Here is a 72,089-nt window from a genome sequence, read left to right on the forward strand (position 1 = left end):
TTGCTCAGAAATATGCCATAATCCTTTTTAGGGCATTTACATCTTTTGTTCCGTCTGAATCAAGTGTTACTTTAGGTTATTGTAGCTATAGCCAAAACATGAAAAATCAGCTGTGCTTGGGTTGGCTGTATTGGAGTTTTCAATATCCGAAGCAGGAGGTTCCCAGGGCTTGCTAATACTGCAGGCATTTTTTCTTTATTTGCTGTTTCAGTCCTGCTGGCAGCATACTGCACAACTAAGAACAAGGACTTTCCTTTTTCCTTGTGTTTCCCTCCTGTGTGCATAAAAATTAAGTTGTTCTGTTGATTTAATTTCTTATATTAAGCCTTCTTCTTAGGTTTCTTGTCACAATTCTGACATTTCCTGTGGAAGTTTTAAGTGATTTGGCACTTTTTATCACAGTACAATTTATAGCTCATCTTCCACTGAACAAATGTTGATTAATAAATCTTGGCATTAGAAAAAACTCACAGCTTTTGCTTGTTTTCAGTAGTTTGGTAAACTGAGGGAAGGTCTCAACAACCTTCATTTGCTTTGATTAGTAGCTGATTGACTATTTTTATATCTTTCTCAGCTTTCTGTCCATTGGACCAAGAATAATATAGAAAGCAGGTTGTGTGTGTCTGAAACATCCATCCTGTACAGATCTGTTAAATCCCTCACATGTTTGTTGTTGACTATTTCTTAAACAAATTCACTGCAAACCCCTAATCTGGCAAACACTGCTACATAGTGATTCATGGGTATGAAGATTCTCCAAGTCATAAACTATCTCTAGTCTACTCATCTGCCAGGGAGGTATTTGCTTACACCTTCCAACAGAGCCCTTTTTCAATGTGTAAAGTAGCAGTAAGAAAAGTGTAAACCACAAACCAGTTGTTGGAGGGTAAGCACTGAAGAGTAAGCTAATGCGCTCTCCTACTTTTACAGTAGGAGATTCTAGTAGGAGATACAGTAGCAGTTCTGATGTTTTCTTTACTGACTTGTTGGTGAGCATTAAGGAAAAGATGCAAAACAGTCAAAAAACTAAGTTACAGCAAAAGTTTTAAGCATGCCTCTCAGCTTTCAGGGGCTTGCTGTCATTTAGACTGAAAGCAGGATCTAGCAAGAGCTTTTCCTGTTGAATCTCCATTTCCAGCTGTCCCTTCTTTACATGCCCTTTTATTCAAGAAAACCATTGAGCACTGATGAGTTCCTGGACTTCATTCTGCTGCAAAATTCTGAGCCTAGTGGCAGATAACACCTTCCTTTTATTTCTTACACTTACTCATACTCAGTTCAACAAGTCACTATGTGTTGACGTTAGGTGTCGGTAAAAGTGCCAGAAAGCATTTTGCAAGTTGGTTTCTCAATCAAGCAGCCAGGGCTTGAATGGTGCCAACATAGCCTATGTGCAGGGGCTGGATACTTCCACTGGGCTTGGTACTAACATGAGGCTTTCTATGTTCATCCATTCCATGCCAGACAGTCACTTTAGCTTGGTGTAAGTCATTCAAAATCATAGATTTTAGGAAAAACTACATGGCAAATTAACAATAAAGATCTTGCTCCCAGCAGCTTGTAGAGATTAGATGGGATACATAAGCATCAACATGTATCGAAGATCTAAGTTTCTACCATTGCACACCTCTGCCCTCACAGCCCAGGAGCTTCATATAGCTCTGTCACAGCCTCATTTGCTGTATTGTTGGCTCCCATGTTGTTTGACTGAGACTGAAAAATTGCCATAGTAATCAACTGTCAGCAGGTAATGGTTTCCTCTGAGTTAAGAAAGGGCAGCCACCAACTCCTGCTGTGCTCTGTTGGGTGTATCAGTCATCACTGTCAAGCTCCTTGAGTTCCGCTTCTGGTGTTTTGAATGAAAACAGTCTCTAAATATGTGGATCATTCTTGCTGGGGAAGTGCACAGCATTTCCTTGTGTGTCCATTTGAGAGGTCTCCTGAGTACCTTTTTCAGAGCCATTGAAGTATTTTACTTGTAATGGCAAGATATCCTGTTTCTGTAGTCCATGCTCTAAAGTTAACATTTTTTTCTTCCTTTCCAAAGTCTTTGGTAGCCAAGAATACTTTGTTGTTCTACAAGTTAACCAGGTCTCCTAAATTTTCCTAAAGGACTGATTGTCCTAAAAGATTCATTATCTCATTGGTGTCATTTTGGTTTTATTTCTAGTAGGCACTGAGAAGTTTGGAGAAATATCTGTTTGTGTTTCTCCAAATGTTGGGGTTTTTTTCAGCCTTTTATGAGAGAAAATATGTTCTCTACGTTTTTTCATTCCATGGATCATTTAAATCATGCCCTTCATAGATCTGTGAAATTTCTGACATCCACAAATGTTTCCTTTCCCTGCTTGAACAGAAATGTTACTATAGGGAGGTTTGTGCCCTCCTCTGCACTCACATAGCTTCTCCCTGTAACAGGGCAGGTCTTCCTGCTGCCAGGAATTTGTATAGTTCTAGTGGTGTTTAAAAGGATTGTGGTATGCTTTAAGATTTTAGGAGGTTTTGCTGTGAAATCTACTGTATTTAAACAAATCCTGGCAGGTTGGTACTGTCTGTACTGTGCTTTGCATGTCTTTTTGACAAAATAGTGCTTTTAAATTTTACTGAGATTGAGTTTCATGTTGTATTCTCTTGATCTTGTAAATAACACTATAACAGATCTTACATGTGTTTTGTTTTTACTGTTGTTGTAAATTAGAATATTACAGCTATGATAAAGGCTCTTCCCTATATCTTTTTATTGGTTTCTCTCTTGTGAACATGATATACTAAAGGGCTGACTTATGAAGAGTACTGGACAAAGCTAATTTTCTTTTCCTTAGGTCCAGGTGCTGAAGCCACTAGCTGGATTGATCCCAGCTTTGGATGGGATGCGTACATGCTACCAGTTGAGACAACTAGACTGTGGTGGCCCCACATTATTCGGGTTTGTTGAGTCTTGGTCATCCTGGGTAAGGGCTGTATTTCTGTTACTACTGCATTTACTACATTAAGATTTCTCCACTTTTCCAGTCAAATGTATATTTACTATAAAGTTCCTTTTCCACCTTGAGCCCACAGATAATAGTAGTCATGAGGGTGAACACAAACCATTAAAGTTGGGGAAGTTTGGTCTTCCAGTGCTTTGCACCTTGAAACATATACACACAGCTTTTCCTGATTTATTTTTGGTGTTAGATTTGTGTCCTAAAGGGATTCGCTGTCAGGAGAATTTTTAGCAAGTTTCTCCCAGTGCAGGTGTTGACAGCATCTCTAGTTACTCTACTTCTGACACCTGGTTCCTTTGCTAGCGTTCAGCTGAGCATTTCCTGGCTGTAGGAAGTTTGGCACATGTTTAGGGTGATGGTGTTTGTCTTCCCAACTAACCGTTACGCATGATGGAGCCCTGCTGAACACTGCCTGCCCATGGGAAGTGGTGAATGAATCCACTGTTTTGCTTTGCTTGTGCAGCTCTTGCTTTACCTGTTAAACTGCCTTTATCTCAACCCACGAGTTTTCTTCCAGTTCTCTCCCCCATCCCACCAGGGAAGAATGAGTGAGAGGCTGTGTGGGGCTGAGTTACTGGCTGGGGTTAAACCATGCCAGAAGTGGACAGTCTAGATTTTGAGGCCCAAGCAACAGCAACAAGAGAACAGAAGTGAGGAACTGGGGTGAAGACCCTGAGCAGCAGCTGCAGGGAATGATCACTCATATTATGGTTTTACCTACTCACAAAAGGAAACCCCCTCCCCCCCCCCCAAAAAAAAGAAGTTTATGTTTTATAAATTGTATTTTTATAAACTGTGTTTATTCTCATTGAATAGTCCTGATTGCCCCAGTACTTGAGGACTGCGAGGGTAAGTTGTTTTATGTCTACTGAAGACCTCTCTGCATAGGTTGGGTTTTCCCCAGCCTGTGGGTGGCTGATGTTATAAAAATAACACAGAAATCTCTGCAGCTCATGTAAATCTTTATTGGGAAACATGAAGTAGAAGGAGAACACTTTGTTTTTCTTGGGTGTTCATTGTTCTTTTTCCAAATTCACTTTGTGGACCTGGTATAGAAGAGGAATATGGGCTCCTGTGGGAAAGGAGTCCAACAGAGAGTTAGAGAACAGGGAAGGAATGGTGGTCGGCTTCTTGGAGGGGAAGCTCTTCTCATCCACAGATGTGCAGAATAAGACAATTGTTTGGGGACATGGGGACAGAGGCAGGGAGGGGAGTTAAAACCAACACTCTAAAAGTATACATGATGAGTTAGGGGTTCTTTAATCTCGGGGTGAACTTCTTGCATGCCAGCGCAACTGAAGACAGCTGGGTCCTTTCTTCTGGTGCTAACAGCATTGTGAAAACAGTCCTCTTGCTCTTTTTAAACATCATAATGCTATGCACTGTTGGCTGTGTTTAGATGCCTTGTGGGCATATGGAACTCCAGAGGCCAGGGTAAACTAAACAAGCCTTTAGACAAGGATAAATAAGGATTTTTAAGCCCACACTATTCACTACAGAGTCCATGTTAGCATTTACAGAAGAAAGCAGGGGTGGAATAAGGAAAGGAGAACAGTGGGAATAGAAAAAACAGTGGGAATAAAGTCTTCCAAGAGGTGCAGTCCTCAGATCTTCACGAGGGACACTTCACTAACGTGTTAACAAATTACAGTTGTGCACAGCAGTTGCATGAACACCATGAAAGGCTCCTTTCAGGAATGTGCCTTATCTGCTGAGGTCAAAACCCTGCTGGTGGTGCTGGCTGTGCACTCGGAGCCCTCGAGGGGGGTGAGTGGTGCTGTTTCCCCGACAGGTGGTCTGGGGTCTGCCTCTCATTTTGCAGTAAAGCTGAGTGATGGCGCAGAATCTGCCATCAAATGGCTCCTAGTCTGGCCTTCAGTACAACACAATACTTACCCTCTCCTGAAGCCCTGGAGCACACAGCTCATCCAGCACACAGCATCAACCTAAACCCTGACTTCCACATCCGCTTTTGCCAGAGTTGCTGCACCTGCATCCCCATTGCCCTGGGAAAGATGCAGCTGCACCCTATGGCCTACTCCCCGCAGGACTGGTGTCTGTCTCCACAGCACCTTCAAGACTCCAGTCTGGTTAGAAGCCACTCTTTGCCCTCACTTTGATGTGCTGTTGCAATCATAGATTCCCAAAGATGGCCCTCTGAAAAATTAACATTTAGGTAATTGGCATCTTCCTAGAACACAAGATCTGCAGCAGCATGAAGAATCATTGCCTGCCTTTGCATGCAGCATCACCTTGAATTGAAAAGTCCCTGCCTGGAGCATTTTGGCTTCAGACTGCTCTACAGCTGCTGAAATCTCTGGGTATGCTCTGCAGACAGGCAGAATTGCTCTTTGGAAAATACATCATATTCTGTGGGAAAGAGGCAGGTTTGTAAAACAGAGAGGCTGTCGTGAACTTCATCAAGATGAGGGATAACTTGGTTGGAGGGAGAGTGTTTCACAAGGAGACCTGTTTATCTCACCGAGATTCTTTGTGCAGAGACATTTGACAGCTGAGCAGAAGAGCTGCCATCCTGCACCAGAGCCAGAGTCTGTCCAGGCCCGTATCCTGTCCCTGACAGAGGCCAGAAGGCTTCAGAAGAAATGCATTTCCATCATGATGGGGAATAACTTCCCCATGTGATGAGTTTAATGCCAGTCCCAGACACTTGCTGGTTGATTTGGGGAAGAAGCACAAGACTGATTGTTTCTTTGCATTTTTTATCTAATCTTAGGTAATTTAATGGTAAATATTATGAGCAAAATACAGCTCTGGCCATATCTTGAATTGATAATGAACTCTTTATCATGGAACTCCATTGTGGCAGCAGTTTTCTTAGGGTGTGAAGCAGTCATAGCCCTCATAGACTTTTGCATTATAATTATTCTCGATAAAGGAAGATAAATTCAAAGGCAAAGGAGGATCTGGTACAAAGTCTGAGCTGTAATTTTAAAATTGCTTTGTACTATGGGCTATTAACGTTTCTATTTTCTTTCTCCTTTCAGGGATCTTGCCTGGTTATTCTTCATTACATTAGATTTGAAATTCCTTTGTGTCTCTCTCAATGTTTATCTTCTCAAGAAATGCAGTTTATTATTTTCCATCTGCTTCTTCATGCACTTAATAAATGGCTTGGCAGTAAACTCTGACCATAGATAGAACAGCACTGAGAGCACGACCAGCACCTGGAAACTGTGATTCCTAATGCTGAACACCAGAGAGATTGCATCGAAGTGTGGGATGTGCTCGTACTTACTCGATATAGCTCTTCTGCCATACGCAGTCTCTTTTGTTAGCTAAAATTAACTGGCATGTGTTTCTGGCACTGTGCTGCTGCTGTTTCCAAAGTGACAGCCTCTTCTTCTGCATCCCCAGGAGATTACCTGAGAAATGGTACTTTTCTAAATGCTGCCTCCCTGCCTTCCCCAGCCTGAGGAGGGCTCTTGCTATGTCAGGTGCTGCCTTACACCCTCCTAAATGACAAATCCCCATTCCCAGGGGCAGGAAGGAAAGAGCTTTTCCTGTCAAGTGCCCACTTGCTCATTATCAACTGGCAGAACACCAGCCTCACTCTTGCTGGGTATAACACACCCACTGATGCTTGAAACACTAAATCCTTCTAACCATCTCCCTGTATCATATTATAGCGGGTCACCTTTTCTTATCTCTAATATGATGCACAAACCCCACGATTATAACCTTTCTCTATAACCTTTATCTCTGATTTGTCCTTATTATTAATGGAGTAACTGCAGACAAACTGCTTTCTCTTCTCCAGCACAAATTCTATTTCTGTAAACTTGCCACAAAGTTTAAAGGTATGTTAGTACTTTTCTGGCTAATTCTGCCTCCAAAATACTGAGTGGGGTGATCATGGCAGGAACCTGCAAATTTCCATTCAGAAGAACAGGCAATTTCTGGAGTGCTGTTTCCAACATGTATTGTCTAAGTTGCAATAGGAAGATTCATGACAGCATGGCAGTGTTTCTCAGATACTTCAGTGTCACTGGGGTACTCAAAGGGCCCACCAGCCGCTGCAGGTGGTTTGGTATCCCAGATTTTAATTTCAATAGTTTCTGATTTTCAAGACTACATAAACCGTGTTAGGAAGTCACCAGCACAGAGCTTGTCACCTACATAATCCTGAGGACTACCCATGCAAATTTGCAGAATGCTGCTAGTACACTGTAAAAAAGGTTTATCATGAAAAATACCCTAAAAGTTAGAATTTACACTGATATTTTTCTCACCAGTTGTTCATATCTGTATTTCTGTATCATTGGTCCCATTTTAGAGGAAATTCTGCTAAACATGTGTTAAATAAGGCTAAGTTTATGGGTTAAAACTTAAACAGGGGAAGTTTATATTGGATATAAGGAGGAAATTCTTTCCTGTTAGGGTGGTGAGGCACTGGAATGGGTTGCTCAGGGAGGTTGTGAATGCTCCATCCCTGGCAGTGTTCAAGGCCAGGCTGGACAGAGCCTTGGGTGACATGGTTTAGTGTGAGGTGTCCCTGCCCATGGCAGGGGGTTGGAACTGGATGATCTTGAGGTCCTTTCCAACCCTAACTATTCTATGATTCTAAATATTCTGCTAATGGTAGATTAAATATCTCTAACAAGATCTAAATGTAATCATGCTGTTCACTTCAGCTCTGTTTCAACTTCTCTTCCTGTCCTGGAATATGATGAGGCTGGAGCCTTGGGGACACACTCATTGCTAACCAGCATCTCAATGATCTTGTTGGGGCCAAAGTATATGTCAAGTCGTAACTGAGTCTGAAACACTGACTGTAAGAACAGATTCAAGTTTCCATTGTTAGGTGCAGTAGTGATGTGAATTCAGACTACCAAGAAAACAGAATACATCTTAAAGAGAAAGTAGCCATTAAAAGCAATTTTCAAAAAATAGTCATAAAATTGTAGAATCACAGAATTTTGGGTTGGATCCTAAAGAACATTTAATTCCATCCCCCACTGCTACAGGCAGGGACACTTTCCACTAGACCAGGTTGCATCAAGCCCCATCCAGCCTGGCCTTGAACACTGCCAGCGATGGGGCAGCCACAGCTTCTCTGGACAGCCTGTGCTGGTGTCTTCACCACTCCCACAATAAGGACTTTTTTCCCAGTGTCTAATCCCAGTCTCCCCTCTGTCAGTTTAAAGCCATTCCCCCTTGTCCTGTCCCTACATGTCCTTGTAAATAGCCCCTTTCCAGATTTCTTGTAGGCTCCCTTTAGTACTGGAAGGCTGTTCTGCCCTGAGTCTCCTCTTCTTCAGGCTAACTGGAGACAAGGATGATAATGGAGACCTACTCAGAAAATGTAGTCATTTTCTGTCTCTGCATGCTGTGTTAGAGCCTGGGAAAAACACGGTTAGTGATTGATTCATATCTTCTGTTTTCTAGTCCCTCTAAACCAGCTGTTCTGAAGGGTTGGTGTGCTTATGCACTGGAAGATGTCAGGCCCAAGCATGGGGAAATTGTGCTTCAGCTTCCTGTTTTAGCAGTGGTGGCTGTGCTAAGACTCCAGCTTTCAAGGCCTTAGACATGCAGCCACCACTGCAGAAAATGATGGCTGTATCCTACACGGGGACAGGCAGGGGTGTACTTGTGCCCATCTCCCCACCAGAAAAGCAATTCCACTCCACCCTGAAGCTGGGCTGCTTCAAAAAACATCTCTGCCCTTGTGTCAGGGCTTGCCAGAAAACAAAGTCAGCTGTTGGTGGAGGTTTCCAGAGGCACAGGAAAGCCAAAAGCTATACAGCCAACTCAGCCATACGAATGTGCTGGTAAGCTGCCTAATAGCTTGCTCTGTAGGCAAAAAGATTTGGCAACTACTTTTGATCTCCCAGAATCTAGGCTGGCAACACACCCCATGCCTGATATAGCGGGAGTGCTCCATGGAAGACACAAGGCAGCTCAGCACTGCCCAGGCAGCTCAGCCGTAGGCTTCGTGGGCAAGAAAAGTAATGGAAGTCTGCTAATTACCTCATCCCAGAGGTGTTTCAGATGTCCATAACAAACACTGTATACAATTCAACATATCACAATGTAAGCTGTTGATAAAAGTCATCAGCCTGAGGTTAGTGCAGGATAAACTACTTTCCTCTGGGTGCAGATCTCTTGTAGACCTTTTCTCTGCAAAAGGAGGCCATTTCCCTCGAAGTCGTGGTTAGCATTTATTTCCCCTTGCTGGAGTTACATTTAGCAGTAGATCTACTTTTAAAAACTAGAAACTCACTAAAATCTTCAGATTTTTCTTTCTAGAACAAACCAGGAATGGATAAAGTGCTCTCAGAAAGTGGTAATATTCTATTCACATTTTACAATTACAATAATTGCAATTCTAATACTCTAGACTATTAAAATTGAGATATCTGACATCATACGGGGTTATTAATATGGAACTAAACCAATTTCTCTCAGTGGGACTTCAAATATGATTTCTTACTGAACTTACATAGTCTTCAAGTAACTGAATAAAAAATATTTGCATGTATTTTGGGCTGAGCTCATGAATGCTAAGCGAACGAACAGAACATGTCAATTTATTTCAGATCTATAAAATACAAATCTAAAAATATAATTTTACAAACAATACTCACCATTTAGTTTATATTTTAGTATGGTCTTAAACCTATCTTGCGCAGAATAATAATGTAACAGACAGAACAACAGAATACATTTTAACTTTTTAGATTTCCTTAGCTAGAGTCTGCCACATGCATCAAAAATAGCTGTGCACAGTAACCGACTAAACATCTACACTTCAAGAATAGGTTGGCTGGTATCTCATAACTGAGACACCAATTACAGTACATTTATTAAGAATCCTTCAAGAACACAGTCAGTAGTAACAGTGGTAGCAGTAGTTAAAATCTGAACAGTTCTGTGACACAATCAAAGCAAATGGTAACAGAATTTAAAGTTCAGTTAATCATTGATATGTAATGTACAACCCATGTAACACTACAATAAAAGAAGCAATTACACAGGCACAAGTGCAAAAAAGCAATATTGTAAGCCATCTTCTCTCTTTGGTAAAAATCAATTAGCAGGAAGTATACCATAATAATTCAAGTCAAACACTAATTCATGCTGTCTGTTTTTTTCCTGTCCTACCACAGGCATATTTGATGATTTGCAGGTATCCTACAGCAGAGAAGTTAAGATTCTATTTAACACTGCCCATTATTTCCCCTTTTCAGTTTAAATACTGAAATTCAAGATAAGGGTTTTTTCTTTCATAAATAGCTTTTTCAGTAGTAGAATCTCTTAAGGAATTAAAAAATAAATAGCAAAATATACAGTTTCAAAGATTACATTTAATTCCTTCTGGGTATATCCTGAAAATATATTTCCAAAGAATAAATAACTTTGGGTTTCTCAAATATTTGGTAAAATGGCAATTACTCTTACATAAGGAGTTTTCTCAGGAATAAGGAAGTATTTATGTGTTTTCTACACAGCTTTTACTACCCAGGCGGAATTTTAGTAGTTTTACAGTAAGAATAGGATCTGTAATAGAATATGGACATTCCTCATTAAAATATACAGTAAAAAAACTTCCAAAATGAAAACTTCAAAATTCCAGGTTCAAACCTGAGAAATTTCCAGGTAATTTCAAAGTTCTCCTGGCAGGACAGTCAAACTCAGTTGTCTGTGTCAGGAGGCTACAATAACAGTAAGGTTATCTCCTCTAGTGGTAGAGCCAAAGCTGTTTCCACTAACAACATATTTAAGATCCAAAAACGACAAAATGTTAAGGAAGGGACAGAGAAGAAGGGTGCAGGTGAAGAACACTTGAGTGTAAGCCATCCTGAGAAAGAAGTGAATTGCCTACAGGAATTTCAATAGGACTATAGATACAAAATAAATTCCTCTGCTCTTGAAGGGCCTGACCCTCATGAGCAATTAATGTCATAGGGGATTTCTGCTTGAATTTGCAGGCGATCATCTTGCTCAAGCTCCTCCTTCATATTTATCCAAAATTTTTGCTAAAGAAAACAAGAAAAATGCAGGCCACATCAGCAAAGCACCTAGGGAAAAGAATCCAGCAACATCAAGTGTCATTGGACATTAAAAAACAAAGAAAAACTTGACTGCAGGAAGATCTTCGGGAGGGGCAGAGAAAAAGTTCTTGCCTTTTTAGAAGACCCATTTAAGCTGCCAGCAAAGTAAAGGCAATTTTGACTGCTCATTTATTCTGAATTCATAAATAACACGTAGCTTCACTAACCTCCTATTCACACCCACACTTCATTTACATAAAACATTAAGCAGAATGCTTTTCTACTCCTTGTTTGATTCCAAGCACAAGATGTAAAAACCAGTTAAATTGCACAGTCCAGCCCTTATCTCTGCAAACCTCTATCTGATCAAGAAAATGCTTTTTGGCATCTTCTTCGCTTTTCCCTACTGTCAGTGCATCCCGGATATATTCAATATCCTCTTTACTGGTTAACTGGGGCATTCCAGTCATTAGCATCATGGAGAACAGGATGATCAGCAGGTTTGTGTGGTGTCGAAGAGCTAAATAAGCCTTCACACATACATCCTACAAGAGAGAAGAATTTTTTGTTAACTGATGAGGTGAACTGAGGGATGGTGTAAGAATTTCACAGGACTATTCACCAACACTATGCAGTCACTCAAGTGCATCAGAGAGGAGACCCAACAGAGCTGTTTACCTGAGCAGAAACACAAAGTCAACTTTTGCGTCTGTTACTTGGTATTATTTCATTCATAACCACACCCTGGGGCAACAAGTACTGTTTTGGGGTACAAACTACAGCTCTTTTCAATAATAGCATATCAATTATTGAAGCACAAAACCTTACCTTCACCAAAGTTTCAAATTAATTTTCCTAATCTTTTTCTGTGGCCATTAAAAAAGACAGAGATAATTCATTGTCCTCCTTTCCAATTGGTATGTTCCCATTTAAAGACCAGGGATGGCAAGTGATACCGAATAAAGCAGCACCTCCAGGGGACTGTTCTTCATTTTATACATTTATCTATTAACTTTGCAGAGATGATGGCTTATTTAATGGGGAAGATTTTTCAAGCTTGATGTTCTGAGACATTTTTCCAGCTGACAGCTCTAGTTTTCAGGCACACTGTCTTGCTGTAGGACTTCCATGTTTCCATACTGTCATACTGGATTCCAGAGATTTAATTTTTCACTGCTTTTCCACTTTCATATATAAGTAATCTGTGCTTAACAGCATAACCTTTAGAAGAACGGAATTTCTGCAGTGTGGAAAAATGAGCTATGCTTTTTGAAAGAGATTTAATGCTAAGTGACTAATACATAAAATGAAATTATTATTTCTTATATTAAATTTATTACTCACTTAGTTTTAGAAATAACATCTTAAGGAAGACAATGCCATGAAGAAATCAATCACATATTAGAAAGTTAAATACGGCCTGCAATGCAGTAATGTAAGCCAATGAAAAATATTTCCAAGAAGGTCAAAATCAAAGCTGAAGCATGGCATTTCTTACCCAATTAAATATTCAATTTAACCTTTCCACAAATGTATATGAATTTATTAAAGAATTCTTAAGAAAGCCAAATATTTTCATGTGAAGTTCCAGCAAATGTCATCAGCCCTCTAGAACACAGTTTATTTTTTGACAAGGTATATGGGGTTCTTCTTCCTTAGAAACAGTAAGAAGTGCATAAATAACCTTAATATCTATCACTGTTCGCATCAGTAACACCAGGACAACCAACCAGACAGGTTAGGAAGATAATAAGGAAAAAAGATGCTATGTCAAAGATCTGTCTATAGCGTTCCTTTTTTCCTGTTAAACCTGTAATGGTTTCCAAATAAATTCTGTCTGAAATAAGACCATACTTACGAACTTTAATGTTAGTTTAGCTCTAGCAAAGCAGAAGATAAACCGCAATGGACAAAGCATAATTCACAACAGAAAGCACCATCATGTTATCACAGAGATTAGCTTCTCCCCATGGTACCAGAAGGAAAAAAAAAAGAAAAAAATAAATTCTGCTTATGTATTATCAACTTCAAACAGGGAAATCTTGTCACAAGAGTTAGTGTGCATTTTGTTCCCCTTGAAAGGGATGAAAGCTCTTTATAGTTATACCAAAGAAGGTTTTACATTTCAGTATGGATGATGCATCTCACTACTGCAGGTGTCTGAGACAGAAAACAATTATGCAGTCAAGAACCTGGCATCGCTGCATCTCAAAGGCAGCTCCTTCCAGGAATTCAAAGGATGAAAAATCACGTATCTGCCTGTTACAGTTATTTATTCAGACAGGAGCTGAATGGAGTTCTGAATTAACATCTTCCAAGGAAACTGATTTTTACACTTCCAAGAGAGGCAAAGAGAACCAAAAATAACACATACATATGTGTCAAGATGTTTACCACAGGATTAAGAAGGAAGCTGCTAACTAATCTAAAGCCATAGGCAAAATGAAATGAACTGAGGATAAACCAAAATCCTGTTGTCCAGCAGGAAATAAAGAATAATTATTTTGAGACCCTGAAACTGTCCTAAGTATTGGTATGCTAAAGGTCAGGCATTTTTATAATACAAAGTGTCCAAGCTCTGTTACACAGGCCATCCCTTCCCTGTACAGCATACTGCAGGTAAATATTTTTCAGTGATGAACTGGACACCCTTTTGCTTTCTGTCACCTTTATTTGACAATCAAATACATCAGATTTTGTAAACAAAAGGTATAGAGGAATTTTATTAGTACTGAAAATACAGCTCTCTCTATCAAGTCAGTAGAGTAATGAAAAAATAATGAATCAAATATATTAAATATAATGAATAAAAAAAGCATTCAGAATTCAATGCAAAAATTATCAGAGAATTTTAGGCAAACTACTAATAATTAAGTGGGCAAAGCTCAAAAGACCATGAAGATCTTTCTACAAGTAGGAAGTGAAGAGCTGCATGTGCATAGGATTTAAGACAGCTGCGTTGGTTTCAACCAAAGTCTGGAATGGAAATACCACTACGTATGACACTTACAGCAAGAGAAATCTGGACAGTATTAAAGCAGCTGGAAAATTCATAGATGGAACAGAAAAATACTTGTCTTCTCAGATGAAGTCATGCTTAAATACATTTTTGCAATTAGTATGAAAGACCATCAAACACTGCTTTCTACTAAGCATTTCTGCAATGTCATTAATAACACTGGGCCTTGAGTTTTCATTAAACCATCATAAGGAACGCAAACAAAAAGGGAAACAACATTTGAATTAAGCACTAATCGGAATGAGCTTTATTGCTAGTTCCAGACAAGTTGCCAAGCCACTGACAGCTTTAGAAGTCCACTAATAACAAACTATACTCTGGTCAAGTTTATTTGTTTAATTAACTTGCTCTGACACCTGCAGTATGAGCTGTGGCTCACACATCTGTATGGACTGTAACCAGTAGGTGACAGAGAAATAAGATTTTTAAGAGTAGATATTTTAAAATATTAAAAACACCAAGGCCTGCAAAAAACCCAACCATTCCTCTAAAGTACAGCCTGTTTTAGTGTAGTTGAAGTACAAATCAGTGAGAGATGCTCTTAAAAATTAATGAAGGATAAATAATGAGACTTTCCCATTAATACATGAGAGACCCAGCAGACACACTGAATTAATCCCTCAGTATTAGGAAACATGATGAAATCAGCCAGTTGAAAAGTGAAGCTATCATTTTGTTTACTTTTGTACTCTGACCATATAATTAAAGCACACATTTTTACAGCAAAATATGTGATGCAGATCTTGCTCTTTATTACTATTTTAGTTACCTTTCATCTGGTTAATGGCAGTAGCAGAAATTTGGCACTGTCGCAGCATTCCTAGACCATCTGCACTAGTGGGATGGTAGCAGCATTTAGAAATATGTACCAGAATAACAAAATATGTATTTGGTCAAACCCAGGACTGTATGGTGAAGGCATGGCTTACTGAAGAGAGATCAAGACCAAAATCCCCTCCTTTTGCTTTTGGTATTTGACCTGCTGAAGTAAAGGTCAGATGTTCTCTAAAAAGCTGGAAGATGCATATATATGAGCACAGCATTACCTCAGTGCAGACGCTAACAGGTTGATAGTCTTCCAATTCTCCATTAGCACACTTTACATTTTAAACTATTTCCTGCTTCCAGAACAGAGGTCCTCTATGAAATGACACACCCCAGCGTGGTGTTTCAGCCTCACACTTGCACATGGCTTACAGCTGTGGCAACAGCATCTTTCCTACTTACAGCACAGCTCACAAGCTAACAGGCCTAAAATATCCCAGAATATTATTATGATTTGGTAAATTTTATTAACATAATATCCAGGAAATACCTTTGAAAATTAAGACACTAATATTCATTTCAGAGGGTAGAAAATATTGCATACATGATTTGCAGCTAGATATTCACTATTTACCTGAAATTTATGGAAATGGAGACTTGTCTTCTTTCCAGAAGTCCCCATGACAAACAGAAAATCTGGAGTCAGCACAAAAGGAACTCTTTCCTTATTAATTCCAAGGAAGCTTTTATAATTCCCAAGAATATGGCCAAAATCAATATGGAAAAGGTTACCTTCATAAAGAGAAGAAGTCACAGTTAGGCTCAAATACAATAAACTGCCAAGAACACTTCCGCCACTTTCAGAGTCCTCCCAACCTACCAGATCTACTCTCTGAAGGCCTCTCAGACTGACATCCTTATGGCTTCTGTCATTCAAGACAGCTCCTGTCAAAGACTAAGGCAAACCTGATCCTGACCACAACAGAATAACCTTTCTTTCTCTGTCTCCATATCTGCTGACCTGTCCCTCATTTTCTGCCTACAGGCTCTAACATTGTTATGATGTTATGTCATGTTATGTTGTATAACATCATAATATGTTATATTTATTATGTTATATATAATGTCTATATGGAAGCATTTCTTTGTCTTCTTTTCCTCATGGACTTCTGATGACCTTTTTTACTGTAGTCTTCAATTAGCTCATTTCTGCCTTCAGGGTAGTACTTCTCTCTAACCTTCAACTCGTAAAACTTCAAATACAATATGTTTAGTACTAAATATACAGCCTCTAACTAAGCCCAAAAGTATTCTCTGTCTCTTAACATTATGTAAAGACTAATTATGAAGCAAGTGGTTCATGAAACTGGAAGTTAACTTCTGAGACCACATAAAACTCCTCCATACGTATGGCTTGTTCAGGGGTTCCATCTATAAGATTAAGGATGAACCAATATGCAACTACTGAAAGAATTCTTGAAGTCTGTAATGCGAAAAAGTTGTGGTTCTTTCAGGCGGATTGCAACAATCTCATAGACTTCAGTAGCAAAACCAATACCGTCCACATACACTCATTTTCTAGGGTTTTTAACAAAGGTGCATAAAGCAATTATATTCCTCAAAGTGAAAATAGTCCAGTAACATCTTAATTCTGACACAGATATGGTTCCACTGAACACTACCAGACCCACATCAACACTTCAGACAGGCGAGCAGCTCCCGACTTTCTGGATTTTTTTTGATTTTAGATCATAGATGCTAAACAAAATTAGTTTTACATTCCTTGGGACATAGCTTGCAACAAATTCATCCTTGGAAAAGAATGGTATTATTAATGATAAATACCTAGAGCCCATATGAAGGCCAAAAGGGGTGATGATACGTTTCAATGTCACAGGAGGACCTGAACACATAAGCAATGCTGACAGAACTGGATTGTATCACTTCATTCATTGTTAAATGCATTCTTTATTAAAATTAAAGACAAATCTAGTTAAGTATAGACAGTCCCTTCTCCTATGACAGTCTCAAATAATAACTCACCTGTTTCTGTAATCATAATGTTGTCATTATGCCTGTCTCCTATTCCAAGTACAAAGGTTGCCACACAGTATCCAGCACAAGAATAAACAAATCTTTCCACAGCTGCCTGAAACTGAATAAAAATCTTAGAGATGTTAAGTGCTTCAATGCTAGAAACCAAACCCAGTCATTCTCAAAGGCATACGCCTTTCTTTCGACACGTATCTATCAACTGTCTTATAAAATACACTGCTGCACAGCAAAGATTAAGATCACAGCCCTGCATAGCACTCGCCATACTGTGTGAGCAGGCTCTATCCCTTAGCACATATAAAATAAGCATACCCGTAAGTTGCCCATGCTTTCTGAGAAAAGAAGCTGGCAGAAAGCTCTCTTGTAGGTCAGGGGACCTATCAGAGCAAAAGAGTTGTGAGTACCCAAACCTGTCTTTTAATTCTCTAAACCCACACTGCCTTCCAGTGCTCTTGGATGTCCTTTCAATCTGCACCTCATGTATCACTTCTAAATATCACTGACAGAGAAGTAATTCCTAAAGCATCTTGTTTCGCAGGAGCTCAGCTGCCAGCTGGATCCTAAAGACTCTTTCACAGGCACAGGTACAGGGAAAATGAATGGGTTTTCCAAACTCATGTCAAGTAACACAGACACAATTGTATGGGCTCTGTGCTCCCAAATTAGTATGGTGCATTTGAGAATCCTACTTAAAAATTCAGAGAACTCACCTTCTCTTCAATCATGCATCTTTCCTTGAGCCACTGGTTTAGTATTTCATCCTTAAATGCACCAGTGTTGCCAACTGTACTCTGTTGGATTTTGGCAATTGTTGTAGCATCTTTCACAATTTCAATCATTCCTAGAGAAAATAAGGATGAAGTTAGAAGAAGTTATTAAATCTATACTAATGTGTATTAAATTAAATTTTCTCCTTTATGAGAACACAAAACCTTTGATAATGGGAAGAATCACATGATGAGTAGGGACCCTCTGCATAAGGCTTTTCCCCAGGAAAGGAACTATCTCCTCTCCTCATCCCCTGCAGAAGCCCAGGTACCATTCACATTCCCATCTGCTTCTCTCCAACTTCACAAGTTTGAGGAGCTGGAGAGAAGCTGCAGCACTGCAGCAGCCAAGGGATGTGAATGCTGCCAGAGCTGTGGCAGAGGAACAAAGCCAATCTTCCTGCAGTAAATCCAATTTAAACTTAAAGTGCATATGCACAGAAAGGTTCAGAGATACCAGTACACACTGAGGTGCAGTAGTGGCATTGCTGGTGGCTCTGGCTGCTGGGCCCCAGGTGTTGATCCCTAAACTGCACAGATCCTCACAAAAGCAAATCAGCACATCACAGCAATACGGCACAGAAACAAAGACTGGTACTGTTCATACTAACATGGCATGCAATGGAGGGGGAGCTAGAGAGAAAAGCAAAAATAGAGGCTGCAAACACAACCCTGCTTGTAGGCAAGAACAGCAAATGCAGTCTGCCCTCGAACTGGGCATGCCTGTAGGGAGGAAGATCAGATTTTAGTTTAACTTAATTGGTAACTGGAAATACTGTATTTTCTTCCTCTGGTTCAGGTTCAGTAGTGTCCTCTACACAAGAGTCTAGCCTCAGCTCCAGCTCAAAGATAAGCAAGCAAACCAAAACATCCCTTTCTTCCCAAAGTTATTCAAAGCAGTTTCTGACTCAGTTTCAGACTGACTCTCTCTGAAACAGATCAATTTTTATCTAGTCACAGTCCTACCCTTTTGCCATTACTGAGTTATGTGCAAAGTTTTCAGTAGCAGAGTAACAACGCAGTAGTTTCTTCCTGCTTCTGCCTTCCATACGTGGCTTGAGTCATGGCTGAATACCTTCTGGAGGTATTTCTTCCATCTTGACAGTGGCCCTGATTTGTCTGTAATAAAAGTATCGTGGAAATACGACCTCCAAAACCCACTGCCAACACCAACAAGTTTAAAAGCTCTGCGTTTGGGTCTGTGCTTGTTAAGCTGCTGTTTTCCTCCTGGGAGTGAGCTCCAGATCCCATTCCAGCTGTTCAAAAGGCTTCCCCTGCCTGTGCTCAAATCTCCCTCTACTGGCCAACAGCTCCTTGATTCCAAGGGAGTGGAGCTGTTGTAGGAGCCATCTTCTGCTTTTTCTTGCATTCATTTAGAACTTCTCCCAGTATAGCTATGTTGATTAGCAGTGTGAAAAGTACCCAGATTTTAAAGCAGCTGCTTATGAAAACCCTTTATTGATCATTCTCTGCTGCACTGCCATAAGAGTGGTGTAAACCCTACACAGAATGTTGTGCAGCTTATTCTGACCAAGTATGCTAAAGGTATGGTAAAAAAAGTTAGCTGCTGGAATAGTGCAGATCAACTGGCAAATCCTTCTAACTACAGACATGCCTCACAGTAAGTATGGCTAGTCCTAGGTTTCATTAACTGGGATCTCAGCTGGGTTGTATTCAGCTGGGAGGAAGTGCAGCAGTAAATGCACTGTGCTATGTGTTTCTGGGGATCGGAGGTACTAAAGCAGGTGACTCTTATATTAAGTGCCAGCTTGAACTGCTTATATTTGGCAGCAATGCAGCATAGTAAGTAGTGATAATTGTCTCTCAGAGTCAGGAACATATGGCAATGTCAAAGGGAGAGAGAATAGGGTATGGACTTTTCCCAGTGATACATAGAAGGAAAAGCTCCTCCTGCAGAGGTCTGCTTGGCAGCAGCAGTGGAGAGAACAGATGTTTCCAAAACTGCAAACTGTACTGAATGCAGATGCCTTCAACAAACTGAGGAAGCCCTATAGAAGAGGGGATACCAGCCCCAGGTGGGAGACATGTGGCTGGTTCCCTATGATCACTACAGAATGGGGGCTGTCCTTGTGCCAATACATGGAAACTGCCCCAGTTCCACGGTTATACTAAGAGGCAGGGAAAAAGAAACTTGGAAGAAAACCACATATGAACACTATGAAAGCACATTTTCAAGCCACTACTCTTTGGTTTGCTTCCAAACAAGCACAAGCTCTACCTCATTGTTCCGCAATGGGTATTTCTAATATAGGCTGCAGGTATTCTCAGCAAACCCAACAGGAGTCTTTATATGATTAACCAATACTCCTACTGTGGTGCTGAAAGGATGCTAAAGTCTAACACCTCCCCCCTGCATACAGGGAAATAAACAATTATTTCCTTGAGATAAAAGACTGGGGAGTCAATCACGAATTCATGAAAGAATAATGAAGTCAGTAACTTGAATGTAAAGATGCTAGGATCACCAGCAGAATTCCTCCACCGTCCCCCATTTTTTTCAATACATTACATTGTCCTTAGACATTTCTAAACAAAATTGAATTAAATCTGAAAAGTCTCTCTAAAAAATTAGGTTTATTATACTTAAAGGAGAGGAATAAACCCAACCCTCTGTATATTAACAGTTGGTATTTCAATATGTACTGCTCAAATTCCTTTATTGTTAGAATTCTATCAATGCAATTTATTTAATTTTAAAAGCCTTATATTAGGAGAAACTCTTTTGTGCCACACTGCCAAGTGTTTTATCAGTGAGTTCAGGTTTTCTTCAGTGCTGAGGTGTCTTGAAGTCAAATGAGAGGATAACAAAAATTTTATGTGGCAATGGATTTTAGAGAGGAAGTGCATTACAGACAGACTAAAAAGAGCTCTTAATTCTGCCAGCACTCAGCTCATTCTTGTTTGATCCATAAAGCAAAATGTATTTTGGAAAAAGAAAAGAGCTAGAAAGCTGGAGATCATGGGAGACACATTGCAATATTTATATTATGATTATTTTACCAATCCATGCAGTTACTACCATACTGCCAGCCACACCGATGACAGTAATTAACAAACTTGCTAATTTTTACACATGTTCACGCTTTAAGTAAATGGCAGAGCTGTACTTGCTAATCCATCTCACTGACGCACTGTTTACACCAGCCAAAGCATTTTTTTTTTCCAGCACAGTATCTTCATTTGGCCATGGCCAACTTTTCTACACAGAGGAGGCTTTCCTCCAGCTAATCATTCAAGAACTGCTGAGCAAAACTGACTCTACAGCCAATTATGTATTATCTAGATAATAGGAAACTGCAGTGTGGATGCGCTCGGATATGTAACATACACAAATCCACCCATAAAGAGTCAGTTTGGAGCCATGAGGATCTATCAGTTTGGCATTTCTGGATGGAAATGGACTCTTCTGGAGCTGCTCAGGTGCTCTGTGGTGGCAGGTTGACCCTGGCTGGTGCCCACCAAAGTTGCTCTATCACTGCTCTACTCAGCTGGACAGGGGGAGAGGAAATACAACAAAAGGCTTCAGGGTTGAGATAAGGGCAGGGGAGAGAACACTCAACAGTTACTGTCATGGGCAAAACAGACTTGACTTGGGGAAATCATTTTCATTTATTACCAATCAAATCAGGGTAGGATAATGAAAAATAAAATCAATCTTAAAAACCACCTTCCCACCACCCCTGCCTTTTTCCCTGCTTTGCTCCTGAATTCTCTAACTTCTGGCCCCCTGGCAGTGCAGGGGGACAGGGAATCAGGGTTGTGGTCAGTTCATCACACATTTTCTCTGCTGCTTCTTCCTCTTTAGAGGAAGGACTCCTCACACTCTTCCCCCACCTCTACCATGGGGTCCCTCCCACAGGACTCAGGCCTCCATGGACTTCTCCAACATGGGGCCTTCCCACGGGCTGCACTTCTTCATGAACTGCTCCAGTGTGGGTCCCTTCCACAGTACTTGGAGCACCTCCTCTCCCTCCTTCACTGACCTTGCTGTCTGCAGAGAACAACTTGCTGCTCACTCATATTCCCACTCCTCTCTATGGCTGGAATTGCTCCTGTGCAGTAACTTTCTCCCCTTCTTAAATACATTATACCAGAAGTGCTACCACAGTCACTGATGGGCTCGGCCTTGGCCAGTGGCAGGTCTGTCTTGGGGCCGTCTGGCACTGGCTTTATGGGACATGGAGGAAGCTTCCAGCAGCTTCTCACAGAAGCCACCCTTGCAGCCCCCCGCTGTCAAAAACTTCCCATGCAATCCAGTCCATCTACACACCATCAGACTGGTGTGTGGTTCCTCAGAGCCTTTGTAAGTAACTGGAGCTCTGGGAAATAGTTCATCTGTGCTGCAGGAACTAATGCCAGCTGAGAAATATTTTCTGAGCATCCTGTTGAGTAACACCATTGCTTCTATGTTGTATAGGGTATGAAGCTTTAGATCAGGGAATGTACACGAAGGTTTCGCTATTTTAACTCTTTTCTCTATTTTATTCTTATCAAACATCTTGAATAAGTCACTCACTTTTGCTGCTTTTTTATACCAAATATTGTTATTAAAGAGAAACTTACAGCAGGACCCAAACAGTAGAACTCGCACAAGAATCGGAGTCAGCTAAGCTAGTGCAGCAGCTGGAGAATACCCATCAGAAGGGCAGAAACCATGGTTAAGACACAATTGAGGATGCCTCACAGAAAGTGCATTAGACTGCTCTGTATCTCAGGACCAGAGCACATACTAGAATAGTTCTCCCATGCTCAACTTCTGTAACCATGGTATTTTGAATTTCCAGTCACAATAAGAGTGATCACATACCTATTTTGTTCCCTGTAGAAATACATCCATACGGTAACAAACAGAGGTCCAAGGATTCTGCTTCCCAAATGGATTCCATAATTCTAAGAATCTAGTAATAACAAAAATATATGTGAAATTATTTGGACATTACTTGTTACTCACACAAATAACACTACCCAGACTGCTGAGATGGGTTTAAACTTACTTCTCTGTCTTACAGGTAAAGAGATAAATAAAAAAATTGTGCAGCCATTCAAGATTAGCAATTACAGAACTAGGGTTTATATTTCCTCATCTGTCCTGTGCCCAGGCAATCTCTACTGTTTTATAAAGTATTGATAAATAAATTGCATGATGTCTACATGAGCTGAGATTGAGCACCTTAGCATGTATATACTTTTCTCATAGATATCCCCAAAAGTGGTAACAAACCAGTTTGTCAGATCACTGAAATATTACTAGAGCAATGCTACCTGCTGATATCTTTTTCATTTGGAACTTCACGCATTGCATAAATAAATGATAAATATGATTCATCAGAAAAATTGGCCATCTTGCACTAAGAAAGACTCCTCTAAAACACCTAAATGTGAAGTATGCATGGCACAAGGCAGGAGAAAACAGGGTAACAGCATGTACTGGGTCTAGCTAGGAAGAGGTTAATTTCCTGCAGAGCAGCTCATATGGTGCTGTGGTTTAGGTTGCTGACCAAAGCAATGCTGGTAACACAGTGGTGTTCAAGCTATTGCTGAACAGCATTTGCAGCATGCCAAGGCTGCCTCTGTTTTTCACACAGTCCCATTGTGAAGAAATTGGGGGTGCACGGCAGTTTTGGGGGGGGAGGGGGCGCACAACCAGGCAGATGACCTGAACTAACCTAAGAAATATTCCATGCTCATCAATAACACAGAGAGGAAGGGAATTTAGGAAGGTTAACCTTTTAAACAGGAACTGTCTGGGTACTGGTCTATCCATAGGTGACCGTCTTTGCATCATCTGTTTTGTTTTCTTTCTACCTTCTTCCACTTCCCCTTTGCTTATTAAACAATTTTTATTTCAACCCACAATTTTTCTTGCATTTACTCTTCTCTTTCCCCATTATGGGGTTAACCCACAGCCCAGTTAACATAAAAAACTGCAAAATGAGAAAGAAGGCCCAGTTTTGACATCATCCTTGTCATACAGTTTAAAAAACAAAAGACAGCCTTGTATTTCATACGGACAATAAAAGTAAGGTATACACACTGCTGAAAAGTAAGCCAATTTTAAAGTATTTTAAAATGCTCACATTATTAATTTTATACATTTTGGCTACCATACCTGTAAAATCAGCATATCCTGACGGAGGTCATCTCCATGTTTAAAGATTATCCCTATGGTTTCATTTGATAAAGCTGTTGGATCTGCACATTTAAATTCAAGCCAGAGGGGCTTCTTCTTAGATGCCATTACTTTACATTTTTCTATCTGTGAAAGAGACATTCGTTGCTTGTTAGCCATTGTACTCTAACATCAACACAACCAACCTTTTTACACACCTGCTATAGAGTACTTTGCGAACTTCCACTCAGTTATACCACAAGAAACATGCTGAAAGCACACATGAGGAATAGTATTCAATTGCCACATAAAGCCTCACTGCATCTGCACAGATTTTAATACTGTCCATAAGAAAGGAGAAAGTATGCCTCGACTCTCAGAACTGGATTTAGTTGTAAGCCTGCTGCAAATAGACAAAAACCCCAGAAACAAATAGAAAACACCCCCTTCACTTTCTACCCCCCATATTTGAAACCACCAATACAAGACTCTGACAAAACTGGTAAATACGGCCCCTCACAATGGCATTCTGACAGAGGCTTTGCAAAACTTGAACATGACCACTGTCTAATGCAGTTTACCACATTATCCACCCTTGTAACTCCCAGCAACATCAGTTATTCCAGACTGCCTGATTCAACTCCCTTAGTAAATCATTCAAATTCATGGGGAAAATGGCATTTGTGAAGCTCATTTAACATAATCATTCACAAAATAAGAAAATAAATTCCCTGCTTTATTACATTTTTACTCTTGAGAAATTTAGCACTGAAACTACTGAAATTGCAGTATTTCAAATGCTTTCTCAGATAATTACGTCTAATACAACTGCAGTATATAATACTTTCTATTCTGGAACTCCTGGTTCATTGTTGAACGTTACCATGTACAATAAAGCCATCTAAAATAATAAAAGCAAGTGCACATTAGTGTTTGAGAGCTGACGTCAGCTCTCAAAATGAATTGATGACATCAGAGAAGAGTATTTTGGAATGCTCATGTTTTGCAGATTGAGCTTGTTTTAAAACAAAACAGGTTTTGCCATCCTTATCTTTAAAAAGGGGAGAAGATGTTAAATCTTTGAATTTATTAGAAACACTGATTTTGCTTCCAATATTTGGTTTAGACTAGTCAAATTTTAGGGTTTGAAGATTACAAACAAGTAGCACTTACAAGAATGAAGATGAAACAAAAGCTTACCAATATAGTTTATGTCAAATATTTTTGTTCAGTCATTGGGGGGAGAAGAGAATGCCCTAACCTATCTATTTATGGACATAGCTACCTTCTTCCCTTGTAAACCTATTGTTTCCTTCATCTAGAAATGTCCTGGGAAGGCTGAATACTTCCTAAATGAAGCAAACTAAAAAGTCCAGAAAGATCTTTTATTATATTTTGAAATCCACTTTTTGTCAAGCAGTTGGTGATTTTTGTACCCAAAACACTGAGAGAAATACAATCAAGAAAATAATATTTAAGAAGCCACAAATTCGGTATTTCTGAGTAAACAGTGTTTGAATTGACTGACAGTACTTCAGTCATGCCCAACTGGGAGGTGTTTAACTCTCAGCTTGGAGACAGATGAGCCTGTAGCCTATCTATCAAGGCACAGGCTTATTTAACTGCAACATGGCCAGATCTAGGCAACTAATATTAGTTACCCAAATGAGTACCTGACTATTTGGCAATTCCTGGATGGTTTGCCATTAGTTAAGAGAAAAAGCAAAGGATTCTTTTCTTGTAGGCTTCTTATTCCACAAGTGAATTCAAGGATCTTCACTGTGCCTCTTTACTCAAACTTGCACAGTAGATGCACGAGCCAATTCCCTTTCACTACACATCTACTGATTTATTTATCTTGGTTTTAACTCTGACTCAATATTAACCACTGCAATGTCACCACAACACCCAAGGCACAGAAATCCCCAAGTGATTCTTAATATATTTCTACCAAAATCTTAATGTATTTTCCAATAAAAGCAACAAAAGCAACCCCCAGAAAATCAGAAATAGCTGAAGAAGACATTTTTGTTTGTAAAATGAAGGTCTGGACCTAACCTGAATAACAGATATGAATCAGAGTAAGGCAGAGAAAGTAAATGGATGAATAGAAACTGGGTATCCCAAGGCCCCTGAAGTCAGATAAAACAGTTTTATACAGGCATTTAATTTTTAAGAAATGACACATTCTTGTAAATAAGACATTGGGGTTTTTGAAATGGATTTGCACAAACTCAGCATATACTTACCACTAATGCTCCTGCTCTTAGCCCAGGATCATATGGAACCCTAAAACTTTCTGGAAGTTTGCTGCTCTGTAGCTTTTCAAGTTTTTGTCTCAGCTGTGCAATAACTGCAATTACAAGAAAACTCACTGAAATCAAAAGTTGGAAAGCAAAAAAAGTTATGGGTAATCAAACTTGTTAAGCTAAACCAATGATTTAAGCTAGAAACCTTCCCTGTTTAGTTACTTTTTAAATGGGTTTCCTCAAGCCTCTCCTGATTTGAGCAATGGAGGAAAACTCTTTAACTTGCACTATTAACAGACAGAGCTGGTTTAGATACATAACGGTAAAGTCTTTAAGCACCTCACAAGTCATGTAACCATTACACAGGGTGCATGATGTTCTTCTGAAGACTCAGGAGGTTACATTAAAATGTCAACTTTAATTTAAAATACAAATCACAGTACAACACAAAAAATAGTTTGCCCTTATAATTACCAAGGAAATGCTAAACTATCTGCCCTAAAGGCTCAGAAGGAGGAGGCATTTAAAATTACCTCACATTTTCCAGTATTCTTTTAACCTATCTCATTGCTCTTGGACACAGATTCGGGCTTTTGAATTCTTGGAGTCAATTATACTGTAATCATAAGGACCCTAACTATAGAGATACTGAATTTCATATTCTCTTAAAACTGGCTTCATAGCGCAGCTTTGTTAATCTCACATTCCAGTAAGATGAAAATTTGCTGTATATTTATATGAACGAGAATTTCAATGTTCATATATACTGAATCTTTGAATTCATAAAACCTCAAGCTTCTGAATCTTTGGCTTAGAACAATATGCATTATCCTACATGTGATGCATTTTATTTATCTCAGCAGGTGTTAGCAGCACAAGCTAATTAACATAATATAATAAATATAGTATAATACGTCTTACCCTGCATTAGGATAAAGACTTGAGCACTGCTCTAAAAGAAACTACACAGGAGAGGCTGCGTATAAATGTTCAAGTAATTTTGGGGATAAAAATTAAAGAGAAAAAAATGTAATGAGAAAGCTAGATGTGGATCTGGAAACCTAATATACAAAATCATAAAAACATACAATCCTAGAAAAGTCTGGGTTGGAAGGGACCATTAAAGGTCATCTAGTCCAAGCCCCCTGCAATGAGGGGGCGCACCTTCTACCTTGAATGTTCCAGGGACGGGATATCTACCACCCCTTTGGGCAACCTCTTCCAGTGCTTCACCACCCTCATTGTAAAAAATGTTTTCCTTATATCTAGTCTGAACTACTCTCCTTCAGTTCAAAACTGCCACCCCTTGTCCTGTTGCAAAAGGCCCTGCTAAAGTCTGTCTACATCTTTCTTACAAGCCCCTTTCAAGTACTGAAAAGCTGAAATAAGGTGTCCAACAACAAGCTCAACTCTCTCAGCCTTTCCTCATAGGAGAGGTGCTCCAGCCCTGTGATCATTTTCATGACCTCCTCTGGAGCTGCTCCAGCAGGTCCATGTCTTTCCTGTATGAGGACTGCAGAGCTGGATGCAGTATTCCAGGTGGGATCTCACCAGAGCAGAGGGGCAGAATCACCTTCTGGCTACACTCCTTTTGAAGCAGCTTTCTGGGCTGCAAGTGCACGTTGCCAGCTTATGTTCAGAAATGATGACATTTCAAAAGCTGCTACCAAATTAAGATAATCAAGCCAAAATAATTACCTGAGAACCCGCAGAACATAAATGTTACACCTGTCCTAAGGGGTTTTAGAAAAGAACTACCTAGCAGTACTAGGTGACCAATGTGACATCTCTTCTGGTAAAAAAATAAATAAAGATGTCAGGAATATACAGCTGCTAATAAATGGACTTTATAATTAGACACCTTTGCAAAAAAAAAACCCCAACCCAACAAACCCCAAAACAAGCCATTATAAAAACCCCTCTAGGTTATAGTAACCGGGCCATGAAATAGCTTTCTAAAATATAACTATTGATCTCCTAGACAAATCTGATTTGATTTCAGTACATCTCTTCATTGTAATGAGGATTCAATGTAATTCAATGTAATGGTATTCAATTCAATGTAATTCATACAATTTGAAAATTGCATGCCAATCAGTTGAAGCTGGTAAAGATTAGGAATTAGCTGATTTTAAAACACAAGTGAAGGTGCTTACTAAAACAATTTTCAAGTTGATCTGGCTTAAGAACAAAGTGCTATGCATTTTAAGAGAAGAAACGGCTGCACAGACACATTCTTGGGAGACAAATCTTCTAACACAGAGTGGTGATGAAAGCAGATAATCCTATGCAAGCTGTAATATTATGATCTTAAGAATTTGTTTATTATTACTTGCTATGTTCAAATATAAGCAAAGAGATTAGACGAAAAGTGAAAGAAAACAGTTTGACAGCATGATGGCTACTGGACTACTATGAATCTAACAGGAAAGAATTTATTCTTTAAAAAAATCCAGAATTACTGGAGGAAAAAGATACATACAGAATTAGAGGAGGCTGCACGATGGAATGAAATGAAACAGTCTGAAATATTCAGACTGAAAATATAAACAACTGTGAGCATTAAAAATGATGGTCAAAGGAGAAGCAGTAAGCTAAAGAAGAAATTTCAGGACATGCATTTCTTAAAAGATAAGAAGTAGATGGTGCCTGTAGGAAAAATCATATCCACAATAATCTGAGAATGAATTAAATTAGATACAGCATTAGTAGGACATGCCACAGTTTCAGGAAGCCTTATTCAGTGAAAATGTCAATTATATAAGTCATATTTCAATGTTCTACTTAAACCACGACAACGTTACATACAAAGATTCTTTAACTTCAAAACCTGGTGGGTGTTAATGTGATTGCTTTCTCTTTAACCTTTTCTTCTTTGCCCACATAGTCTTCAAAGATAATGTGATGGAAACCACCACTGTTACAGGCATGTATATCTGCAAGGCTAAGTTTCTTTCCAAAAGATGGGATTCTGACCAGATACATTAAGATTATAGAGCATTTTAAGATACTGAAACCCTGTACAAAATATTCTTTCTAAACAACTTTCTTTAAGTCCCCTAACTCACACCATGCGGTAATGTAACTGATATTACATTATATATTGAAGACTAAATGCGTATTTCCTTCAAATTTCTTTTGAAACACCACCATAGCCACTTCTGCATAACCAGAGTGGAAAGGCTGTCTTGAACCAAGACAGCCTTTGGAACATACTGGTAAGTTCCTGGAACACGCTAGGCTGAACGTGCAGGAAGAGCTGTAGAATTTGAGTATTGCCATACGTCTTCTCACACTTACTCCCAACACCAAGCAACCAACAGAAATGATGACAAACAAGCTTTTAAGGAAGTTGGAAAAAAATAAAATAAAGACAGGCAAAACACACAAGTAAATAAGCATTGTATAACCCTACTGTGGCTTCCAAAGCAGTGCTTCCAAGAGTTAGAAATAACAATACCACATCCGTGTCTCACAAGACTCCTATTCAACCCATCGAAAAGCCCTAAAGATGTGCTCTGCATATCCCCTGCTGATCCACCAGCCACTTTGTGGCATAGCAGAGGCTGTACTGGACTCCTCCCTGGTTTCCTTGCCAAGCATTTTTCAGTGACTGCGTAGGGTAGGGCTGTATTTCTTGGCAAGTGTCACTTTATCTCTTTATTTCCAGTTAATATTTCTGTCCTGGGTTGTTTCTTTCTTCAGTGCCGGCATTCAGCTAAGGATTATGTACAAGAATTTAGCTGTTTCCAAGGTGCATGGTGTGAGGTTCAAGAAGATAAGCCAAAACATGGGATGTACTGGGTGTCTGTAAGACTGATATTCTTCCCCTTCTGGGGTGGAATGAGCAAACAAATGTATTACTGGTTCAATCACTATTAACTTACACTGGCAGTTTAAAAGAAGTAATAATGATGCCATTTGACAGTAATTTACCCACAAATGTTCTAAATAAGCATGACAATTTGCTGCCTAGATTTTCACACCCAAAGAGAAAAAACAATATTGTTACAAACAATGAAATGCCAGTTAGCAAATACCTTGAGAAGTGACATCATATTTTTCGGCAGAAACTGATTTTATCTCCATTGTGACTTTATGGAGCAATTCAATTACTTGAACCTGCTTCATGAAATCATGTAGCATTGCTTTTCCACAGCCCCTAAGATAGGCTTCTAGGATGACTGCAAACCTCTGCTGGTAATGCATGGACTGGGCAATCTCGCTTCTTAAGAACCAAAACAAGAAGTGACCAATTCTTTTGTTCTAGAGGTAAAGAAAAATACTACAATCAGCATGCATGTCTTGACAAAGGGTTTTAATAATGCTAGTAGCTTTAGCAAAAGTTGGCTGTACTGTGAAGTACTTACTCTCAAACCACGTTTTAGCAGAAATCTGGCTAATGCGCTGTCATGATATGGCTCAAATTTCACTGCCTAATACAAACATAAAAGACATGTTATTAAGGTGTTTAACAACTCATTCCTCTCACAATTTACCGATGACATCTAGAGAACATACTGCTGCAGGAGTAGGAAATGTGTAACAAAGCAGGTCTTTTGAGGATACAAAGTTGAAAGAACCAAAGCAAGGCTTCTCTGTGTCTGATTCAGAGGCACTTTTTCTTTGCAGCAGTTTCTTTTTAGTTATATTATTAAAGCAACAAATAAAGCCATGCAGGGAGCAGCTATATGGGAATACTGATTTGGGCACATGGAAGCATGAGAACAAAGCAACTGCGTTCTCAGGCTGTAGCAAAACCCAGCAAGATCAGAACAGTCTGCAGCCTGACACTGACATGGCTCCAAAGATTATTGCCAAATCAAATGACATATGTGTAATCTTTCTCTAATCAAAATTGTCAATAATAAAACATCTGCCACTTTGGGACCAGGGCACCAGGGTTCACCGCTGGGCTCCCCCACAAAAATAGGATACAGGAGCAGCTTTTTGGAGCACATTTAGCCCTTAAATGAATGACAAAATAGAATAAAGCCCCTGATACACACCCTATATTAATGAGTACAATTAAGAAGACTTCACCAGAGCTTGTGAGCTTAGATGTTATTTTTCTCTTCCATCAGCCGCTCCCTCCACCCAAGCCCACAGCATTTCCAAAAAAGGTGGAAACAAAAAGTCACAACTTTTCTGAAGTGTCAGGATTGGAATTTTGTTGCTGTTATCCTCTGCCCCATCACAATGACCAAGTGAAGTAGTCTACCAGAAAACTATCACACTTCCATGTACTGGGCTGTGCCAGGGAACTTGTCCACTTCAAGTGGTTTTTCCAGCAGCTTCTTTCCTGTTGCTTGAGGGACTCCAAGTTTGTAGGAGGCTTGTATGAAGATCAAAGGTGGAAAAAAGGTATGCATTTATATCGTGTGGCAAGAAAAGGGAAATAAGCATACAGTCTGTGGGACAGGGTCACAGAATCCCTGTCATGGACCAAGGTGGTCGGTGAATGACTTCAGGTTCTGGAAACAGAGCACCAGGAAGCAGCACATAGGGAAATTAAGGGAGAATAAAGTGATGTGCAGAGAGCTGGGTGCATGTAGTATACTCAGCTTTTGAATCAGCAAAGTAGGCAAACATCTACAGAATATAATGCCTCTTTCAAGTTCACTGTGGTCTGCAGCTTGCAAAGAAGCAACCAAGCCACCACCAATGGTCTACTAAATTCACCAAACAAATGACAGGGGTTTATAAACTTTTAAAAGTACTGCAGCACAATTGTACCTTCATTATTAAAATATCAACACTATTTCTGAAAGATCATCCTGTGGGTTTGTTCAACAGGAAAAGAAGGAAAAATAAACTGAGCTTTTCAGTCAGCCTTCTAGAATGAACCACATTATAAAATGCTACATAGACTTGTTCTTTCCAGCTGCTGGCTAAGAGACAGACAAGAAAGCCAAGCACCAGACTTGCCCTTCTATAGTATCATAATTCTGCAAGACCTGTCTTGACCATTTCTGCAATACTGTTTTATTTCCCCAGGCAACGCCGTCTGATTTAGGGAAGATGACGAGAACTCACAAACATAAACTGATTTTAAAATATGTAATTCCTTTTACTTTGTGTATGAGATTATAAGGTATGAAGAGTTTTTTAATAAAAATTAATTTTCACTGCAATAAGGCACCCAAAAGCAATAATTATTACATAAATTCAGATGGATTTGCTTACAGTTCCAAGAAAGCCTATTAAAAACCCCATTCTAGTATATACTTGGCTGAATGTTCTCAGTGCATATCCCTGAAAAACAATTTAAGAATGAAATACAGCCAAACAACCAGCCACTGCTTCACAACAAAACCTCCTTATATTATGGTTGCAAACACATTGTAACATAAAAGAAAATTGTATTCTGAACACCCTTACTATGCTGATGTTTTAGAAATAATTATTTTAAAAAGCTAATTCCATTTTTCTTTTTTCTTCACGAAGTCAAATATCAACATTTGAATAGCAACAACAAAAGCTAACCATTGAAAAATGTCTGCTGGCACTTCATCAGGTCCCTGTACCTACCTTTGTCTGTCAATTCAGCAGGAGAAGAGCTTTACTCACTGCCATTTACAAGCAGAACAGTTGTTGGTGTTTGCTTTACAATGGATTTTGTTGTATTTTAACTATCCTGTCCATGTTTTATCAACTGCACAGAGAACCAACCTTTGTAGAAAGCTCAATAGATTTATTTATGGTATGGCTGCTTCTATTTGGGATAAACCTGGGGGGAAATAAAATGTTTGATTTCTAACTCTACTAGGAGGTAAAATGGGAATATCCTGTGCAGAGTGAAGTAAGTCATAAAGCTTTCATGAAGGCATGCATGTGAAAAGTGATGACTGTTTGCAGAAGAAACATCTCGGATGTGTCCATTAGAGCAAAGGAATGGCTGACATCCATTCTCTGAAAAATGTGGATTTTCAAGTACACTGTGGTATGAACATTTAGGTGCAGGATACTGATGGACTGTGCTCATTGCTAGCCAAGGAACAACAGACAAGGAAACAGCAAAGAGGCAAAAGCTGGGATATAACATTTTTTTCCTTCAGGGGGACGACAGTCTCTTAATTTCTTACCAAATCTCTTAGTAAAATGACACAGTGAAGTTAAGCTCCTATGATTTTATGCTACAGTAATTTAATTTACCGTTGGATTGATTCTTTTTAAAACTCTCCAGATTCGTACTTCCTGAAAGCAAATAATTTCAAAAACAAATGGAAAAACCCCAGTATTTTCCCCATTCTCTCAGGCACTTTGAAACCAGCCAATCACCATCCCAAACTCCTAATTTGGATACAAAAGCGAATACAATTGCTGAGCCACATGTATACAGCAAAAGCTCACAAGCTAAGCACATATATAGCAGCAGCTATGTGGGAGGCCCAATGAGGTAACCGTGGTGACTCCTTTGGTTAATGCAGAAGTGCATAAATTCTGCCTGGGGAGCCTCATCAAGCAAAGACAAGGCAAAAAAGGCTTTGTTTAAAGCACTACTGATGCGCAGCAAAATCTGAAATACCAACTTCACTTTCCTGTGGACCCAGGCTCTCTCTGAACCCACAAAAATTAAAAGCCCTATCCCACAGCTTCCCTGGCTGTTGCAGTTCCTTTTTCCCCTTTTAAATATTGAATGTCAATTTTGTCCTCTGATTCTTTGAAATGAGTATTTCCTGCTCTGTGGGGCGACAGCCTTTCCACAGGAGCCAGAGCCTTGTCGGGTGTGGGAAGCCTGCAGAGTCACCTTGCTTTGGGGGACATGGCTACCAGGAAAAGTGGCAGGATTACAGCTTTCACTGGCCACCAGACATGACTCTGCTGCTGCTGACAGGCTGCCCAGCTCCGGCACCACGTTGTGGAAAAGAAGACAAACCAATTCTCTTGTATAACTGATATAAACCTTCCTGATGTTTCATCTGGCAAATCTGTGCACAGAGTGCTTCAAATCGATACAGCTGTGATTCACTGCTATTATTTCATTTTTCACCCAACTTCCCAGAATGAACTAATTTTATTATGCAGTCCTAGCAACCCTTTATTTACTTCTTAAAATCTTCTGGAACATTCTAAATAAATTTGGCCCCCTTAAGAGTACCAAGATCGAAGTTACTGCAACATACTATGTAACAACGCTGTTATTCTTGACCTAAAAACCAATGCCAGACTTTTCTTCAGGCTTTGCCCATGTCAACATCTGCCTTCACTTTCTTTCTGTCTACACTCTTTCTAAACTATTGGCAAAGCCAGTGAACAATTCCTCAGTGCTGTATGATTCAGACCTGATACAAACAGGATTAGAGACAACACAGTTGAGACTTGCTCCCATCATAGCTGTGCTAATGTTGACAATTTCCAGAAAAACATAATACTGTAAACACAAGAGCAAATCATAAGACACAAGGCAACAGTAACACAGAAATAACAACATAGGCAAGAGGAAAATGTAGAAAACATGGTTTGGATTAATTTGGTTACTGCTTTGAATAAACACTGAAGACTTCAAAACCAGGGATTACTAAGTAGACCTACTAAGATGGGAATGATGATGGAATAATGCAAATATACATGGAAGGCAGAGCTCAAGAATGCAAATACACCTTACCTGCACAAGCTGCAGAAGATAATGAAGAACATCATCATCTTCCAAACTTTCCAGTTTTTGAACTGCCATTGCTCGGACATTTTCATCTGAAAAGTTACAGTCCAGAAGTTGCATTGTGAGTCCAACATCTAAAGTACTTTGATCCCAAACCTCCTTTTTAGCTAGCAACTGGTATGTTTTGGCCACTATTTCTTGTTGTCCCCATTTCACAGAGCTAAGCAGCTTAGGATATGCCTTGGGGTGCTTTATGCTTTCATATCTAAAGTGCCACAACAGCTCTTTGTCCTCAGGAGAAAGTGGATTAAGTGGGTCAGTTGCTATGATCTCTTCAAGTTGTTTGCGAAGCTGGTTGGGCATTTCAGCTCGCGCCCTGTCCCCTTGGGGATCTGATGTTATCCTGTGCTTGGGCAAGGCAATTGGGTGACAATATTTATCCAGCACAATAGAGATAGCCATTGAGTTTTCTTTATCTGGGTTAGTTGCTGATGTGAGTTTGTCTGCATTGATACTTCCTTGTTCTTCCCCCTTGCCTGGAATCTTCCACATGTGGAGCACATATTCCCCACTTCGTAGCAAGAAACGGTGGTCTATTAACAAAAGATTTACGTAATAGAGAAGCTGAGTTTTGCACTTTGGATCAGAGTTGGGGGATTCATGTGACTGAAGGTTTGTCTTTGTGGACAGTCCCTGTGCTTTACCGCAGTATATCTGAAGATTCAGGAGTGCCCCTTTAGGCAAATCCTTAATTTTTATATCAAACTCCAACCAAATATTCCACAGAACCTCCTCAGTAAAAGGCTTTGATGAAGTCCTCCTCTGTGAAAGGAGCTGCTGCCCATGTTGAATGTTAGCTTCCACAAACACAGTGAGATCAGTATTTCTGGGTAAAACTGGGATATCAATGCCAATTATTTTCACCCTAAATTTCCTATTACAATCCCATAGAGAGATAGTGAAGACTCGCTCATGATCTTTTCCATCTATTGTTAATTGTTCATGATACCCTGTAACACCTGTACAGTCATCCACCAAAGGCCACTCTTCCTTCTGAACCTCATCCTCACTCGGGTCAGGGGGATTGTCTAAGACAAGGTGGATTTCTTCCCCATTCTTAAGGCACTGTCTTATCCAGTGAAAATCTTTGATTGGTGTCTCTCCAGTAATGTACTCATCTCTGCCACAAATCCTGAGAACAAAATCCAGTTCACTATGATCTTCAGGAATGTCCATCAAAGACTTTTTCTTTGCCATTTTTGTGAAAAAGCTGTGGAGAATCATATCTGGAGTGTCATCTATGGACACTTTAACTTTTTGGCTCGTTGTTCCTCTATGTATGATTATGAAAATGTTATTATTGGTGATCTTTTTTAATAAATATTCTGGGAGTGGCTTAGATGTAGTCCATGGGTGCATTGCATACAATTTAGGATCTCTACAGGCTACCTCTATCATTCGAGGAGTGACTAATCTACGACGGGTAAATTCCAGTTCATCATCATGTACGTTGCTTACATCAGTGACATCGTAACCAATTAAATCATTAAGTTGCCGCTGAAATTCCTGAACTTCTTCTGATGGGCTTTGTTTCTGGACAACATAGATCTTGCCCACCTTTTTCTGTAACACTTTCCAGTACAGTATGCAGTCCAGAGTCTGTAATACTTGATGTTTATCATAAATTTCATACCATTGCCCTTTCTTCTGATACTGCAAAATAAACTGATCCGGGGTAAATGTGTGGTAGAAGTCTGTGGTTTGACTCATCTCTAGTGCACGCACCCAAATCTGTGCTTTCATTTGCTCAACCGTACAGTTGGCTGCTATTTCAAGTAACATCATTTCCGGTACTTTAGTATGTTTATTGCTTGTAGGCAAAATGAACTCAATGGATATCAGTTCCATTGATGACAAATTACTCGATGTACAGTGAGGTTTCATCCTTCTTCTCCTTCGTTTGTTTTCCTCTCTCATAACAACGGGCTGTTCATGGAGTTCATCCTCCAACTCCATGCCAGAAGAAATCTAGCAAAACATACAAATGCTTGATTACTTTCTCATTTACATTTTTAAGCACTCTTATTTTTTACCTCTTTTTAATTGAAATCACAGGCCAGTCAGAATCCTACTATGTATATGCCTTCTTAATTTCTGGTCATAAATACGTGATTTACATAAACTACCTCAGACATAATCTATTCAATTCACCTCCAAATACAAACAAAAAAACAACCAAGAAACAACAAAGCAACCCTCTAATGATTAAATAATTAAAATAGAGCTTTTAAACAGCCTTTCTAAATTTCATGGAGGATACGCAGTCTGACTACGTATTTCCTCCACAATGATTTGTTCTTGCTTCTATTTGATCAAGCATGGATTCTTTTGCTGCCTTATCTATTTTGATGCTGCTGATATTAACATGTGGATTTTCACAGAAATCAAAAGACACACAACTGTGCATGATCAGGATGCCATCCCACTGAGCTCCAGGAATGACCAAAGGTAACAAAACAAGCAGTCTGTTTGCAGACTCAACAGAGGTGAGCCTATTGCCATTTTCCTCTGCCTCTCTTTTTAGTGATGAGGAATAAGGACTTAAAAGCAAGAAAAGCACTTAGGATTCAAAAGTCAGGGACTACTTCTGAAGACAGGTACTTAATATGTATCTAAATTCAATCCTAGTATCCTTAGATGTGGTTCTTTATAATAAATCATTTCACCTGACCAATAACATCCATCCATTTTAAAAGTAAACATTTCCAGTATAAACTATTAGCTTTTTACAGAACAAAAAACTGCCAAGCTGATGCCTCTACATCAAATCATACTCAAAACACCTGTAAAGCAACATTAAACATGAGTAGCCTACCTTAACAGCTTTCAGTAAACAAAACATATCGTTGCTCACAGTTAATCTCCATCGAACAATATTAAAGTGAAAAGATTCACCAAGAGCTTGGAAGAAGGCAGCACTGACTGAGCATTCTCACACAAGCTAAGTTACAGCAACATACCGAACTTCTTTTCCAGACAATGTATGTTACACATAAAATCTTTCTCTAACAGCTGGAAAAAACTAAAGCCAATGTAACGATGCCTTAGTAGATAACAAAACAAGAAGATGCAACAGGTTAAACTGAAATGACAGAGTTTGCCAACTACAATTCTTTTTTCAAGTTCCGGAAAGCAAAGACGGTGGGCACACCCCACGTATAACTGATAAAGGAAATATTACCTGTTCATAAAATAAAGGCTGAATTGCTGAAGACGATTCATTTGTTTGATATCTAAAGTTCCTATTTTTTTAAAGGAAGACCATTCATGCAAAAAGTTCTTTGTTTAAGCTGTTCTGCTTTTCTTGCTCGCCCTCATATCCAGATGCAAAGGAAGTGCTGCACTTACCAGGAAGGAAGTTTTAACCAAGTTGATTATACATATGATTGCTCATCTTAAAAAAAGTCAGAATGGTTTTCCTGTTACAATAAAAATACACTGACAGCACACCAATCTGATTCTAATACACATGTGTAGAAGACATGCTTAAAGTCTTCTAAAAGTAGCTAAGAATAATCCCAACAATTAATGAATCAAAATAAAACATTTTAAAACCAACATATTTTGGAGAGCCTAAATACTTTATAAAAGAATAAATAGGAATACCAGGAAAAAAGACAACTAAATCTGCAATGTTTCCTTATTTTTATTTCCATGGTGATAGTCCTTTGAGGACTCCCAAGTTAAATTCATTAGCATTTTTAAGCCAGCCTCCATACAGAAGCCACATGGAGATGGTATCTGCCAAGGATCTTGCGTGGTCACCTCAGCAATAGAACTGCAGGGCAATCTTCCTCCTAGTATTTTTAACTCATCCATTTATAACTACAAACACACGGTCAAATCCACTACAAATTATGACATAAAATTCAGGAAGTATTTAAACCATGGACGTCCAACCCTTTTTCTTGTGGTTAACTACAATCTGAAGAGCTGTTCCTTTACTAAATAAAAAAAAAATACCCACAGGAAAACAATTTGGGAAAACCCATACAAATCAGAAAGACAAGACAGAAAAACCTCTAACTGGATCCTTATTCATTATGACACTTGCAGTGAAATACTGACCATCTGAACAGCAATATCCAGCATACATCCTATGGCAGTACATATCTTACAAATATGCTGACTCTTGAGACAAGCCTCTTACCTGCCTCCAGTGTGCCACTCACAACCTCTGAAATCAACACTTTGCAGAGGTTAAAAAAGAAAATACCCTCCACCACAGACATAGTCCTTCTTTCTCAGAGCACCTTTTTGCTTGGCAGCTAGGATTGATTTCTCTTCACAGGTTCTTTTTCTTAGGAAGTGATTCTGGGGGAAACACACTGTCCTATCTCCCTCTACCTTTTAGAGCCAATGTTTGAAATGTCAAAAGGAAATGGCAAAGTTGCCCTGAACATTTTGTTGCTGTCATGAAATTTACACATGTTGGTCAAGACATCTCCAACACTCATCCTCCACACATTCATCAGCCACAGTCTCTATGGTACCTCAGCACTACACATTGCTTTCCTCTCCAGTCTGAAAAAAGCACCCAGTGGCTGGAAAACTTGAGCATCAGCAACCTCAACAGCAATATCCAGGATGACGGAGAAGAAAGTAGCTGGTTTCATGTAAAAAGGAAAAGGATCTGGATGTGTAGGAAAAGAAAAGGAGCAATGCTAAAGAGGAAAATGTGTTTTGCAAAACCTGTGTTTTGAAAGCCCTGACTGTAGAGAGTTTGACTTTGCAGAGTCTATCTTATGAAGTATAATTTCTAAAACATGTAATGTGGTCCTGTATTTTTGTTCATTTATACATAAGCAGCTAGCAGTAAGGGTTTTTTCATGCCAACAGCCTACATAGGTTTTTTGCAAATATTTCTCATTCTAGAAGTCATACTGATCCTGTTAAGTAAACCTGGACTTGTATCAGTTTCATTGTGTTTTGCCAAAGCTAAGACAGCCTGCTGGTTTAAAATGTCCTCATCTTGTTGTCATGTGCTATGCACTTCAAGATTAACTTTTCAAACACAAGTATTCATCTCTGCTAAGCTATTCCAGAACTATTCCATTGATCTAGACAATCCAAGGCAGCATCTTTACCTCAGGCAGCAGAGAAGTACCCTGCACATTGCCTGACGAATGCAGCTATTCGACACTGTGATCCACTTAAAAAGACAGGTAGAGCAATATTGCAAAAGGTTCTGACATCCCCCCCTTCCCTAACTGCATCAGACACAATGCAAAGTGCTTGTCTAACTGCCCACACAAGACTGTCTCTTCTCTCACATTCATCTGGGCTCTGACCCGTCATGTCTAGTCCAGTCCAGTCCAATCTACATTTCCAGTTCAGCTCTGACCCTTTACATCAGCTTCAGAAGACAGTTCTTGAAGCAATGACGGCCTCTAATCTGTCTCTGCAATGATAGCCACAAAAGTGTCCCATTCTTAGGATGACACCAAATTGCCTCTATTTTCTTTTAATCCATGTGTAGGCAATGGCAAAACCATATTTCCTTATGCATATGCATCAGAAAACTTTGACTTTTTAACAGAAAATCTTTTAAAATCACTTCTTTAGGCACCCTTTGTCGTGCCTAAGCATTACATTATTGACATTTCTATATGCCTACTGCAACAACACCAAAAAAAATTCTCTTTTTTTATGTCTAATTCTAATCAGCTGCATCAACCCTGAATTCCTCTGTATTAGAACTGCCAGAGGTCCACAGATCCTGGTGGTGGCAATGGAGCAGGAGGAGGTGTGCCTGTAGAAGGTAGCTAAGACAAGCAAACAGGTTTGCCTTTGTCTCCAGTCATGCTCCTATCTCATCACTCAGGTCAGCAAACAAAAAATTTGGTTAATTTTCAGCTGGATCAGTTCCTTGATCTGAGTCATCACTTGCAGAAGTGGTAGGACAGGGATGGGAACTGAAGGGAAGGGAACGGAGCCAGCACAGTTTAGGCTGAAACATAATCCACAGCAAGATTAGGAGATAAATTCATGAGAAAACTTATTAAATGATTTGAAAACACTGGCTGAAAGGTGCCTTAAAAAGACAATGTGATATTATAATTAATTAGTTAGTAGGTTCATAACATCACAATATTTGTCAAACTTTATTGCTTTACTAGGACTGTGTGAAGAGTTTTACCAGTTACTCATTCTTCACTGGCTATTCTCATGTTAATTCTACATTAGCTCTGGTTTCTGGTTTAATCCACCATGGGAAAATCTCATTTTAAAATGATTCTTTGCACTTTAGTGTGAACTTCCCAGACAACATGACCTGTGAGAAAGCAGGAACTTTCTACCTGAGTTAAGAATTACCTCATGCAAATGTAATAATGCTGCATTTACATTCACAGTTTCAGATAAAGTTAACTTCTAAAATTAATAAAACCAACAAATAAAAACAACAAACAAAACTACCATGACACAACCTGAAGTTTTCCAAGCAGCACGTTACATCTACTTGCTAACATTGTTCTACTGTCAGAGATGGATTTGCATTTGCTGGATAGAAGTACAATACATCTTTCCTGCATCTACAGTGATCCAGTACTGAACTATGCAGGGATACAGCACCACAGTGTTAAGCATGAACACAACAACAAACAACATTCTGCCCAGTTCTTTCGTCAAATCCTCTAGCAACTACCAGCTCTCATGGGAATTAAATCAGTGGAGGTTCCCATTAGCAATTAAACTTCACACGCAATATAGTCGCATTCTTCATCTAAAGGTATACTGATCAGTAGATACAGCTCAATATCTCAGTCAAGAGATGCTGACTGCTATTGTGGCTGTAATATTTCAGGATGCACTTGTTTTCACTACAGACCTTTGCATATTTTGATTTCTATACCAGTTATCTACCTTGGGCTGCTTCTGGAACAAGCAGCAACTTCTAGCTGGTTCTGACAATTTAGGTGAGAATTCTAGCAAAGTTATGGTTAACCAAAGTTATACAAGTGATGGGTAATCTACCTTCAAACCAACAGTTCATGGAGTCTGAAAACAGAGATTGCCACTGCAGCTTGTGCGGGGACACAGTCACTATTTGGGTACTCCCTGTCCTCTCAGCTTGTGCCATTTTCTAATTGTGACTGTAACAGTGTGGCCGAACCTACAATAACAACCAACTCCAGAATGCCCTCAGTTGTTACTTCAGACGATTTGTGGTGGGGGAAGCCTTTATGGTCCACATGTACCTGGCAGCGACAAGAAGTCTGCTGGATGAGGAAATACAGTTATTTATTGTTTAAAAGCTGTGTTGGAGCAGAGCTGAGTCACAGAGCTTAAGACCAGAGGTAACTGCTACCACTGCTTCGTGTGGTCCTTCACTTTGCATTGTTTCATTCGACATTCTTAAGCTTCCTGTGCAGGTTTTGCATCAAACCTGTAACTCATGCTGGGTCTGGGATGTGAGCTGGGACCGAGGCCGCGAGGAGCGACGGACGGGCAGCAGCCGTGGGCTCACAACTGCTGACCCCGGTCACCACACACCCGGCTGGAACGGGGCTCTGGCCTCTGGCTTCCCCTAAGCCAAACCCTGCAGACGCGCCGGGGACCGGGGCTGCCTCCCGCACCCGGACTACGGCCGGGCCCAGGTGCCGCGCCCTCCGGCCCGAGATGGCGGCCAGGGCCGGACCGCTCCGTAGCGCCCAAGGGAGCAGCAGGGGAGCAGTCGCCGCGCGAGGGCGAACCTCGCCGCGCACAGCGCCGCGGGGCAGCCGGGACCCGGCCGGGCGGGTCTGCCACCGCCACCGCGGGGAGCCGGGACCCGCCACCGCCGGGCCGGGGCCTCCGCCGCCACCTGCGAGCCCGGGCCTCGGGCAGGGTGCGCCGGCGATCTCCGGCGGGCCCCGGGACGGAGCTACTCACCGCAGCGCCGCGGCCGCGGCCCCGGCTCCAGCTCCAGCTCCGGACAGGTGTTTTCCTCAGCAGGAAGAGGAGCGGGCTGGGGGCCGGAGGGGAGGCTCCATGGCCGGCGGTAGGCAGCTCCGGAGCCGCCGCCAATCACATGCCGGGCAAAGAGGGAACCGGCTGTGGGGCCTCCCCGCCCCGCTCGGCAGCCGCCGCCCGGCCCCGCTGGGGCCCCGGGGAGCCCGGCCACTGCCCTCACCGCTGCGGCCAACCCTCCCGCAGCCCGCCGAGCCGGGCCCCGGGGCCACGCCGTTTCCCCCGAGTAAGGCGGGGGTTGGACCCGGGGAGGGGGCCGGGACGCTTCCCGGGTACGCCAAGAGCCGTCCCCGGCCTTGCCGCCTGGAGGCGGCGGGCAGCCCCGCTGCCGGCCGGCACCCGCTTGTCCAGTACTGCCACATCAACCAGAGTACGGCTATATCGGCTACTGCGGTAGAGCACCGTGTCCGGGTGTCAGCACAGCCAGCAAATCTCCCTGGAAGCATCTTCAAGAGGTGTTCACTGCAGAGATCCCAGTCGCCAGCCGTGCTCGTTGCTGAGCGGTCACCACTTCGGCAGTGCCAGTAGCCAGAGCCAGGGCTTGCCGGCCAGGCCATGCCGGGTGGTGGTGACAGCACGACCAGCCCCATGCGCTAAGAGGAGGACAAAGCTGGTCTGTCTAAGCTGTCCTCAAACAACCCTGGAGACAGCAGGCTGCTCTAGCGTGCGGTAGCCTTTTCCTTGGGAAAGATTTTCATGCTGTCTGATCAAATGTCTGCTTTCACAGGCTGAGCCTCGTCTTTTTTTTTTCTTTTCTGCAGCTGCATTTTGTTCGAAGGTGCTGTTTTCATTTTTTTCCTACTATTTTTCCACCTCCAGTCTGGGCAATCCTGCTCTCTCCTTTTAGGTCATGTTCCTTAGACCTCGTTTGATTTCTGTATCTTGCCTCCGGGTTCTTGCTAAATGGACCACACTGTTTTCGGAAGGCACTGTACAAAACTGGGCATAGTAGTACTCCAGCTTGGGCTTTGCCAAGGCTGCCCACAGCAGGAGGATTAATTCATCAGCCTTACTGTGCCAGGGCTCCAAATGCAGTTCAGGCACAACCCTTCACATCATCCAATTCAAACAAACAAGTCCCCCTCACCACTCTTTCCCCACCCTGACTGCTGGCTATTTGGCTCTGAATGGAGCTGAATGTTTGTATCCCTGCAGATCTTTTTTGGAATGAACAGCAAAAGTCTTTCCATTATTATGCTGAGACCTTTTTTGACCCTGATCTTGCAATGAGATTCACAGGTGAACTCTTGTACAGCGAGGAGCCCACATGCTCGCTCTGAAAACCACGCTGACATAAGGTTACATCTTCAGGGAATGCTTTACAAGACCATAGGCTGCCTCAAAGATTATAAAAATGAATTGGATTTTTCTAAGGAACACATTATTAACTTCCATAGAAAGAAAATATCAGAAGAAAGTAACAAGTGCTAGTATAGTAAATTGGATAATTGTCATTACAGCAGTAAGGTGCTTTTGAGTTAAAAAATCATCTGCATGACAACATTAAGAATCACAATACCAGCCTGAAGCAGAAAGTAACTGAGCAACTATTATATAGACACGGACTTTCAAAATGAATATACATACACCGAACTGCGGGCATAAGAAATCATAACTCTGGACTGGCTTCAAGCTGGCCTTTTTACAAAGATGAAAGAGAAGTAAAAACCTTAAACAACCTTCACGTGATATGTCTGTAGCATAGGGGAAACACAGTGAAGACTGTTTTTGAAGCACTGTCTTTGCTTGATATAATGAATAATACCAGTCAAAGAAGTTCAGCTTTGCCCAGCATGTGTATTACTGCATGCTTTAAAAGAGATTAAAAAACCTTATCAAAATAGAAAGCCTTTTTTTGTTGTTGTTGGCTGGATCCCCAAATGCATCACTCCACGAACACAAGTGTAGCCAGTTTGGAGACTAATCCTGTTAAAATCCATGGACTTTATTTGGAGATGCACAAACACAAGGAGATTTGAGCAGCTGAATAAAAAAAAGACTGTCATTTGTCAAAAGACAATTATAGAGGGAATAATTTACAGCCAGAGCAGATGACACTTTTCACACTGACTTTAGCTAGAACTGCATAGAATATTTTTTAAATAGCTGTAAGTCAGCATAATGTTATTTGCCGTGAAAGAGTAAATTACTTTGTGTATTATATTTAAGAAAATCAGGCAAACTGAAAATCTCGGTCTTTCCAGGATTTAGTAAGTTAATAAAATATTACAATGTTGCAGTTAGTCTTCAGCTCCTGTATATACAGCACAATTTACTTTATCAACTTTTGTGGCAAATCACGTAATTCAAACTTTTCTATTGCCAAGGATGCTCTCTTTATAGGTTGCATATTCTTTGGAAATACACATTTTAACATTATTTTATTCCTGTTGATTTCCAAATGTGACTCAAACCCTCTCCCATAAGTTATGTTGGTCTTTTTTTTTTCCAGACAAGAACAGACTATACAATAAATTGAAATGCACATTTTACCATATTAAAAAAGGAACTTTAAAAGAGTCAGGAATATCTTAGCTTAATGAAGAAAGGGGAAGAACACAATTTGATATTTAAATGAAGCTGATTTAATCAAAATTAGTCATGCATAGAAGCAATCATTTTGCTAATATAATCTTGTGGCTGCAGTCAAAATGCAACTATTTCCTTTATCTTTCAGTTGTAATAAAAATATGATAAGGAACTGCTTTCATGATCTTAAATAGGAGTTTTGGAGGTTGGAAAAAATGTAAGATGCTATCTTGTGTCCTCTGCACAGTCAAACATCAGGTTTTATATTGTTTCATGGAGAACTGCAATAAAGAATAACAACCACATTAAATGCTCAACAACAACTTTCTATACTGACATATGTTGGAACTGGATGTAAATGTTGTCATTGACAGATGGTTCATTGCAATTTAGTAAATAGTATCTAATAGTTCGGGTTGGTTTTTATTTTCTGCATTGCCTTCAGAGAAAAAAAAAATAAATGCAGCAGCTTTATAGGTCTTGTACCAACAAAGCCAGAGCCTGCTTGCCTAATCCCAGCAATAGTTACATTCAGTTCTGTAATTGCTTCTTTATGTAAATAAAATGGAAAAAACTCCAAATACCAAAATCAAACAGTGTGGGACACATTGTGCTTCCTGAAGGAAGGGTAGGTAACTTTCTCCTTTCTTGCAGAATTTATAAGTTAGAATTTTCTAATTGAGTTGTAAGCTTTGTATGAAGCATTCAGTGCAGGACTAAAAAGTAAATTGCCAAAATCCCTTTATTTTACAGCTCTGTTCTGAAAACTGATCATGTCAATATGCAGTCAGTTGTGTTAACATCGTTGCAGTTGCCTTGGCCATATGCAGGATCATATGGTAACTTTGGTATCAAAAAGGAAGGGTTTTTTTCTTGCTATAACTTGCCAACAAGAAGAGGAGGAGGGAGCTGGATTTTAGTTTGGCTTTTGCATCAAGTATGGTAGCTGCTTGTGTAATGGATATAAGTGATAGGTAAGTGTTGCCTGCAGGCCTGTCCTCCATTCACAGGAAAAGGAAGCCCACCTCTTCTTACACTGGTTCTGGGTCATTGTTTGAAGTAGAAGGTCCTGGGAAAGTGGGAGGAGATCCAGAAGAATAAATTAAGGGTGGGCTGTTGCTGTGTCCCTCTGAAGGTTTGTCAGCAGGCAGTTAAGATGTCTGTAAAATGTATACTATGAGAGCTTGGGTTCCCAGGGAGAGGTGTCCAGGGGAAACTTTTAAGATCTGCTTAAGATCTGGGCATGAAAGTAGCCTTGTGTCCTGATCCACAATGATCTTTGAACCTCTGTAGGCAAAGTAGAGTCAGGAAAGCTCAAACAAAAGAGCAAGGCTTGCCTATTTCTACTTCCTTCTCCTGCAAGAAATACCCACTCTTCCCTTTTCTCTTGCTAGGTCAGTGCTCCTGTTGATCAAGGTTCTGCACAAATCCCTCACTTCAAACATCTAAAACTTTCAAAACAGGAAACAGCAGGTGTTCTGAACAGCCTTCTGAGATACATCTGCTGAAGGATTTGTCTCACATTTTTCTGATGTAGGCTCTTCCAAATAAGTATTTAAAGCACAGGGGTGGGAGTGCAAGGTGTTTCCTCTGTGCCAAATATGCACGCACATCAGCTGAGATGTAAAGCTCACATAATACCTCTAACTGGCATGAATACATATTTTTGTCTGCACATATGAGTTTGTCAGAGAGAGATGCACACCTCATGGTAGCAGAGTGTGTGTAAGCAGATCTTTAAGACCACTGGTTATTCATAAGGGATGGGGAAAGTCCTGAGTTTTTACAGTTGCTCTCAGAGGTCTCAGTATTAGGTGGTGATGCAATATTGCATCATCTTGTGGTGTTGGGACTTGACAGAGGAAATGAAAAAGGTCAGAAATAGAAATGTAAAGAAAAATAGTTCACACTTCCAACAAGACCTCTAGTCTAGTAGCATCATATTAAGTACTCCTAAATATAACATATGGATAGTCTCAGTCTCTGATGGTTTCTGACTCCAAAAATAATTAATCTAATTTGCTGCCGAGAGACTACATTACAAGGTTTCTCTAGACAAGCTCTCTGAACTGTGTTAGTGTGTTATCTTCCTGTCCTGATATTTATTACTCTGAATCTGAAAATTTGCTCAGCTGCATATTTGTTTGTTGCTGCTTCCTCCTGCCTGTGAGGACATGAATATATTTGCATTGCATAGGAGTTATGCAAGGATTGACTTTTATCAGAGGATTTCTGTATTTTTGTTGTTGTAAATGTGCAATGTAAAATGCTTTCCCTTTAAATTACCTCACTGCCTCTGTCTGTATATTGAAGTAACATATCTTTTACACACAAAGGGCTTACCAGAGTTCCAGGCACCCTGCAGGTTCATTGACCTGCTGTCACAATACTCGTGAGTACTAAAAAGAAATTCAAGTGGGAATATGTTTGTTCCACAGAGTTTAGCTGAATACAAAATCAGGTACAAAGCAAGCTCTTTTCCAGCCTGCTGTTTTCTGCAAACACACCCTTAACCTTCTCCAACAGCTTTAACAGAAGATCACCGCATTTGGTTGGGTTTTTTTTAACTGAATAAGAGGACTTCACTCCAAAGCACTGGATTGCTTGTATGGAGACCTTGCCAGCAGCTCTCTTTTCTTTCAGGGTGAGGCTGGGATTCTGTCTGGGTGCTGGGGAACTTATTGGTGTGCTGGGGTGGCTTCTGTGGCAGCACTTCATACACATTAGACAGTACATCATCATAGTGGTAACTTTGCTAAACAAACACCTATCCTCACATTGGAATATAGAGCTTCTGTCTTTACAGACAAATAAAAGCCCTTGCAGCCAGCCAGCACAACCACAATGACTAAAAAGCCAGATTCAGACCTGGAACTTCATGTATTTGCTTCCTAGAAATGAAAATATAAGAAAAGCTGTGAACCAGTGGGATGGGAAGTGTCAACCCTTACAAAAGGAGGGCAGCTTTATTCTATGGATATGAGTGCTTCATCACATGGCAGTCTGGTCTGTATAGATGGTCCTCCATTGTCTATGTCTGCTAGGGATGGTTAAAGACAAACATGGGAGCATTGCCCAGATCAAACAGCTGGTATTGCCAGACTTCCTGTGTATTTTAGGATTCCGAGTTACCAACACAAATACTACATTACTTAAAAAATGCATGTCCCCATATTTTCCTGCCTGCAGTGGAAAGGTAGGGTGCTTCAGCAACCTTCTGTGAAGCTTCTTTTCCATTTTACAGCACCAAGACTGAGATGTTCAGCAGGGGAGGACATGGTAGCTAAGCTCCGTTTGGGTGAGACTATCCTGGTCCCTTGTGCAAGCCAGTAACCACTGCAAAGTGCTGGTCAAACCCTGTGCTCCACATGCTCCTTGTGCCCAGGAAAGATCTGCTTTATTCTCCTCTGATCTATAATTCTGCACCCCAAAGCCCAAAGTGAATGTAGCAGTATCTGTGTGCACCATGATTCAGCCAGTCACGCCATCTCAGGTATCATGTAGATAGATGTGACAGAAACTTTTAATTTCTCTTATTTTTGCAGTTAAAATGTGTCAGATGGCCAGATCATGCCTTCCAGAGCATGCAGGACACAGTGATCCCAAGTACTTTTTGTCAGACCTATGTACCTCCAGGCTTTGTTAAGCCAGCTTGCCTGCATGCAGCTATATGGCTGAAAACATGCAGGACGTGGAGTTAGATCTCTTTATAGTTGTTCATCTGGTTGTCTACCAGCTACTGAACAGATGTGGCCCACAACAGTAATCTTTTGAACAACATTAAGACTCTCTTTGATGAATTTCAGAAACTATGGGAACTCTTCCTAAATTCACATAATGAGGCAGACGTGCAGGAGCCTTGTGTTTTATCCCATCAGGGAGCAGTTGTTCTTCTCTGGGAAGCTGATGTTCTTTCCCAGTAATGTGCCTCCAATAAGAAAATGCTTTTGCTTAGATGGTGTGATTTTCTTCCTTGGACAGTGTACTAGATAGACCAAATGCTGCAGTCTTTCCAAAAAACAACAGTACCCCAAAAGTGTCTGGTAGGTTGAAAAGAATAAGAATACAGAGATGAAGGACACATGGAAGGACACAAGGAGGGTATTCCCTTTCTGATCTAAGATGAGCTAAAATACTCAAGATGGTTCTGAGACTGTTTCTGGATTCCATTAAAGAGAATGGATGCATGGAAGGTGAATCACTGCCATGTCCAGTAGAGGACACCATAAAGGAATGACTGATCTTAGGGATGTGTAACAAACCAAAATGAATGTGTGACTTTGAAGGCAGTGTTTTGAAACTCCCTCAAGAGGTAATTCCCCTGATGGACCACAGAAGACTACATAGCAGATTGGTTTAGGCACAGAACTTGCTGGTACGGGGAGAGCAGGCACTGCAGGGCCTGCCCAGAGGAGTGGCTGCAGATGTGGTAGGAAGCCTGTCTTCACAAACAAGGGTGGCAAATTCTGGATCAGTGCCACAGAGGCTACATGGTCCCTTGGGTGTCTGCAGGGGTACAGAGGATGAGGCTTCTCAGACATCTGTCCCATCAAAAAGTGAAACCCAGAAGTGTGTAGTGACACCTGTATCTTGTCAGGCTGAGCACTGGAGATGGCAGCCACTCTCTGCTTTTCCTTAGTTTTGAATCTGTTTCAAGTAATTAGCATAATTGTACATGAAAGGGACCTTTGAAAATGTGCTGCTGGGGAGTTCAAGATTAGAAAGTTTGCATCCAAGAAGGTGTTACTAAGGGGAAGCAGCCCAGAAGGCTTGACTGAGACATGCTCAATACATGAATCACCTGTGTTAGTAACTCAGGAAAGAAGACTGTTGATTGATAAACACCAAGATACTCAGCGCAGTGTCCATCTGCTAAGAGTGAAGGCATGTCGTAAGCTGACTGATCTGAAATCCCAGATTTGGCTTGCAAGATGCTCCAGTACCAGCAAAATGAGTACTATCAACTAACTTCACTGAAGCTTAGAATCATAGAATCCTAAAATAGTTAGGGTTGGAAGAGACCTTACGATCATCTAGTTCCAACCCCCATGTCATGGGCAGGGATACTTCACACTAAACCATGTCACCCAAGGCTCTGTCCAACCTGGCCTTGAACACCGCCAGGGATGGAGCATTCACAACCTCCCTGGGCAACCCATTCCAGTACCTCACCATCCTCACAGTAAAGAATTTCTTCCTTATATCCAATCTAAACTTCCCCTGTTTAAGTTTGAACCCATTACCCCTTGTCCTATCACCACAGTCCCTAATGAATAGTCGATCCCCAGCATCCCTATAGGCCCCCTTCAGATACTGGAAGGCTGCTATGAGGTCTTCACTCAGCCTTCTCTTCTCCAGGCTGAACAGCCCAAACTTTCTCAGCCTGTCTTCATACGGGAGGTGCTCCAGTCCCCTGATCATCCTCGTGGCCCTCCTCTGGACTTGTTCCAACAGTTTCATGTCCTTTTTATGTTGAGGACACCAGAACTGCACACAATACTCCACGTGAGGCCTCACAAGAGCAGAGCAGAGGCAGGATCACCTCCTTTGACCTGCTGGTCATGCTTCTTTTGATGCAGCCCAGAATACGGTTGACTTTCTGGGCTGTAAGCGCACACTGAAGCTGGCTCATGTTCATTTTCTCATTGACCAACACCCCCAAGTCCTTCTCCTCAGGGCTGCTCTGAATCTCTTCTCTGCCCAACCTGTAGCTGTGCCTGGGATTGCTCCAACCCAGGTGTAGGACCTTGCACTTGGCATGGTTAAACTTCATGAGGTTGGCATCAGCCCACCTCACAAGCGTGTCAAGGTCCCTCTGGGTGGCATTCCTTCCCTCCAGCGTATCAACAGAACCACACAGCTTGGTGTCATTGGCAAACTTGCTGAGGGCACACTCAATTCCACTGTCCATGTCAGTGACAAAGATGTTGAACAAGACCAGTCCCAACACTGATCCCTGAGGGACACCACTCGTTACTGGTCTCCAGATGGACATTGAGCCATTGACCACAACTCTTTGCGTGTGGCCATCCAGCCAGTTCTTTACCTACTGAGTGGTCCACCTATCAAATTGATGTCTCTCCAATTTAGAGACAAGGATGTCGAGTGGGACTGTGTCCAACGCTTTGCATAAGTCCAGGTAGATGACATCAACTGCTCTCCCCTGTCCCTCAGTTCCATATTCCCATCATAGAAGGCCACCAAATTGGTCAGGCAGGATTTCGCCCTAGTGAAGCCATGCTGGCTGTCACCAAGCACCTTGCTGTTTTTCACGTGCCTTGGCATGCCTTCCAAGAGAATCTGCTCCCAGATTTTGCCAGGCACAGAAGTGAGACTGACTGGTCTGTAATTCCCTGGGTCATCCATTTCCCCATTCCTGAAAATATTTCCCTTTTTCCAGTCATCAGGAACTTCACCTGACTGCCGTGATTTTTCAGATATGATGGCCAATGGCTTAGCAACTTCGCCAGCTCCTTCAGGACCCAAGGATGGATTTCATCAGGTCCCATGGACCTGCGTATGTTCAGGTTCTTAAGATGGCCTCGAACCAGATCCTCTCCTACAGTGGGCCCAAGGTCTAGGTTTTCACAGTCCCTGCATCCGCCTTCCAAGACTTGGGTGGTGTGGTCAGAGCCTTTGCCAGTGAAGTCTGAGGCAAAGAAGCCATTCAGAACCTCAGCCTTCTCCAAATCCAGGCTAGCCAGTTCTTCTGAAAGCTTCTGGAGGGGCTCACGTTATCCCTAGTCTGTTTTTTATTCACTACGTACCTATAGAATCCCTTCCTTAACATCCCTAGCAAAGTTTAATTCTAAGTGGGCCTTAGAAAAGATATAGCAGATAAAATATATGGTAGCCAATAAACTATACAAGCCATCTTTAATTAACAAAAACTTCATTTAGGTAATGCATGGACAATGCACAGGGCTGGGGGGGGGGAATGTTTTCAGGTTCCATGTTGCTAAGGAATGAAAAGTGCAGAGCCAAGAACACCAGATGTCCAGGAAGGGCCCAGTTTTGGGCACAAGGGTGCATGTGCAATGGTGGTTGTGTCAGCGCTGGCAGTCATTTCAAAGGGACTTGGCATTATTCTATTATCCTTGCCTAATCCCATGAAAAGTGAGTACAAAACCCAAGGATTCTCTTCACTAGTGACAGGCAAAAAGACAGCTGTTTGAATCTGAGTTAGTCTGATAATCCCATTTAAACAAATTATGTATCTTGAAATAGTGTGGATTCCTGAGATAAGCAAATCTGCCAGAGGTCCTACGGTGAAGGTCTTTGTGTTTAATGTATTTGGGGAGATACATGTGCAATTCCTGGCACTATAGCTTGCCAGGAAATTGAACAGAAGTCGGATTCAGCCCAAGATGGAGGACTTAAATAAACCTTTGGAGATGTATATCTAAGTGTGATGACCACATTATCTGGATGTACCTAGGCTTTTCAGCTGTGCCACAGACCATGAACACCCTGTGACCTGAGCCCTGGCACCCAGTCTCTCTGACCTGCCATCCCATCCAAAGACGTGACCCTCACTACCCGTCTCCTGCCCCACTGATTTACGGGGGGACCATCCCTGGGCACACACTTCATACTCACCCATCGCAGAGCCCTGGCCCTTCCCCACCCACAGTGCCCTGCGGCGGCACCACGCCAAGGGCACCAGACGAAGTCACTCCCACAAGCTGCTGATCTCCACAGGCATCCGCTCACTATGGCCGCTGCCCCTCGCTGCGTCACCGCCCGCGGTGTGGCGTCACCGCCCTCCCGGCCCGCGCCTGCGTGGCGTCATGCCGCACGGACAGCGGCGACACTGGTGCTGTGGTGCCCCCTGCTGGGCCGGCAGGAACATCACCGCGGCTCCGGTGGCCGAGGGCTCCTCCTGGTCCCGCTCCGCCGCCGGGAGCCTGGGCTGCTGTGGTGGTGCCTCCGGGGAAAGCCGTGCCTTGTCTCCGGGAGGTGTAAAGAGCGCGGCCTCTTCCTTCCTATGTCCATGTCCCTTAGAAATAGAACTGGAAGACAAAGAATTTTGTGAGCAGATTTTGGAGCTGGTGGATCTGGGTCATCCTCACACAGACTGCAGGGAAGGCCTTGGGCTTTCTGTCATGGCCTACCTCTTGTGCATTCATGGGATGTGGAGAACAGCCTCACTCAGCAGTTACCCATGGGCTCTTCTAAGGTTTCATTTATATTTGAAGTTATTCGAGATCCTTATGGTATAGAAATGCAAAGTGTTTGTGTGCTTATGGAAGAGACTTGGTGACAGGATTTTACATATCTGTGTTGGAACTACATGTGTCATCCAAAGTGAGTATTAGCAGAACTTTCACATCACACCAAGTCACCATACATACCAAAACACTATAGACTGTGTCATGTAAGCACCTAGATCCAGTTCAGGACTCCCAGCAACATTAATCTTCTCGACTCCATTTTAGTTTCCTTTTTTTTTCATCTTCCTGACTGCATTTTCTGCAAAATGGAGTCCCTGCTTTGTATGTGCTCCCAGGAGCACTAGCTTTTGTTGAACCTTTCCAACAGTCCTGCACTCTCCCTTCTCTCAGCTGTATATTGGCTGGATTTGAGGGACTTGCATACTTCACATCTCCTGCTGTCTGGATCTGATAATCACACCAAGCACGAAGGGCTGTATGAGTGATATCAGAAGTACTGCTCCTGCCATGTGTGATGCCAGACATCAACAGGAAGGTGTTAAAATCCTCCCTCGCACCCAGACAAGCTTTATTCCTCATACCCTCTGCTTTTGTGCAGCCACCCTTCTCCACAGCTTCTCAGGTAAAAATGTTTGAAAATGCTTAAATGGAAGCTACTGTCATTCTGGTTATTAAACATAATGGATATCTATGACAAAATACTATCTGACAGAGTATCACCATGGAAGACAGTAAAACTCAGCACACTCACAGCACCAGTGTATCTTATCTAGAGCTGATCAGCTTCTATTCAGGCTCATAAGATAATAGTTATCCCTAACACAGGAAAGCAGAGTACAGGACAAAGAAGTTACTAAATTCAGATGAAAAGTTGCTAGTCAAGATATTAGCAAAAGGGATACAGCAAATATTATCAAACTCAGTAAAAGAAGCCAAATAGTTATGAAACATGTAACATGAGAAGGGGATCAAGTTATATTGAATCCAAGAAAAGCAGAAAGAAAAGCACGCCAGTAGAACTGCATGCTGACTTACGGGAAATGATATTTAAAAAAGGAGAAGTCACAGTTTCTGGAGCACTATGAAGTAGAATGGTACACAGTCAGCAATATTAATCAGTTCCAACACCAGGCTTTTCTGGGGAAAATTGAATATTTTATGAAATCTCTAGTTTGAACTTGAAAGATGGAAATTTTAAAAGTTAGACATCCATTAATAAGTTTAAAATATATTTAGAAAATAAAATAAAAAAAAAGCCTCATCGGATTAAAACGTTTTCTGGAAAATCTGTATGGGCAGGTGGAAGCATGAACTGACCCTTTGGAGCTGGTGGTGGCATGGCCCTCCTTTCCTCCCCATTCTCTATTCCCTTTCCCATGGGAAAGGCACCAGATTTGCTAAGCAAATTTGCTTATTTGCTAAGTGGTCTTGTCCCATCAGTGGTCAGGAAGAAACCCCAAATACTAGTGAGGACACAACAGCTTAATTCCTACAGGGAGAGCTGGAACTCACTGGGAGCCTCACTGCAATGGACTGCTGGGAGATGGAGCTCTTGGGCCCTTAAGCTGAAGAAAAGCCTGCTATAAAATTTGTTTTCTCCTGGAGAAGGGAAAGAAAGAAAGGAAAGCAGAGAAGCTGGTTGTTTCCCTCTAGGAAGAGAAAATATCTGCCATTTGGCTTGGTTTGGTTGGAGTGGGTGTAGCTTGCTGACATGGAATCACAGAATCATAGAATGGTTTGGGTTGGAAGAGACTTTAAAGCTCATCCAGTTCCACCCCCCCGGCTGCAGGCAGGGACACCTTCCACTAGACAGGTTGCTCCAAGCCCCATCCAGCCTGGCCTTGAACACTGCCAGGGATGGGGCAGCCACAGCTTCTCTGGACAACCTGTTCCAAATATTCTGCAAGGACTTTCTACATGGGCATGCTCCTGCCTTCAGTCCATTCCTGCCAGTCAGGGACAGCACAGGCAGATGAGCTGTCCCGCATTGGGGAGCAGGTCTTACCATGCTTGGCCACTCTGCAGTGGTCCAGCTGGGGCAGGGGCAGGGTGATTCTGCCTACAGTACTTGTGAAGCCAGTGTCATCAGTATTGGTGCTGCATGTAGTGACCTCCAAAGTACCTATCAGGAGAAGGAAGACATTTTTGCACAGAGATGAGGTTAAGGCATCAATGATGTACAACAGGCAGCCAGAAGGTAAATGACTCATATGGGCTGGGCCGGAATGGTGACACAAACAGGGAATGTCTTGTGCTCACAGCCTTGCAGGAACGAATGGTAAGAATCCAGATGATGGCATTTTGGACTGCAGTGGAGGAATTTAGCACTGCGCAATGTGGAGGGCATATTCCCATTCCTTTCCAGTCAGTTGTCTTATTACTGCTTGACTGGTGTTTGGTTTATGACACTTTAAGATAGGTAAATATTTTACAGTTTGGATTCAATGCCTTGCAATTTTTGCAAGTGCTCATACAGCCCCGTGCCATATAACCAAATCCATTTGTTAACAAATTCAGTGTTAATAAAATAATCTTCATATTATTTTATACTAATAATTTTAATATAGTAATAATATAATATTATTATAATTAATAATATAATTATTGATTCTATAATAATAATTTTATATTACTGGAATTGCAGCTAGCTACAAATGTGTACACTGAACTTAAACTGGATTGCAGCTGCTTGGCATTAACTGAAGCACGGTGTTCTAAGGGTGGCCTGAGCAACATTCAGTGGAGGGATGTTTACTGTGCACAGGTGGATGGCCCAGGACATATCTACCCATGCTGGTGGACAGGATGCCCAATTCCAAGATTTTCCAATATTTCCCACAGGTACCAAAGCAAATATATATATAGAGCCTGTCCCAGTTGTCTCCTATTCTGTCAAAAAATCTTCAGGGAAGTGACAGGTATCTCTTCAGGGTATTATCTCTCTTGTTCTCCCTTTGCTTTCTGTTGATCCTGATGTCCATTTATCTTGGGTGAAGTGTGATGAGCATGTCACTGCTGGCATTTAATATTATTCCTGCTTGTAGTGGATCCAGAAGAATTTCCTTGTATTACCTCTGATGATTTAAACCCAGCTGGTAACCCAGCAGCACATAGCCCCTTGCTTATCCCTTATCTTCTTCTCTACTCCCCAGCCCATGTGGGATGGGGAGGAGAACTGGAAGAATGTAAACCCCACAGGTTCAGATAAGAACAGTTTAATAAATAAGATAAAGTAAAATATGGTGATAATACGAATACCAAGAATAACAATAATGAATAATAGGAAACAAGAGAAGAAATGAAAGTTCAGAAAACAAAAGTGATGCACAATACAACTGCTCACCAACCACTGACCAATACTGAGCTCAAACCAATCGGTCCCTTCTGGGTAACTGCCCCCAGTTTACACACTGGGCATGACATGCTGGGGTATGGAATATCCCTTTGGCTAGTTTGGGTGAGGTGTCCTGTCTCTGCTTCCTCCTGGCTTCCCGTGCCCCTTCTGACTAGTAGAGCATGAGAACCTGAAAAGCCCTTGGTCAGGATAAGCATTACTTAGCAACACCTAAACCATCAGTGTGCTACCAGCATTGGTCTCAGACTGAAGCCAAAACACAGCACTGCACCAGCTACTAGGAAATAAAATAATTGTTACAGCCAAAACTAGGACTCACCTCAGTACAGCTGATGCTTAGAAAATGGAAAAGTGCATGAAAAAATCCAAGAATGATATCCTGGGGCAGGTACACTATCTACCTTAGGCTATTTTAAACAAACACAGAGCATCTGAAACTAGAAGGCCACATTTTTTTTTTCTTTAATTGAAGAATTACGCATTTTCCATGAGTATTTCAATATCTAACTTAGATCCAGAAAGCCAACTGTGTCCTGGGCTGCATCAAAAGAAGCATGACCAGCAGGTCTAAGGAGGTGATCCTGCCCTTCTACTCTGCTCTTGTGAGACTTCACTTGTTGTGTGTAGTATAGTGTTGTGTACAGTTCTGGTGTCCTCAACATAAAAAGGACATGGAACTGTTGGAACAAGTCCAGAGGAGGGCCATGAGGGTGACCAGGAGACTGGAGCACGAAGAGAGGCTGAGAAAGTTTGGGCTGTTCAGCCTGGAGAAGAGAAGGCTGCATGGAGACCTCATAGCAGCCTTCCAGTATCTGAAGGGGGCCTACAGGGATGGTGGTAAGGGACTCTTCATTAGGGACTGTAGTGATAGGACAAGGGGTAACGGGTTCAAACTTAAACAGGGGAGGTTTAGATTGGGTATAAGGAAGAAGTTCTTTACTGTGAGGATGGTGAGGCACTGGAATGGGTTGCTCAAGGGAGCTGTGAATGCTCCATCCCTGTCATTGTTCAAGGCCAGGTTGGACAGAGCCTTGGGTGACATGGTTTAGTGTGAGGTGTCCCTGCCCATGGCAGGGGGGTTGGAACTAGATGATCATGAGGTCCTTTCCAACCCTAACTATTGTATGATTCTATGCCTAAAATAAGTATGTGATTACATGCTTCACTTGCTGCACTAAGACAAGACAAATTGGATATTTTAATCAGACTGCCAGGTTTCTATTTCCTCTTATTAAACTATGTTTTTCAGCATGTACCACCTTATATTAACATATTCCCATTGAAAACTGGTTATGGTAAGAATCTCCCTTTTTATTCTTTTGTTCCCCCCTTCTAAGGTCTGCTTATAGGTACAGCAGTCACGACAGATGCCTTTTACCAATATTTATTCCTTTTTAAATTAACAAGTGTAAAGTTTGTAAACAAAAATCACAAGTTTCCTCATAGGGTTTAGTTTTCACATGCTAAAGGGGAACCCTGGGCCCCTGTCTCTGCCATGACTCCCACCCTCAAATTAAGTCCACCCAGTTGCAGTATAATTCAGAACTATAATTTTACCTAGCCTTGTAATGTTAATTATTATTTTCAACATCATCAGTACAGCAACTGCCACTTAGGTGCCTGGAGGAGGATCAGCATCTCCAGGCTATCCTCTGGGCTTAATATGGAGGAGACAACCAGGCTTCTCACTAGCACATCCAGACCAAAGCCTGATCCTGCAGTATGATTTCTTTTAGTAGTGCTTGGTAGATTATTTTCAGCCATGAATTTGTCTAATTGTTCTTTGAATCAAGTAAGTTTTTGAAACATTTTGCAATTAGTTCCACAGATTAACTATGCATAGCATAGAAAAGTGTCTCTTGTTTGCCACCTGAGAATTTACTTTTATGCCTTCTAGGTCTTGTATTACAAGAGACTGCCCATACCATCCTGCATTTGTCCTTCCCGTGCACTAGTGACTTTTCTCTATCTGCCATAAACCTATTTTTCGCAGACTAAAATAATCCCAGTTCCCTCAGCCATTCCTCATAAAACTTGTGCTCTCGACCCTCTGCCATTCCCATTGCTTCTCTTTGGACCGACTCCAGCACATCAATATCCCTCTTGTAATGAGGGGCCAAGAACTGAACACAGTATTCAAGGTGTGGTCTCACCAGTGCTGAGTACAGGGGGAATGATGCTACAGAAGAGGTACTCTCAACATGCAGTCGAGCGCTACACCAAAGCCAATGAATTCAAATGCAAGCACAGAAGGGATTTGCCCCTCACTGGCTGGCTATGATTACTCTTATTCAGGAATGCACACTATGCAAATACTACTTAACAAAGGGATGATAGTAGTGTGTAGTGCTGCCTATCTGAAACTACTGCTATGGTTCTTTCCAAGCAGTTGCCATTGCAGTGCAAGGAAGGACACAGCCATTCAGAGGCATCTTAACCTTTGTACAATGTTTGCAAAGCATGTTTTCACCCACAGCAGCTACAACGTCCTTCCAAAAAGGAATGACTGAACTGCCCATTTCTGGTTAACCCACTGCAATACATCCATAGAACCATAGAATGGTTAGTGTTGGAAGCAACCCTAAAGCTCATCCAGTTCCAGCCCCCTACCATAGGCAGGGACACCTTCCACTAGACCAGGCTGCTCCAAGCCCCACCCAACCTGGCCTTGAACACTGCTAGGGATGGGGCAGCCACAGGTTCTCTGGGCAACCTGTGCGAGGATCTCATCACCAGTTTCACTGTTGATCTCTTCTTCATAATGCCTTTGGTCCTGTGCTGTACAGTGAGTACATTTAAGCTATGAATTGGTGGTACTGTAATGTTGTCTATTTCTTCATGAACAGGTTCTTCTGGACTATTGCTTTTAGCCTTTCTTAGGTCTCCTGAAAACACTTTATCTCTTTGCAGCTCTTTCCAGATTAACCTAAGTTACAGCTGCTGGTTGCCAGGCTTTCTTCATTGCACAGGAGACTCACATTGCTCCTGCGCAGGTGATGTTGTCAAGGCTAAACATTCACATGGGTTAGGGGAAGCCTGAGCACAGTCATGGAGGAGAACTTTGTGACCTCTCAGTTGCTCCATAGCAGAATCACTCCACCTAATGCGGGTGCTAGCCCAGTTGCCGGCCGCCACTTGTAATCAGAGGATCTTCTCTCTCCCAGCATCCAGCATAAACAGGGACATGGAGGCATGTGTGAGTAGAGTGGAGTTCTTTCTCTTGCACCTTCACCACACTTGCACAGAGAAAGAAAAGAGTGTCACCACCACAGCACTATGCAATTTCCACCTTGCAGATGAATTTGCAGCACTTTTACCACTGCTGGCTGAACCTCCACCAGTACCACCACTTAACCATGTCAAGTGGCACCAGCCAAAAGGTGCACTCTGATAAAACACAACTCATCCTTTGCCTGTAGACAAGTGGGAAGGAATGACATGATTTGGTGACTGGTGAATGAAAAATGAAATAAAAGGGACAAAGAGGAAAATGAAAACAGACTGAAAGCAGAAGGAACTTCATGTAAAGAAACATTATAAAGAGAGGAAATGAAAGGTGAATAAGTTTTGTTTGTGCTAAAAAAAGAGGCAATAGGTAGGAGGACAGGAGAAGCAGTAGCTGAGAAGGTTAGTGATGCACATAACAAAGTAAGGCTGACCTGGATAGCCCTTGGAGGCACAGGAAAATTTGGGAATGGTGAGAGCTATTTATTCAGGTGACGATTTGTAGGTTTTGCTGTACTAAGGTGCTGGATATAGCAGTTCCCAAACATAATGAGAGATGAAACTTCAGAAGATGGTGGTGGCAATTCTCACCACGTTGATGCTAATGGTGGTGGGCACTGAGGGCTGCAGCCATAGTGGTGCTGGTTCTTCCCCTCCTACTTGGGTGTTAGGGGATAGAAAATACAGAGTAAGACAGCTAGGAGCAGACCTTCTTACTCAGTGAAACTGCCTGATCTACAGAACAAACCAAAGAGGCTGAAGCTAGTTCTTTTCTACAGCTGGCCACTATCACAGAAGACCTTTGGTCTATCCTAGTACACCACTGTAAGAGCCCTTAATACCTCCCCCAGCTCCAAGGAGTTTGGCTGCCTGAGTCAAGTTCAGCCTCTTCAGTGGTACAAGCTGTTAGAGAAATGAATAGAGGGGGCCTGACTTCCCTCCCCTGGGAGCTGCTTTTCAGTTAATGCTCCTTTGCCTGGTGCTGTTTGCGCTACCTCGCAGCTGTGCAGCAGCTGTGTCTGTGCTTCCTCTTGGACCTTCTCATTCTGACCTGCACCTTGGCTCCCTGGTTTGACTTGGCTGTCTGGCTTGGCCTCAGACCTGCCTGATGCTGGCTCTGATCAGAGCCTCCAGACCTGCTTCTCATCCAGACTGGCTGAGTCAACCTGCTGATAGCTCGTTGGTGAAGGTAGTGCTTCTGCCTGCATCACTGTCATCCTCAGCTCCTGGCCTCTTTCCCTGCCAGTGCTGCCCCCAGTGCCTTCTGTCATCTTACAGAGCTCTGCATCTCAAATGCAGAAACTGTTAGACATGGAGTATATTTTCATGTCAACTTTGACGCTTGGGCAGAAAAGAGTTTTCTTTGTCCTTAGATATTTTCAAAATTTCAAAAAGATTTTATCTTGCCATAGATGTCAGAATTTTCAGAATAGTTATTTTTGGTGATAAATGCAAAGTAGGCAACAGCTCAAGGTTTATAGCACTTCTGGGAAACCATGGCTCATTTTTTGATACCAGTGCATGATTAGTCAGCTCTACAAAACACAGTAGTGCCGATGTATTATACTAAAGGAATCCTACACTTTATTAGCCATAGTTTGAGACAACTGGGTTGAAGAGTGATAATGGGAGTGGTAGAAGTCAAACATGTAGCTCTAAGGAGGTGTGTAACCAAATGGTTTCCCAGTGAAAACTCTTTTACCTAGTTTTTCTAGGTTAATTAATCTTTAGTATCAGCATATGTCATTCTGCTGAAAATAATGCCTTCTTTTACTAGCCATACCCAAATGGTGTGTCTCTGTATCAGAACATGGAGATGCTGTTCTAAGTGGCAGTAGCTAGGGATTTGACCACAAATATGGAATGAGTGACTTTAGGAAAGCTATGTACTCACAGATAGTCCATGAGGAGGGTCAGGAGAAGGCTGCACAGGAGCTAAGCTGATTTAGCAATGACCAATTTGGTTTTGTTACAGATGTCTCCACTTCTGCTCTGGGTATCACATAACTGATGGTGGTTAATTTAAACAAGAGACTGGCTGAAGGAAATTATTGGTTTTGACTGAAAACATACCTATACCTGTGATGGAATTAATTTCACTGTAATAAGGACTCCCAGAGGATTCCCACCTAAACTAGTCATATTTTTTTTTTTCTAAAATCAGTGAAGACAAATAGATAAAGTGCCTGCATTCACCCTGACAGTTAGCCTGCATCAGACCCTTTTGTGATTTAAAATGGGTTGGATTTAGTTTGCCATCAGGTGAGCCATTTCCTTGCAATCTATTTTTCTTTCTCTGCTCATTCTCTAATCCCTTTCTAATCCTTCCACTGTTCTATCTGCCCAACTGTCCATCTTCATGTATTTTAACCTCTCCTGGTGCAACAGCCTTCTGCTAGAAAATGCCTGCCACCTGGGAAAGCCATTCTCTGCTTTGGTCAGACAGACTGTAGATTTTTTTCCCCCTCCAAATTTCATGCAAATACAGATTGCACCTGGCAAATATTTTCAGCTCGTCATTGCTCATAATTTTTAGATTAGTCCTAGAGTCTTAGCTTTTCAGTTTATTGTTTCTTTCTTGATTTATTTTTTCCTTTGCTATTGTAAATGGCATGTACATATGAAGATCTGCATATTCTCATATTCATTTTGTATCTGAATTGTTTAATTCTATAACCATTGTGGGACAAAACAGAACTCACAGCAAACAAAGCAAACCTGTATTGTAACATATCTATAACTGGGAGGAAGTGGTGCTTTTGGAAATAATGGCTCATTCTAGCAGGAAGCAAATGAATAGGAATTTCAATGACTCAGCTTTCAGTTAGGGAGGCACAGTCAGGAAGAATTTGGATCAGGAAGAAGCTAGAAAAGGAATGGAGAGTATGAGGAATACGAACGGAAAAATAGTTCTGGTGCATATAATATGTAATGCTCGGGATAAATGTGGTATTTCTCTGTCATGATGTGTACAATCCATTACTGCAGTCCAGAGATTAAAGACACCAGTCTTTGTTTCAGACTGGACATGAGGTTAGCCTCTGGTATCTTCATTTGCACTTCTAAATAACGACCACATTTTCCCAAAGTGATGGGATATTTGCAGTTCTCATTCCCTGCAAGAGAATAATGGCTTAGGCCATGAACTGAAAATGCTAAACATTTAGCAGCTCCATCCGGAAAATGCTCTGGGACTTTAGGTTCCTAGTGTCAAAATCTTAGGACTTGAAAAGCAGATGTAACAGAATAGCAACAGGCAGTGAAAATTCTGGCTTACTTAGATGGTTTTAATTAAACCAGTGGTAACTTTTATATGGGTACTCTTAAATGTGAGCAACAATGGTTCATTGAGCTTAAACTGAATGGGAGCCAGTATAAAATAAACTCAAATATGCTACACAAACTGGAGCGAGTGTCGACACTAGGGTTTGGCATGGGTTTAATTAGCAAAAGATTAAACCACTACCATTTTTTATTTGGAAGAGCCTTCCAAAGGCAGCGGAGGGGAATGGGGATCGAATGTGGGTGATTTGTTCACTTCGGCGACTTTTTCACTTTATAATGAAAGTTTGGGGCACTTGAATATTTTGAACAGTATTTAATGCAATTGCTGGTTGATGGCATTCATAAGAATGTGAGAATACACGCATTAAGTAATTCACTGCATTTCTGAAAGACAATTTTAAAATACTGGTAAATGAGCTACTCATCCACCTGAAGACATTGCAGGGTCACCAAGGATGAACTTGCCTTGAATATTATTGCCTTTTGAGGTGAGGCTTTATAATAATGCAGATCATGTCCAGGGTCAAAATCTTAGCTAGTATCAGTCACTGTGTCTGTATTGAAATGAAGAGTATCTACAGCTATGACGAATCTTTTATTTCATTTTAAAATGTACAATTTAAAAGCCCAGTTCTCAAGGTATTATCTATCTATTTTTATTCTTTATAATGATACTTTTGAAAATGGTCAAAATAATTAATGTAGTCAAATTACCCAGTTTAAGTCTGTGCTGACATGAATTCACAATAGTTTTAAATAGATTATAAGGAATACTACCAACCAAGTGTTACCAAACTATAAATTATTAGAATATTTGGGGAAATTAATATAAATCACAATTCAGGCATTTTGTACTAAAATGGCTTTTGAAAATCATTCAAGGAATAGAAAATGATACCAGTACAAGTAATAGGAGCATACTTCCAGCAGGTTTCAAATCAGGGCAGGATCTCAGTTTAGTAATGATATTCATCTCAAGTGAGCTGGCCCCTGCTTTGCTCTCTAAACCAGGCTTCCTCTGACGGCTTACAGTGCTGTGAGCCACTGAAACCCACTCCCCCTATGCAGCGAGGCAGAGGTCCTTTTGCAGGAGGAACTAAGAGCAGAGATAAACTTTACAGGCTTTTGAAGCCCATGCCTAACGCAAGAAACAAAAGAGAGATTCAAAAGGAGGTGTTAATGCTAACAGCCAACATCTGCATTACAAGTGAGTGCTTACAACATTCGCTGAAACAGAAGAGATCAAGATTCCTTTCCACCTAAAGTGCCTTAAGTTCACACTCCTCTGCCCTTGTGAAAGTGCCAGTAAGGACCTGAAAAAGAACTAGTTTCTGTCACTTTCCATTACAACAAACACAGCGAGCAGTAAGGTCTGCAAGATTCATGTGGACAGAGAGAATAAATAAGAGCGAGCCTGACTAAGAAGTCCAGTGACACAGTAAAGCTGCTGTAAGTATCCATTTAATAAAGCCACATCTAGACGACACACAAAGCTGAGCTAGTAACAACTCACTCACGCCAATTAATTCAAAGCATTTTGAAGGGTGACTTTCTCTCCAGGAACTTTATGCTGGATCACGTACCGTGTCCTCCCTAGGCCAGCATAAAACATAAATACAATATAAACATTGCATTGTATCCTGTGGCAAGTTCAACAAAAAAGAAAAATCAATTGTGTGCTCCCACTGTTCTGGAGTGAATTTGTACTGTCAGCTCATCTGGTAATGTATGAATCTGATAGGAAAGAAAATGGAAGCACAGGCTTGAGTGTATCATGAAAAGAATTTTTGAACTGACAAGCTCAGCAACACTCAGTATCAAAAAATAAGATTTAATTAATAAGGGTATTAAATAATTGCTAGTAGGCTTTAAAAACTGTCTGGTTTGAGACAAATGAATGACATTCACATTTGTTTTAATAGTCTCAGTGCTTTAAATAGAGTGCCTCAGGAAACAGTGTGATCAATATTACAAGATGACGTGGTCTGTTACGTATGAGAGCTATGTCCTTGAGCAACATATTTCTTTCCTATGTTGGAATTATATTCAGAAAGCAGTACTAGACTGACCCATTTTAAACCTTTGATAATACAGAGTTTCGACTGAAAACATACCAGTATTGGAAAGTAGTGCAGATCATCTTCCTGTTTTATGAACGAGGATTATCATTTGAAGAATGTACAGCAGGAAGCATATTTTAGACAGAAAGTGAATGAAGAAATAGAAGGAGAATGTTCCAGCATAAATTACACCAGCAGAAAATAGAATTTAAAAGAAAATGATAAAAAAAAAAAGAAAGAAGCCAAACCAACCCCAAAACAAACCAACCCAAAAAATGTTATAATTGAATCACAGAATTGTGGAGGTTGGCTGGGACCTCTGCAGATCATCTAATCCAGCCCCAATGTTCAAAGCAGGGCCAGCCACAGCAGGATGCTCAGGACTGTCCCCTGTACAGGCTGGAGACTCCACAACCTCTCTGGGCAACCTGGTTGAATGTACAATCACCTTACAGTAAAAACACTTTTCTTACATTGCTGCACTGTCTGGTGAAGTCCTCTCACATGTACTTTACCTGCTGACAGATTCTTAACGATGGCAGGTCTGCAGGCTTAAAGACCAACTCCTGCTGCCCTCACCCCAGTGAGAGGACCCAAGCACTCCCTGCAGCCTGAGATCTGCAAACCTGCATCCTCCTTCTGAAGCTCAATCTGGAAGTTGCCCTAGAATAAAATAGCTGGGAACAGAGAAAAAAGTGGAATAGGTACCCTGAAATAAACTCATTCTGGAAGCATTTACTCTTAAGAATGTTGAAGTTTTTCCTCCTGATCTAGCATATTCAGTTTCCAAGACCTGCATGCTCTATTATGTACTTCCCCCATTTGATTTCTCACCTTATTATCTTAATCACTGAAGACCAGTTGTGGTGAGCACCATGTTTCTCACTTTGCACTGGCTTTCCAAAGAAAGCACAGTTAAAGTACTGCTGCCTTGTCTATAGTAAAGTTAACATCAGCTAAACTATCTTTGGGGTAGAAAAGATAGATTTGGAAGCATAATGTAATCAAAGACAACACGGGTAGTTAAAGAGATGGTCTAGGTGGACTGCCTTAGAGAAACTGTGGCTGCCCCATCCCTGGCAGTGTTCAAGACCAGGCTGGACGGGGCTTTGAGAACCCGGATGGGTGGAAGGTGTCCCTGCCCAAGCAGGTGGGTTGGAACTGGATGATATTTAAGGCCCCTTTCAACCCAAACCATTCTATAATTCTGTGGGGGTGTTGGTCAATGAGAGAAAGCCAGCTATATCCTGGGCTGCATCAAAAGAAGCGTGACCAGCAGGTCAAAGGAGGTGATCCTGCCCCTCTACTCTTTTCTCGTGAGACCTCACTTGCAGTATTGTGTACAGTTCTGGTGTCCTCAACATAAAAAGGACATGGAACTGTTAGAACAAGTCCAAAGGAGGGCCACGAGGATGATCAGGGGACTGGAGCACCTCCCATATGAAGACAGGTAGAGAAAGTTTGGGCTGTTCAGCCTGGAGAAGAGAAGGCTGCATGGAGACCTCATAGCAGCCTTCCAGTATCTGAAAGGGGCCTATACGGATGCTGGGGGGGGACTCTTCATTAGGGACTGTAGGGACAAGGGGTAATGGGTTCAAACTTAAACAGGGGAAGTTTAGATTGGATATAGGAAGAAGTTCCTTACTGTGAGGGTGATGATGCACTGGAATGGGTTGCCCAGAGAAGTTGTGAATGCTCCATCCCTGGCAGTGTTCAAGGCAAGGTTGGACAGAGCCTTGGGTGACATGGCTTAGTGTGAGTTGTCCCTGTCCATGCCCGGGGGGTTGGAACTTGATGATTTTAAGGTCCTTTCCAACCCTAACCTATGATTCTATGATTCTATAAATGGAGTAAGAAGGGGGAAAAAAGCTGAAATAAAAACAGGTTTAGAAAGAAAATTTTTCACTTTGGATATAAAACCCAAGGACCTTGTAACATATTAGACCAAGGGACCATTATTGACCCTCGAGACTGCAGTGACCACCAGCATGGTTTTCATCAGCATATATTAATAACAGGGCAATAACAGGGCAATAATGATATAAATTCTGCACTCTTTGCATGGTTATGTGAATCACATACCGATTACTTCCTAGAATGTGGAAAAAAATGTTAAACAGCTTCTGCTAAAAAATCTAGGAGTGCTTTCTGTATCTCACAAAGCATGCTTCATTGTGTATTTTTATTTTTACTATTGCTTCAGGGGTTTTTTGAATATATCAGAGTCTTCTGATAAAATATGTTAGAGATTATTTTCCTCTTCCAAACACTGTCAACAAATGCTACTGAAATAAAAGGCTTATTTAAAAAAATATCCTTTCTTCCCCTCTGCAAGTAGTCAGTCACCATTTTGACAGTGTGTATTGAGGCTATGAACAAAGTGAAAAATGAGCATGCAATAATCACAGCCAGTGGAATACACTTTACCTCAGGCTGCATCCTCGTTGGGCTTCTGCCCGTGTGGCTCCTGGCTGCTGATGGTCTCTGTAACCTCTGTGTTTCTTCCTCTGCAAAAGCTTCATTGCCTTTTAGTTCTAGAATATCTTCTTCCAGCTGCTGTAAGCTCTTGCAACAATAAGGCTCTGGGAAAGAAACACTATGTTTTATTGCTGTGGTTGCTTTCTTCTGTCTTCTGACAGGTTTGTAGAGTACTACCAGCCATGATGGCCAGCTCCAGGGTCCACCTAGTCCAGTGTCCTTGTCTGTTAGAGGCTGAAGAGGAAGGGTAGGGAAAGAGTTAGAATGGTGCAGGTATAGAGGGTTACCTCCTCCCATATATTCTCTTTTACTCTCTCAGCCCTTGGTTTATGGATTTCTAATCCCAAGGTAATAGACTTGGTTTTCACATACAACAGCTCATGATGGATTTTATTTTTTTCCATTCATGTCTAATCATTTTGAATGGTGAGCTCTGTAATCCCTGAAACACCTTCTTGATCAGCTCTCCTTTATATTCAGTACTGGGGTACATATTTCCATTTAGAGAACTTTGCTGGGAAATGAAGTCCACAGACTAATTATGAATTACCTGGGGAAAAAAGTGTGTCTTTTTGGTATTCCGATTTATATCTTCATATGCTTCCTTGTCATTCTCGGATTATGAAAACTAAGACATAATAACATCTTATCTATATTTTTTGTACTATCACAGTTTTATAAACCTTTATTATCTTCCTCAGCCATCTGTTTTTTTAAGCTGAAGAATTGTAGCCTATTTAATCTCTTTTTCATAGAGAAGCTGTTCCATATTTCTGAGTTGCCCTTCTTCATATCATTGCTATAGCCTCTTAGATACGGTAAGACTAGAAATGCATAGTATTCGGGACTTGTGGAGGCCAAATGGCCTTGTATTCAGCAGAATGGTGTCTGCTGTTTTGCTTTCTGTCCCTTCCACAGTGATACCTAATATCTTCTTTCCCTTTTTGACTGCAACTGCAATTCCTACACATAGCAATCCCACTTTCTTTTTTTTTTTTTTTCCTAATAACTGGCTGAAAGATTATTCTTGTAAATTATTCGCTTTTGTCTATCTTTGAAAGTATTTTCAGGAATTTTGCAATGCTTGTCTGGGCACTTCTCAGATCCAGGAACCTGGTGACTATTGGGTAACATGTGAGGTTTAGTTGTGAATGGATGTGGAGTCACGCTTGCACTGTAACACAAACTTCCCCGAAAGTATGCTAAAAACATTTAGGAAGCAAATTAACTGCAGCAGGCTCCCAGTTAATGCAACCATTCAACAGCCAAGGTAAAGCTATTGGAAAAGAGTGGTTATCTTTAAAGACACTGGGCAGTAAGGCTGATATTGCTGATCTGGGTAGAAGAGCATGAGTATGATGGAGGAAAAGCCCCAGCAGCAGAAGTGGTGTGACTTAATATACAGGATTTTAGGGTTCATCAGGACTCAAAACTTGATGTGATCACATGTACAGAAAACATTGTTAGCAGTTAAAATAATTAGCAGCTACTGATTGGTTTATGGTACTAGGCGGGAATTATTTAAGAAAATAAAGTGTCCCTGCAGTAATTTATCATTTGGTATTTTGCCCCTCCTTCTCAAGAATTCTATAAAGAAAAGAAATGCTAGCAAATAAGAGAATAAAAATTACAGATATTTTCCCCTTCCCTTCTTCTCTTATCTTTCACTTAGTCTTCTCTTAGTTTTCTCCTAGTCTCTTCTTCTCCAGTGTAGACATTCACTGTGTTTTTAGAATAACGATTGTTAAAAATTAAGATCTACAGAAAATTAAGTCATAGAGTCTATACATCTTAGTCAAGCCATTTTAATCCACTTCTTCATTTTATTCATCTGTTAAAGGAAGGCAGTATTTACTTACATAACTCAGGAGTACCATGAATGATAATTAATACTTATAAGAAGTAGTATGATTAAAATGAAGAGCTATACACTTCCAAAGGATTATTCATTTTTATTATCATCATTATTACAGTGCTGAGCTACTGTAAATTACTAAAAGATAGCCAATTACTATGGATTTTCTTGAGATGACTTTGAAACATACTAAAATGAAAGTGTTACACTGCAGAAATCTCATAACAAAGTTGTAAAAGTGAGATTACATTCCATACCTTTAAAATGGTATTGTCCATTCTGGAAGCAAAATAGTAAAATTAGTGAATAAGTGCTGATTAACAAACACTTGTGCTATTCTGTCTTTTCATTTGTAGCTACAGTGACTCATCTACTGCTTGCTGAAAATTCCCCAACTTGCCTCAAAGACTTTCTAGTCTTATGCCAGAAATATCTGTAATTTCAGGGAAAAGGTTATGGCTAATGATTATAAGCAACTGGGTTTCTGCAGTTTAATGAGGACCCACTGATCAGCTGAGCTGCTGAGGTTGATAGTGTGGGAGCTCCCTCCACTGTGAACGTGAGCAGAGGTCATCTCCTGTGGTCCTGCAGGTTATGAGCCTCTTGCTAAGCTGTGATGACCCCGTGGCTGCAAGTGGGCACTTGTATGCCAGAGTGTGATTAACTGCAGCATGGCGGGATCAAGAGACGCCTGGCCGTAATGCTTCCAGCTCTGGGTTCTTATCCTGTGCATTATAAGATACCTCCCTTAGTTAACTCAATCTGACTGCATGACTGTGCTCTAAGTACACTGTGAAATTAATCCAATTAAAAATGGTACTAACACCATCGTTTGGGGAAAGTTGTTTTTTGAAATGGGTAATCTATAAAGCTGGGTTAGGATATGGCTGCATATTGAGACTGTCCCTATGAAAATTTAAAATGGCTTTGTTAATATCCACTTTAAATGATTATTTGGATTAATATTCTTGAGTTTCCATGAACACAAACTAAATTATACTGTAAAGAAAATCCATTTGTTTTCACTGGCAGTAAGGAATAATTTCTTATGCAGAATTTCTGCCTCTTATTTGACTGGCTTTCTAAACATTCCAATTTAGGTTCTTGATGAGTTGAGAATAAAAGATTTCCCTATTCTAAACTGAAAGATTAATTACAGAACAAAGATTATCTATGAAGAAAAATGTTACTCCTCGCCCTTTACTGATGTTCAGAGAAAGTGATTAGTTAGGGGTCTAATGAAACCCAGAGCTGGATTTGTAGGGAAGGTTAAACCACATCTACCTTTGCTGACACCTTGCTGTTCTGGCTTGTGGAAAGAGCTCTGGTTTAATTGAAACAATGTGGGAACCTAACAGAACATTCTCCCTGTGCCAACAGTTTCTGAAGCACCGGAAAGCATGACCTAGAGGGACATGGGGTTTCACAACAGCTGACAAAATTGTGTTATAAGGCTGCAACATAGCAGTGTCATGCAGGAGGAAATGGCATTGTGGACTCAGCAAGATGGTGATTCTCACAAAGGGTTGAACCAATGCAAAGACTTGATTTTTTTCCCCAAAATGCTGTGAATATTCTAGTGTCCGCAGGCTGAAGAAATGGGCTGACAAGCTTGGGGCCACCCAGATGGAAAGCAACTTGGCAGAACCCAGGGGTCTTGGTGGACATCAGGTTGAACATGAGTTAGTGATGTGCACTTGCCACAGAGGGTGAAAGGCTCTCCAGGTGGGGAGAGCCCCACCTAGGCTGCATTAGGCAAACAGCTTGAGGAAAGTGATCCTTCCACTTTATTCAGTGCTGATGAGGCACCATGTCCAGTTTTAGGTTCCTCAGAAAAGACAGAAAGGGACACACTGGAGAGAGTCCAACAAAGGGCCACAAAGATGATGAAGGGGATGGCGCATCTCTTACAAGGAAAGGCTGAGAGAGCTGGGACTGTTTCATCTGGAGAAGAGAAGGCTCAGGGGGAATCTCATTAGTGTAATAGATATGTGAAGGCAGGGTGCAGAGAAGACAGAACCAGACTCTTCTCACTGGTGCCCAGGGACAGGACCAGAGGCAATGAGCACAAACTGAAATACAGGAGGTTCCCTCTGAACCTTTTCACTGTGAGGATGACTGAGCACTGGCACAGGCTCCTCAGGTTGTGGAATCATAAAATCATAGAATATCTTGAGTTGGAAGGGGCCCATAAGGATCAAGTCCAACTCCCCGCTCCTCGCAGGATGACCTAAAGCTAAACCATATGACAAACAGAATCACTGAGATGCTCCCTGAACTCTGACAGGGTTGGTGCCATGACAAGTTCCCTGGGGAACCTGTTCCAGTGACCAACCACTCCCTCAGTGAAGTTTTTCCTAAGCCAAATCTGAACTTCCCCTGATGAAGCTTTGTTCTGTTTTCTCATGTGGTATCACTGGTCACCGGAGAGAGGAGTCTCCATCCCCGGAGACAACCAAGTCATCTATCCAGAGTCTGGGCCAACCTGCCCTAGCTGGCCCTGTTTTGAGCATGGGCTTGAAGCCGACGACC

The 72,089-nt window shown here is 41.2% G+C and overlaps 1 protein-coding gene across 2 annotated transcripts; it reads right to left on the bottom strand.

Moving 5' to 3' along the window:
* Positions 1-9,518: 9,518 nt before the first annotated feature.
* PIK3CG (phosphatidylinositol-4,5-bisphosphate 3-kinase catalytic subunit gamma) lies at positions 9,519-42,635 on the bottom strand. Of its 2 annotated transcripts, XM_034063219.1 has the most exons (11): positions 42,519-42,635; positions 34,593-36,614; positions 30,355-30,420; positions 30,025-30,250; positions 25,985-26,088; positions 23,736-23,882; positions 22,434-22,524; positions 17,549-17,679; positions 16,827-16,938; positions 15,418-15,575; positions 11,263-11,544 (listed from the first exon to the last, which is right to left on the bottom strand). In XM_034063219.1, the coding sequence occupies exons 2-11, from the start codon at positions 36,600-36,602 to the stop codon at positions 11,263-11,265; spliced, it is 3,327 nt and encodes a 1,108-aa protein (XP_033919110.1). In that variant the 5' UTR covers positions 36,603-36,614; positions 42,519-42,635. The 2 variants fall into 2 exon arrangements, with proteins under 2 accessions (XP_005148464.2, XP_033919110.1); XM_005148407.3 differs by lacking the exon at positions 42,519-42,635 and having other exon boundaries at positions 9,519-11,544; positions 34,593-36,625.
* Positions 42,636-72,089: the final 29,454 nt, after the last annotated feature.

Source organism: Melopsittacus undulatus, chromosome 5, assembly GCF_012275295.1.
Source record: "Melopsittacus undulatus isolate bMelUnd1 chromosome 5, bMelUnd1.mat.Z, whole genome shotgun sequence".
Lineage (NCBI taxonomy): Eukaryota > Metazoa > Chordata > Aves > Psittaciformes > Psittaculidae > Melopsittacus > Melopsittacus undulatus.

Coding starts and splice junctions, on each gene's coding strand:
- PIK3CG (XM_005148407.3), bottom strand. CDS start 36,602: ATGGAGTTGGAGGATGAACTCCATGAACAGCCCGTTGTTATGAGAGAG. Junction 23,883..25,984: donor TAAGAGCAGGAGCATTAGTG/GTAAGTATATGC, acceptor TCTCTTTCACAG/ATAGAAAAATGTAAAGTAAT. Junction 17,680..22,433: donor TTCTACAGGGAACAAAATAG/GTATGTGATCAC, acceptor TATTTTCTCTAG/GAATGATTGAAATTGTGAAA.